The 72,089-nt window shown below is 41.5% G+C and overlaps 3 protein-coding genes across 3 annotated transcripts in view; all 3 read right to left on the bottom strand.

Annotated features, from left to right (window-relative positions):
* Positions 1-25,843, bottom strand: part of snx19a (sorting nexin 19a) — a 107,291-nt gene extending 81,448 nt beyond the window's left edge. Inside the window, exons 1-3 of the mRNA XM_030437441.1 lie at positions 25,696-25,843; positions 23,618-23,665; positions 3,398-3,454 (exon numbers count right to left, since the gene is read on the bottom strand). The gene's annotated coding sequence lies outside the window, so the exon portion shown is untranslated. The remainder of the gene's footprint in view (positions 1-3,397; positions 3,455-23,617; positions 23,666-25,695) is intronic.
* A 1,177-nt stretch (positions 25,844-27,020) lies between these two features.
* On the bottom strand, positions 27,021-49,764 carry ubash3ba (ubiquitin associated and SH3 domain containing Ba). Its single transcript, XM_030437446.1, has 14 exons — positions 48,891-49,764; positions 33,319-33,372; positions 32,895-33,081; positions 32,539-32,737; positions 31,657-31,826; positions 31,269-31,477; positions 30,753-30,897; positions 30,540-30,660; positions 30,304-30,426; positions 30,045-30,137; positions 29,349-29,493; positions 28,666-28,772; positions 28,328-28,437; positions 27,021-28,220 (listed from the first exon to the last, which is right to left on the bottom strand). Exons 1-14 carry the CDS (start codon positions 49,016-49,018, stop codon positions 28,083-28,085), a joined length of 1,929 nt encoding a protein of 642 aa, XP_030293306.1. The 5' UTR covers positions 49,019-49,764; the 3' UTR covers positions 27,021-28,082.
* A 1,703-nt stretch (positions 49,765-51,467) lies between these two features.
* f11r.1 (F11 receptor, tandem duplicate 1) lies at positions 51,468-58,974 on the bottom strand. The gene is made up of 10 exons (XM_030439083.1): positions 58,743-58,974; positions 56,035-56,094; positions 55,171-55,287; positions 54,413-54,556; positions 54,024-54,226; positions 53,825-53,927; positions 53,397-53,504; positions 53,027-53,039; positions 52,854-52,920; positions 51,468-52,738 (listed from the first exon to the last, which is right to left on the bottom strand). The coding sequence occupies exons 1-10, from the start codon at positions 58,792-58,794 to the stop codon at positions 52,703-52,705; spliced, it is 903 nt and encodes a 300-aa protein (XP_030294943.1). The 5' UTR covers positions 58,795-58,974; the 3' UTR covers positions 51,468-52,702.
* Positions 58,975-72,089: the final 13,115 nt, after the last annotated feature.

Genomic DNA, 72,089 nt, shown 5'->3' with positions numbered 1-72,089 from the left:
TCTAAATTCATTTTAGATTTAAAGCTATGATGACAAAGACGAGCTTGACAAAACCAACACCAAAGATATGTTGTGCAAAATTGAGGTAAAATGGTGTGAAAGAACCACAGAGACAACGCCCGAATCCTCTATCTGCAAAAAACGTCAGTCTTAAACAACTCCCACGAGAGACGGCGTTTCTCTGCATGCCAAAAAAGTTACTGAAGCTGTTGCAACATTCATGGATATAGTCCCATAGAGCGCTGTTGAAAATGATGGCTTCTGAAACCTTATTAAAATATCAGAACCATGCTGTTTACCAACACAGAAACATTTCAGTTACACGGCAGTCCCCCCCAAAAAATGCATATGTGAAACATACAGTCATTAGGGAGAGTCGCCCTAATTTGTGACAGCTTGTCATCTAAGAGCAATAGATTCATATCGGTCATTTACTTTTCATTACATCATCTAAAACTAGCTACACGGCAAATAATGTAGTAATCTACAGTTTACAAATCAGGGAACAATGCTGATGATGAATGCTTCTTGCAATGGCAACCAGTGATCTCTGCTGTCACCTGAACACGTGGACAGGATCGAAAACAATCTCTGCACTCTGACAGATGCTGACATAATGGTCACACAAGATGTAGTGAAAGGTCTTATACTAGGGTGTCTGTGCATGTCCATCTATGTGAATATCCAATGTAACAATATAAAAGTGATTTTAACATTTGAAATCTCTTTAATAAATGTAGCCCTGAAGGACTAGCTGTTTGCAGTGTCAGCGTTAGATCCTCACATCAAGGCTGTGCCTTTTTTGTCCGATGTGCTGTCTGAAGCCGCTTGTCTGGAGCAAGTGTATTCGAATGCAAGTTATAAAAGTATAGAAATGAAAGATTGTAGCAGCTATAGTAAAAATTCAAACTCCTAAATATTTTCTTCTTAAATCAGCAAGAATCTGATGGTGATGGAGCTGAGGACACTGTGGCTTTGTGCTCTACAGCACAAAGACAACTACCTTGGTCCTGTTGGAGTAGATGATGCCCCTACTCCACCAAAGAGGCCAACAAATGTTCTGGAGTGATGTCACCTGAAGTTAGCCTAAATGGAAAATGCAACCGTAGGGCAGAAATTTCCAGCAAAAAAGGCAGGAAATCTGTGGCGATACCCAGCTCTGTTAATGAGTAATTACAAGAATGTGTCTACCCACACACAGAAAGACAGATTCCAACACTGCAACATAACATCCCACTGTACACTCCACACAACTTGTATCCATCTAGTAGACAGAAATCGTTCAAACAACAGTTAACTAGCATTTCAATGAGTTCACGGGGAGTGTTCTACCCTTATTCACTCATTACACAGGAACAAGTGCACTGGGAGCAGTGACACATACAGCAATGTGTACACTGATAGAGAGGTCCTCTTTTAGCTGCCCACTGCTGTCTGGCGTGTCTGCGGCCGTTAAGACAGTGCTGCCACGCTGTGTCAGACGAGGTAATGGGCTTTTTTTTCTGCTGTGACTGACTTGACAGACACTGAAGCTGACAAGCCAGATCCTGGCTTCATTCTTTAAGGATTGACAGAGGCTGACCCTGGAGTGCAGCACAGCAACAACAAGATTTTGAGTAGCCAGTATACGACCCTGATGAGATATGAGGCTTCACTGTACAGCAGGAAGGGATCTACCTGCACTCACAATGCCTCACAAAACACTTTTCTTCCTTTCCTCAATAATGGCCACTGACTGCTGTTACACTGACCTTGTACGAATGAACGACTGACATCCATATTTATTACGCGATTCAATCATATGATTCATTTTGAGATCAAGGTGAGCTGAGGCGCAATGCAAAGTTGAATTATAAAGGAGATGGTAATGAGGAAGTGAATGAGTGAGGAAAAAATTAGCAGACCTCAGATCCCCGTTCGTATTTGTCCTCCTTTTTTCTTTTGTCAACAGCAGAGGAACACACTTTTTCAAGGCAAAAGGGTCAGCCACCCCATTAGCCATTGTTGTCAAGAGTAACTGTGTGATCGTGAGGTGGTGGGGGAGATGTTGCTGATTAAAAAATTAATTGTACTCATAGAGTTTTACTATAATAATAATATAGACTTTGAACATCTACGAGCACCAAATTTAAATTGTGTTATTAACAAAGAATGACTGAATCACAACAAATATTCATGCTTTTATGCTGTGACTTGCAAAATAGGCAGAAGTACAGCACAGTAAAGATGGCTCCTTTGAATAAATTCTCTATTCACTCTTCTTTTCTTTTTTTTTTTTTTTTACTACTGCTGGTGTCTTGCTGCAGTGCTTTGTGATTGGCTGAAAACATGTGTCAAGTCATTTCAGTGCTGTCAGGATAAGGGGCGTTATTGGCTAGTGCTCCAGCACCACTCCACCCCCGTCAACTACCCACATCCCAATGCCGTGGTGTGGAGTGGGCAGGCAGATGTGTGCATCAGGTGGGGCTGCACTCCCGAAGAGGAGGAGGAGGAGGAGGCGGAGGAGGAGGAGAAGGAGAAGGAGAAGGAGGAGGGGGAAGAGGCACTCGGGGCCATACCAGGTAATGGAGCACCAGAATGGGGACAGTGGAGCAAATGGATGCTTTTCACCACCCTCGATATAGATCAGGGTTGCAGCGGAGGACAAGCGCACCTGTGCTTAGATTTTGCTGTATTTACCCAGAGAGATACATTCAAATCATCCCAGCAAGTAGCATCAAAAATGCTAACTAGGTCATATGAGGATAATGTATTTCAAAAACAGCTGTTCAGCTTGGGCTTACATTAAGGGTAGTTCACCTTATTATGATCGGCGACAAGAGGTCGTACCATTCCATGGTAGGACAAAAAACATGTTAATTTTAATCTATAATCCACTTTCAGATAAGTCAAAGTCATGACCTCTCTCTAGTCTCATTCAACCCTCACTGAATGTACAGACTCACTGACAAGCTCAAAGCTCACAGCTCACTTCAGGGCAGCACATCAAAGCTCAACAGAATTGGAGAAGCTGGCTGGCATCGCACTTAGACCTCACAATGACACTGTGGTTGAAAAAAGAAAAAAGAAATGTAGGTCATGCCAGTGCTCTGAGTCACTTCATGTGGTCCTCTGCCATCTACCATCGACATAAATAGCGCCAACACCACACAGACAAAACAAAATAAACCACACACGGATTCTCACTCACACAAGGTGAAGTGGCCATCGACAAACTGTCGCTTTGTCACATCACAGCAAACTTAGCAGATAAGAACAGTGAAATGGGAGCAGAGATTTTTTGTGTTCTGTTGGTGCTCTCATTGTGCTGTGTGTGGAGCGCACATCGGGTACAATGGGTGTGACTTCCACCTGCAGGGCAGCCAAGGAAGTAAGGCTCATTATAGACTCAACTTACCGTACGTACCGAACGTAGATTCTGCTTTCCATCCACCACACAAGTTTGCACAGCCACCTATGAGAGAGTAAAATGATGATGAATAGATTATAAGTAATCAAACGTTTGCCCACCGACAGTGCAGTAGTATGTGACTTTTGGTTTATTCCGGAGCTCCACGTACATCAGTGTAACATTTTTAGCAGAGCAACAGTAGCTGTTTTACAGATTGAGGTCAGGATTTGGCTCCGAGTGTTATGTAACCCGGTATATGGGCCAGAATAATAGTATTACATATGAGATTGCAGTTCAAACGGGAGTCACGGTGGTGAAAGGCAGGCTGATGCAGACTGCGGCAGTGTCTGTGTTTTCAGGCTGTGGCTCGGCGCTCCTAACAGACAGACATGCCCCAGAGAGCAGTCTAAGTCTTTCTTCTTCTTGCCTCGTTTCATTTCTCCCACCCCATCAGTCTGTGTTTTCCCCTTTTCTCACCCACGCGCCACTTTTCTGTTTCTTACAGTTCTTTCCCTGATGTTGCCATTGCCACACTTTGATGCTTCCACTTCCTCATTTAGTCTCACTGTGACAAACTGCCAGACATCAAGACAGACAGACAAATGAGATAGATAGATAGATAGATAGATAGATAGATAGATAGATAGATAGATAGATAGATAGATAGATAGACAGACAGACAGACAGACAGACAAACAGACAGACAGACAGACTCACTTCATCTCTGTATCTAGCATCTCATTAGGGTCTTGTCAATCTGTCATTGCCACTTCTGTTTTTTTTTTTTTCTCTCTCTCTCTTGCTCTAGAAGGGTGGGATATCCGCATTGGTTGCTATGGCACCAGACAGCTCCTCGTTTCCTCAGACAACGGCTAACTGTGATTGTGCGTCTCTGTGTGTGCATGTGTGTCTGCGCACGTGCATGTGCATCCACATGTCTAATTGTGTGCACGAGCAATGCACACATGTGTAAGGGCCCCGTGTGTTTGATGTGACAGCGAGCAGCAGAGTGATAATCAGCACTGTTTGGTTTACTGTGCCTTCACTGCAATCAATCAGTGTTTTAAATCTTCCACCTGATGACTTGCTTGATTTATTCATGAGATGTGGATGGAGTTACAGCTGGCTTGCGACTATTTGAGAGGGAAATTGAATTTCTATCAATGCTAGATTTCAGCGTCTCTGCCTCGTCTCTGCTTCTCGATGCTCTGTAAAATGTGTGTGGATTCATAAACCCACGTCTTAGGGCATGCATCCCTGTTGACCTGCTCTTCCTCCTCTGTCTGCACTCCAGCAGAGGGCAGTGTCAGCTCGACACTATGCTGTGCCTCTCCCAAACTACATCCACAGAATGTTTATTTTAAGCAGAGCCGAATTTCTCCAAAAACATGCACTGACTTTGCACTATTTCAAAAAAAATAAAATGATTAAAATGGGAGTGCTTTTATGTTCTAACCACAATAAAAAGCACAGTGCGTCGACACCTCAAGAGGCTAACGTGAGAATAGCGGGAGTGGGAGAAAAGAGGCCTCTTGCTGCCAAGTAAGACAAGTTAACAATAAATGGAAAAATATCAAAATCTCACAACATCATATTTTCAGCTACAATTCACGTATAATTCACTCAACAAGATAAGATGAATGCGAAAGGACTCGCAAGAGATCTTCAAACAACGAAAGCGAGAAGCTGTTGAGACTACAAGAACTTGCTGCTCTGACAGCTGGGGTGGTAAAGAAAGGGAGCACTTGAGCACTTGTTCATGTGTGTGTCTGTGTGTATGTCTCCTTGCGCGTGTACGTGAGGAGGTTGTGGTGCTTGGTGAGAGAGGTGTGTTTTTTTTCCACCCTGTGGGGCCTCAGGCTGGGTTAGGGTGAGGCGGAGCTTTGGGGAGGCGCAGCATGGGGCGGGCTGTTTCAGCTGAACTCAGTGCACTGTAACAGCACTCGGGGCGGGAGGTCACAGAGTCCAGCATTCCTCCAGAGCGCTGTCTGTTTACACGACTGCCGTTGTGCCGGGGGGAGGTGGCAGCTCCGCATAACTACACCATCAGATAACACTCATTGCTTGTATTTATGATCATCATCTAGCGGGGAGACAAGAATCCTTTCTTCATTCTTTCAAATGTTGAAAACTGCTCAGGCGTTTTACTTCTTTAACCCCTTCATTCTTGCTTTAGATAAAACCTTAAGGGAACAGAGGCTTCATCGTAGACTTAACCAAACACATGATCCCTGTCTCAGTGTCTGTGCAGTAGACCCAGTAATATAGGCATAAAGATATACTGTATGCTTCCTCCTGTCACCTTTGTGTTTTACATGCACAGAGATACTGAAGAAACATGTGTCTGTAGTCCAACGGAAACATGCAGACAGCCCCTGTAATGTAGAGACATTTGCATGCCTCACTTTTCAGCCCAAACCTTGTCAACATGTGAATTCAAATAAGAAAAAAATGTGACTTTAATTTAAGAGCCACTATACTGAAGTATCTGCAAAATACAAAGGGTAAAAAATTCTCAGCCAAACAAAACCTCTTCAGTCTGCTTGAATGTAATTGTACTGACAATAAATTACCTTGAGGGGAGCATACATCTACTCAATTATCCAGTCTTAATTGTTAGCTAAGTGCTAAAAATAGATCAGCAAGATCGCAATTCAGATATTAATTTATGCACAGTGTCTCCACATGACTTTAATATTATACTAGTGTGTCAAAAACAGACCAATTCCAGCTCCAACAGAGCAGCCAAAGTCAAAGTCAAAGGTATCCATGAGCAGGACCGTGTGGCCAGGCCAGAGCTGAGATTATCTGGGGTGGCTCAGACTAAAAAGGACCAGCTCAACCTCCTATCAAGTGGCCGAGCTTATCAGGTTATTTATGCAGGAATAGCTTGGACTTGACTGGGCTGGGTTGCTGCTGCTGCTGGCCTCTCTGCCGGGCTAATTTGGGCTGAACTTTGACTGTAGCTCCTCTGTGCTGCTGCTCTCACATCCCAGAGCCTAGAAGCCAGCTGGTCAGCTCCAGGGGAGCACAACAGAGATGGGGAGTGACACCCAAGCCCTAGAGAGACAGTACTCTGACTGTACTGTGGACTAGGGAGGGGGTATGGTTGTCAAAGGCTCCATTGTTTGACAGGCCAGCATGGTTTCACGTGCAGCGCATGATTCTCGATGCGGGTCTGAACTATAGCCCAGTCTGACCTAAACTGTCCGGGAGTGTGTAGCTGCAGCCTCCCTGGGCAGGTTAAAGTGTAACCTTGTCCGTGTTTTCTCAGGAAAGTGTGTTTATCTAGAGGACCAACACGGAGGCCCTTTTGTTTAACTAAGTAGCAAGGCTCGCCCTAAAAGTAAAGCTCTCTGAAACACACAGGAACTAGGTGGCCTTTCTCTTTCCATTTACTGTTATTTAGGTACAATTTGCAAGTATGTTTGTTTCTACGTGTGGGGGGGAAAGCAGAATGCAGATACACAGTCAATAACATGTCTGTGAGATGTTCATCTAGCACAATAAAGGCAGCAAACAGTGAACGTGCACACAAACTCAGAACATGAGAGGCACCTACTGTATCATTGTGGTGAGTGAAACAGCTGCAGCCAATAAAATGCTAATAGTGTGAGGTAAATGGTCGGCACAATGTGGCACAGGTAAATCTAAATTCTGGTATTCTTCTTGCTGGGACTACAGGTTATAACAACTTTGCACCTGCCAACTCTATCAGCAAAACCAAACCAACCAATGAGCAAGGCTGTGAGTCAATGTTGATTTAGTATGAAAGCAACAGCAAAAAACGACAGAAATATTTCTTTACGTTACTGAACTTATTTCAAGAAAGCTAGTTAAAATGGCTGATTATCCAGTAGGGCTGAAATATTAAGTGCAATATCTAAATTGCAGGCGGTGTAAAAAAAAAAGGCAAAAAGCTCAAAACAAACAATTTTAAATGAAGCCAGCCTATAAATAATATTCTCCAGACTACGGCTGAGCAGGCTTAAAATTATATCACAATATTTTTAGGCCATATCACGATATATGATATATACCTTAACATTTTAAAATCTTCTCAAAAGCACTTGATAAATGTTAACACCAGCTGACAAAATCAAATACAACAATATTTTTGACCAAATAGGCCATACTTCGATATCAATATTGCAACATTATTGTAAGAAGTACTATTGGGAGTATTGAGATTTCTGATAATCATATCAATAATCATCAGTAATGTGAATATAATGATTAAGTGGGTAAAGGCAAGTATGAGAACAAGTAGAGCAATCTGGTAAGTTCAGAAAATGACATCACTTTACTGTCTTAATACCTCACCCTATAATGATATCAAAAAATGTCAAGACGATATTAAGAGTCATGTCACCATAATGATTTATCATACATATTGCCCAGCCCTACTCCATACATAGGGAGACACGCTTGTTTGGTACAAATCTCAGCAAAAATCACATTGCTATCATTTTATATTCAGCAATGTACACAGACAAGGACTGTTGATGAGAATTTAAGAGGAAAGAAAAGGAATAAAGCAGCAGGAGGACATACATGTAACTGTGCTAAATGCTTCAGTCAGGATCTTTACATGCTCACAGTCACAATGCAGGTGTAATGTTTACCATGGTCACCATCTTACTTTGAGATGCTAGTGTGCTAACATTTTTGCAGGTATGTGGTCATAAAATGATGTATTGGATTAAGTGGCATTTTGAGCTGATGATGTAAGAGTTCGCCAAAGTTATTAGCGTTCATCCTGCTAAGGATATAAATCAGATGACCACTTGCCCATGTAATGAATTTCATGGCAAAATGTCAGCCAAATGATGGCGCTTGAGCCAAGTCCAGGGATCATCAAAATCAATAGTATTTATGCGATGGGAATCACCAATATCGATACAAAATGTTATGTAAATTAATCCAACAATTGTTTACGGTTTAGACCAAATTAGTGGACCATCATACGTTATTTTCCAAACCCAAGGGTACAACCACAAATGTTTCTTCTGTTAGCTTAATTCTGTGTGGACTTGAGTCAATCAACATATCTAATAACAATACCACTGCTCAGAAAACATATCAACTGCTTGTTAGCTACAGTTCCCAGCACAAGTTTGTTTACTTTGTCTGTCCGTGGCCCTGCAAGGGATCAGCATGTCAACTGCTGTCAGTCAAATATAACAACACCCCACTCCAGCAGCCGAGAGGAAAACAAACATTTCTGTTATTTCCCTGAGGTACTTTTCTTCCTTTTAATAATAAAAAACCTATTAACAATAAATTCAAAAATCATTTTGACATGATTTTTGAAAGCAAAAAGGTATAAAAATGTCAGCACCAGTTAAAACGACTGAGTCAGGTGAATGAATCTACTGTGTACTGGGAAAGAGGACAAAGCTGCAGACAGTAATGCTGGAATGTGCTCCTCGGGATATAGGACATACAGAATGTGGTTTTCAGTTGATATACGTGGAACATTTCCCTGATGCAGAAACTGTAGAATACATCTCCAGGACTTTACATAGGTTTGAATCTTTTTAAGACGAAAACCTTGTCTTTTAGTCGTTGGACAAAAGTTACAACTTTCTAAATGTCTGGATAACATTATTTTTTATTTTCATACTGAACAGATGAAGTAAAATAAAATCAGATTTTATGGCAAACAGGGACATCCACAGTATTTGAAACTCTCAGAGAAATATTTAAATTTTTAATTAAGTTTTAATTTAAACTCTGGCAAAAGTCAAAAGAGGATAAAGACAAAAGAGCTTTGTTGTAATATGTAAAATCCACAATACTAACAGGGATATATGGGAATATGCAAGCAGCCCACAATTAAGTTTCGTTTGAATTTCAGCAAAAACACACTGCCTCATTCATATTTTACATAATTTCTCAGAAATAATTTCCCCAAACACATGTACACACATGCACAGACAGACGCAGCCAATTCAGACACTTGCAAAGCAGAATGCTCTGTGACAATGGAGTCCATGCAACTCCTATCCCGAGTTAGAACCTGTCAATGCCACGCCAACAAAACTTAAACCTATACGTCACTTGATCAATTACATTCACATGTAGCCAAATAAGTTCATACTATGCTGAATATGCTTATCAACACCAGATAATGAGTCCGTGGCGATTTTCCCATGTTGGTGCACCAGTAGATGATGCTTTTTACATCAACCAGCAATGTCTGGTTTGCCGTAGCAATGGAGCAAATGGCAAAATGGCAGTGCCTGTGGTGTCATACGCACTTCGACAGTGTTTGTGTGACTACACTCACTGCCAGACGTGACCAAAGTTCCACACTGTAGGTTTATGTCTACCAGCTATTACAGAAACAGTTTGCTCATAAACGACTGAGGAGCTGTATTTTATTTGAAATTAGCTAGAGTTGCGCTCAAAAAGTTAACAGTAGACTACAGTAAGCTGCTATAAAATACGTGGCACTGTATGCTCTGTGTGCTGCTGTCGATGCTGCTAAAACTATGTCTCCTTACTTTCATCCAAAAGGGAAAACAGCGGCACCAAAATCCTGCTATTGGCCAAAAACATATTACGTAAACCCATGTATCCCTGGTTAGAAGCTGCATGAACTACTTTGGCTGTGAAGTAAACTGTGTGTTGGGTGTTGGCTGCTTGGCTAAATGCCTTGTGGCAGCTATACACCTTCACGCACCAACATTCAGTCGTGCATATAAACCATGGAGTGAAGACCAGTTCATCTCCTTCATTACTCACTCATATGGATAAGTGTTTATGACACCCGTGTACCCCTTTACGATCATAGCATGTAGCTACAGAACAAAATATCCATGTTTGCCATTTTAGTAATTATGTAACCAATACTTACCTTCAGTTTGTGACCCTGCAACTGACACGTTTCGGGATTCATGCAGGACTGATTCTGCACAACTTTAGTATACATGAGGGAACACAGGTTATTAGAATAACTGCAGAATCAGGGGCGATTGATGGTGGAGTGGATAAATCACAAACCAGTTTGAACTCCAGAAGGAGACCTTCGGGGCATCATACAAAGGCATCATGCATGTGTCTGCTGTTTGATGCATCAGTGACCCTGAATCCTTGTAATCAGATACAGTAGGTTCAGACTGCTACAATTTTAAGATATGTGTAAGTAAGTGCGAAGTAAATCAGACTCTTTAAAATTAGGAGGAACTTTGGCAAATAAACACTTCTAACTTTTTGCCTCCAAAGAAACTGCACACTCAGCAAGGATGTACCCCATAATGGAAGCACCTTTATGGCACCAAACACCTTTGTTCTGGCCCAAGGGTCTGTATTTCCAATCACAGTGCTGATTCAGCCCACGATGCAAAGGCTAACTGTAAGGAATGGGTTGGAAGTGAAGGGAAAAGGTAAGAGGAAAAATCTGAAAATGTAATAACCTCAAACATTGAAATATGAAATTTGTGTCAAAAAGATGAACTTCTTAGAGCTTTTACAGGATGTTAACTTGCTCCAGGTGATTGAAAGTTACTTTAGCCTTTGATAGATTAGCCAATCCAACAGCGACGAGGCCTTGGTTTTTTGCAAAGATGACTCCCACATCGTACAGATACATTACAAAGGAGTGAGCAAAGATTTTAGACACTGAGAGAGAAACTTCCAACTCTAGGGCAATGTTCTGAAAGATGTTCACCCTACAACTTTTTTTTTTTTTTTTTTAAAGTTGTGAAGCCGTTCATCAGCCTGCGCTTGGTTTCCGTGACAAAAATATTAGTTTTATGATCTAAAGAGATCCTAGACTTAGTTTACCAAATGTTAAAATTCAATTACGCAAACAAACATATCCAAAAACATACATTTATCCCACATATATCTAGTTTCACAAAGATGTTTCTCATTCTCTTGAGGCAGACACATACATACCCCCCTTTGTACATTGTAAACAACTATCAATATTTGGTTTAAATTTTTAAGTTCTTAATCCATTCTTCATGTGTACACTGCATACATCTTTTGACCTCTGCAGGAAAGTATAAGTAGCTAATTTAATTATAAACCTGCCTTCGACCCATATTCTCACCCAGTACTGGATGAACAGCAAGTGAGTGAAGTCTGTCGGAGAAACGGAGAGGAGGAGCTGGACTGAATTCAGACAGATCAATCTAAAGAGTGTAATGGGCCTCACTTTTACCCTCCTCTGTCTCTCATTTAACTGTAACCATTCTCAATGATTATACACGCAAATGTCTGACTCTCTGTCATTCTATGATACATATTCTTCCATCTTTAACTTGATTATCTTTTTAACTTTATTAACCCGACTCTGTTTCCACAGTTACCACAACAATTGAGTGCAAATACAAGTGAAAAGCACAAAGGAGAAATTAGTGATTGTTGTGGCTGAGGGGATAATTGAATGCAGCCATCCTTTTTGAATGATGGAGAGAAAGAGGAAATGTGGGGTTACCCAGAACCCAGTGTTTGCCCTCTGCGCTCACATATGGTCACCCTTCATGCACTGATATAACTCTTTCCATATTGTACATCTTTTTGCAGCTACATGAGTTATTGGATCGTGCTACATGAATAAATCAGCTGGGCCAGTACTTTGGCTGATATTTAGTTGTTGCAGGTGTATCATATCAGTGTAAATGTCAGCCAAAAACATGTTTGATTACATAGTGTATCAACCAGTGTGGGGAGACAAGTGTATTTCTCAACAGCAAAAATGTCCCGTTCAGTACATACCGTTTAGGCCTATAATGATATCGGTATCCGTCTCAAAAATCTGGGTTACAATACAGTACCCATGACCAGAATACAGGCACATCAAAAACAATCTGAAACAATCATTTCTACACCAGATAGCATCGGGTTCAAAGGACATTTGTATATATTGTATTTGTTTTAAAAACAAGAAGCACAAATTAAATTGACTCTCTGTAATGCACTACTGATCCCACTGTCAATCAATCTGAAGCGCTATACTCATTATTTTGCATCTGCTAACCCCCAAAATCACAAGCAGCAACTCCCATCTGCAGCCTGAAATGACAGAAAATCCAAAACAGACAGGAAAACAGGTTAAAAGGGTTCACAATCTAGTGAGCTGCAGAGACTATTCTTCCCAGGAGCGGGAAAAAAAAACGAAACTAGAGACCAACTTGCAAGGGGATCACACTCTGTCAATGACTCAGTAGTCATTGCTACATTATTATATGAGTAGTCAGTACTCATTGGTTGAACAACGCCGAATTTGACTGCATCCTACAGTTGTGATGCTGTCATACTGCCAAAAATCAGACAGACATATGAACACCTGGCAAAATACTCAAGACTGCTACAATAGGTGGCTACAGGACCATATATTGTATGATGACACACACATGCAAACACAAAAAACCCCTATATAACATGCCTCACATGTAAAGAATGTATTATTTATCTATTTTATATACTACCTATTAGTGAATAAATATTTAAATAATATTTGAAAGCAAAAACGTAAATATTACATATCAGTCTGGTTGCACAATGGATACTTTCTATGGAATAAAAATGCATGTTCATTTCCTTCATCAGTTGCCACAGAAGTGATATTATGCTCTCTGGGTGATGCTTAAGTCCCCTTCTCTTTTGCAATATTCTTCAAAAGATGACAACTTTCTCCTTAGTTACTAGAGTGCTTCAGATTAATGCATTAGATATGCATCTGACCTTAAACGATTGTTATCACATCTCTCCCATGTCTCTAAATCAATCACAGCTTTACCTGCATTATTTCATTCTTTTAAGTGATTGCAAAAACTCACTATGATTTTAAAGATTAAATAATGTTTTAAGTCAGTAATATTTAACGCTTCTTTACCATAGCCTCACACTCGTGTTTGCTCTCACTGGCTCAGTATGAAATCAGCTACAGATGCAGGGTTGGCTCCAAACTTTGAGATGCTCCCGCTTTCTAGCAGGTTGATCACAACAGCTGGAGTCCAGGACAGCAGAAAAATGTGTAAAGGTTCACCCAGAGGGGTGCTCTCCATGAAACACTGTCTGCTCCTCTGCAGACTACAGCTCTGTCACGTGTGTTACCTGAGGAGGATCAGGAAGGCAACATCTGGATATGTTCTGAGGGCTGTAATTTTAGAAGCTCTCCAACACTCTTAATCCCCTCACAGTATGTTGTTTATTTTGGTCCTGTTCTCTGGTCAATAGCCAGATTTCTTAGAAGCAACCACCAGGTTGCTGGGACTGACACGGTGAGGTCCCGCAATGCAGAAAGCGATCTGGCTGGTATAAAAGCATTCCTCAGTAGAGTGAAGATAGTGATCTTTGCCATAAAAAGATAACAACTACTCAATAGGCATATTTGTCAGGGCAATCTATGTCTCATTCATGTCAGCAGGCATTTTTTTTCCTATGAAATGTTTTCTTGTTTGCATTCTAGGAAAAGCACTTGAGCTCTGTACGACATCACTATGTATCAGTTTTTCTTGTGATTAAAATATGGACCATACACGGCACCTCTTCAAGGTTACTGTCACAGATATTCAATTCATCCTCGCTGTGTACAGGCCCTTTACAGTTTAGTGTGGATTCTCAAATGGGTGGTAGTTTCTCTGAAGGAAAGCAGAGATGAAGATCACTAAAGGTCCTCCTAGAAAGCTGAAATAAAATCTGATTTCATCACACTTAACCTGTAATTTCTCTTTTTTTAAAATATGTTACTATGTTTGGATTCTATGGACCCACTACTGCTGTAACAAAATAATTTCCCAGTCTGGGATCATTAAAGTAATTCTATCTATCTATCTATCTATCTATCTATCTATCTATCTATCTATGTTTATAATGGAGGTTTTGCCACCATTGAAATTGATGAAATGTATTAAATACATGATTAAATAATTTACTGCAAGAATGTAGCACTGTACTATTCAATGTTTCAATATATTAGATTAGATTTTAAGAAAGTGAGATGTCCATATCTTTTTTTATTCTCAGGCAGGTGTAAGTGGTACGCTGTGAAAGTATTATGATGCTCATTTAACTGACAAATCCACACAGCTTGTATTCAGAAACTATGCACTTAAACGAGCTGTAAGGACTTTCTAAACATTGTAATGTCACAACTATTACTTCAAGGCATGTAAACATTTTTCAGAAGACACCCAAAATAAACATATGCATGTAAAAATATGGGACCTTTAAGGACTCGGCCAAGCTTAAGATTAATCTCTGCTCTCCTAGTTCATTATACAGTAAGTGTATGCTAAGGTATGGCAACTATAACGTCTCCTGTATACGACACTGCCAGTTAACGATAACAACCACATGCTGAAACGAGACAAGTGGGAAGAGAGTGAGACAGCCTACGGTATAATGTGGCAAATTGTTTACAAAGGCTGTGAGAGGCCTAAAGGAACAGACAGCAAAGGACAAAAAACAAAAGAGAAGAGAAGAGAGAGAGAAAGAGATGAGAGGGGGTCAAAAGGGTAGCGAGTGAGGAGAGAAAAAGGGAAGCACCATGGTCATATTTTATAGTCGACAGCAAGCGTGTGGTCTGGCAGGCAACACCAGGAGTTAGTTTATTAGAGTCATTTCTTTTACGAGGGGCTGTCCGACCTAAAAAAAAAAAAAAAAAAAAAAAAAAGGAGCAGGTTCAGACCAGTCATATTTACCCTCTGTCTTGACAAAAGGATATGGCTCCATAAAGCACTATACCAATCCATATGTAAGCACAGATTCATGTGTACACAAGAGTACTTAATGCGCAGATAGTCATTAATCCTGTATGTGACACATACAGTATATCACAAGGCTAGCTGACACATGTACGAGGGGTGACAGGTTTCAGGCACATATGAAAGCAAAACCAGTAAATACAGTATGAGCAAACAATCAGCATCAATGAGTCTCTGATGTGATAATGAGAGAATTTCTCACCATATGGCGCAAAATTAATCTATAAAGTTCAAGAGAGATTTATGATGTGATCTTTTTTCCACTTCACAGCTTAATGATATAAAATGGCTGAATGGTTGACTAATCTAAAAATTTTGATTTCATAAACTTTTACTGCCGCACTAGGCTGGCAGCGTACAATCAGCTCGACTATGCATATTTGTCGCAAATGACTCCATAACGTCTCTAATGGAATGTAAGATCATATTAACAAAATGATACAAATATTCAGTGATATTCCCTTTGTTTAGATAGAAATACAAGAAAGTATAACGCTTGTCCAATTCAAATCCAATCCAAATTTAATTTCTAAAGCACGTTTAAAAACAACAGTTGGCCAAAATGCTGAACAATTAACAACACAATAAAACACAAAGACTATAAGAAGATGAAAGTCAACCCTCATACTGAATCAAAAGCCAAGGAACAAAAATGTGTTTTAAAATGAGATTTAAAAACAGACAGTGCAGCGGCCAACCTAACATGTAGAGGTGACTCATCCCAGAGTTTGGGGGCCGCAGCTGCAAAGGCAACCGAAAGCAATTGACCAGCAAACCTGAGTGACCGTGATGGAACATGTAGTTGTAAAAGGTCAGAGAGATAGGTTGGAACTAGCCCATTCAATGATTTATAGGACATCAATCAAATCTAAGCTTGTGACTTGTTTTCTAGTATTTTGCCAACCACCATTTTCAAACATGGAAGAAGAGATTATTATAAACAATCACTCATATAATACCAACAAATGAAACAATAACTGCAAATATCAACTGACTTAAAAAATTGATTTAATTTTAAATGTTCACAAGAAGCAGCATCACCTCTCACATATCTGCTAACCATTCATACATACTACTTAAATTACTGTTTGCGTTCAGTGATGCCCACGTAAGTTCTTGTTACAAATGTGCAATTTTTGTTAAGCAAACTCCAACAAATATCAAAATACATATGACAGCCCACGTATTCCCACAATCTTATGCTACTATTTCAGCCAAACCACATGGGTGCCACATCATGATGGAGTTATAGTGGCAAAAACATTCCATCAAAGAACAGGGATATTCTTATTAAGAGATATGTCTTTAAAATGCAATCAGACAACCAGAGGATTTCACTGTCAGTAACGCCTGGCCCGTGGTTTGTTTAGGGATTACTCTAAACCGTTTAGTGAAATGGTGTGTGATCACTGCAATGATACTGTCTTTTCAGCCCTAAGCCTCATGCCAGTTACTAAAGCGAAATCGTTCTTCTGTCACATCCTTTCACCTGCTGCCTGAGCTTAACTGTGGCCTTTAAACAGTGACCTCAGTCCTTCAATCAACCAAGCAAAATACATTTGGTCTGATGATGATTCTCCACATCACAAACATATAGAATTATTTATGTGAGGAACACTGTCATTCTCCAAGATACAATATTTTCTCTCCAGACTCTCCTAGTCTCTCCAGAATATACCACATATTAATAGACAGATGCACATTGCCCCCATAGAGATTTTGCTACTAAACGACAATAATCTCCAATAACTTCTTTCCTACTGTAAACATACTAGATAAATATGTAATATCTCCCCTAACAGACTACATAAATACAGAACAGAACAGTGGGGATACAGAACCTTAAGTGTGGTACCTCTAACAATTCAGTCTCAGCCACCAGCACGGCAGAGTGACCTTCAAGCCCGGCTGTTGTTATTTTCCATAGAGGTCAGCAGCTAAGAATGTGAAGCATGCAGAGCCTGAAACATGCCTTTCTCTTCCCAACAGCCCCCACCAAAGTCTTCTAAATAATTTTAGCTGTAAGTCGTATACAGTACCACCATTTCTGTTTTTTTAAAATAAACTTGTTTTAAAGGATACTATAAACTAACTCTATCGTCCTGTATGTCTCTGTCTTGCCTTTTCCTTTGCCTTCCTCAAACTTTTGCCAGGTTTGTGACCTACAGCATTGTGGGAAAGATTTCTGACCACCATAATGATCTTGGTGAGTGTTTCCAAGAGCTGTGATCATTCAAGAGACCTGTGAAAAATAGGAGAGCTATTTTAATCTGTTTCCCTGCAGGATATCCTTGGACAGTATGTAGATTTTTCCGACAGCGTAACTCAAAACAAATATGAACTGGATTTGACTGTCACCTTAAGCAGAATAGCCAACCATAAGGCTGCTTTATTAAACTGTACATAATATGAAACTACGAATGACAATAAGATGTGTGAGGTATGTATGTTTTTTTGCAGCTACTCTAAGGTTTATATTGATATAGTATAGAACATATAATGTCTCTGTGTAGGACCTAAAATCAAGCTGTGTTTCTAGAGTCACATAATTTCATGTAGAAAGGAGATCCATCTGCATGTACCTCAACTTGATTATCACAATCTACGGTGTCAATAAAGCTAACAATGAAGGGCTATAGCTACTTAGTTATGTACACAGGATATACACAATCTACTGTACTATGATTTATCATGATTAACTTTAATTGATCATATTCCTCAGTCTATTCTTTACTAAAGAGTAGACGGACAAGGTCAGCTAAAGATCAAATTTGTAGTTAGCACAATGCTCAGATACTGTTTTCAGGAGTCTGTGGAGACAACTCAGCAAAGTTGACAGGGCATCCTGAATCCTTGGCTGATAAGTTGGTCTTGCTGTATTCTCTTTGGTAACAGCTGTTAAATGACAGGATTGGGTGACAAAATCAAGTAGTCTGACCAAATACCTCAATATTGATACTGTGACAATACTGTGACTATTGGTCCTTTCACAAAATATTAACACGACGAGATTTTTTTTGAGTAATCAGTTTTGTGGAACTAATGAAGTTGGTTAATTGGTTGGTTTAGAAAACAGACATCACTCAAAACTAGGAAGAGACAAGTTATGCCATATTACAATCAAATTATATCCAAAATCTGAGACGGTCTTTAGTTTCATATCACAACAATGTGATGTTGTGGGTCAGATTTTACACACAGTATGCATCGTGTCCAGTTTGTTCTTCCCAGTAAGTTCATAAAATTCAAAATATTGCCAGATGTCCACATTCAAAATACTGGGTGCATATCTCTCGACAGCATTCTTAGCCTAATGTTCACCCACAATTCAATGCAGGAAACCGATGTTGCAACCTTACTTTACAACTTCATTGTTTAGCCGAAAAATCAACAATCAACATCAGCAGACTATGATTTTGTGTGAGCAGCAAAATTTGGAATAACCACTGTAAGAATATAGAATCCTTCATGTCAGTATCACGGTGCATCTTATTATTGAGTAGTTCCTCCGCCTCTAGTAGATTACAGATTTCTGATTATGTGGTGTTTCTTATTCATTAGACCTTTTTCATGTTAATTGCAGGACAAAAAGTTTTGGCATACAAGAAGTCTGGGAAGTCTGGCTGCCAGAATTCGTCTCTCGATTGTCAACAGGTCTTTTTTGGATAGAGTCTCCTTTTAAGCGAATCAATTAATGCACATTAGGTTTCTCCAGACTGTTACGTCTGGACACCACTCAGTCTCAAGCGTGACCTGAATCTGCAATAACACAAAGTTAAGCTCTGTATTCATACAGTACATGAAAGAAATCCATGATGCTCATTTCACTTTTAATTAGTCCTACCTTCTTTGATCATTGTTACTGGAGTGATCAATTCCGCCCTGTTTGTCAACATCCATTTAAGCTGCCAACAATGTTTAGCACTACAGCTCTCAAACAAGCAGCTACACTGTTTAAACAGTTAGCAGGCTAGCTATTGTCCACACATTCTCCCTAATGCATTCATCATTAACAGCACAATGCATGAAAGCATCCATCATGTCCTTTGGGATCCTGTTCATGCTTACACATATTTAAATTTTGCGCTTGAGACAGCAGCTCCATCCACAAACAATTAAAAGACAGCACAAAGTAACACAAACTGCAGAAAGGGCGCTACAGATGATTGGCTTACAAGGAGACTGCTGTTATTTGAACCGCCAGGAGTAAATCCTGCCTGCTCTGGAGTGAAGACATCACACTGTCCCGTTCCTTCCTGTGTGTGGAAGTGTGTGTGTGTGTGTGTGTGTGTGTGTGTGTGTGTGTGTGTGTGTGTGTGTGTGTGTGTGTGTGTGTGTGGAAGTGTGTGCGTGTGTTTATTTCTGGACATGTGAGATGTCTGAACAAATGAACAAGAGAAAACAAGACATACCCTGAGAGAACCAGAGCAGCTGAGTCTGATCCAAAGATGAACCACAGACCAGCCAACCCATCATAAAATCCAACAAACACAACACACGCCCCCACATGCGTGTGCACACACACAGAGACAAAGAGATAAATCAAAAGTCATGTAAAGAAACACTGTAAGAGTGCTGCAGTATCGAACAGTTTACTTAAGGGTGTTAGAGCACTTGTACAAGAGGGTAAAAACTTTTATATTGATCTTGGTTGAGTTCAATCAAACCAGAGTAAGTCAGCTGTGTGCGAATAACTTACCCTTTTCCACACAAGTCTGCTTGTTGTCAGTCCTTCATTCCAGCTAGGCAAGTTTGTTCCTCAGATTTCTTTCGTCTCAAGATGGAGGCAGAAACTCTCCAAATACAATTCCTTTGCTCTGAGTGTTTGTTATTCTGCTTCTACAAGGTCCAGTTCTGCTTCTCTCCTGCTGATTGCTGCACGAGCTGCTAACATGACAGCACAGATAAACAACCAGCCGGAATGAGAGAGACCAGTGAGTGCTGAAACACAGGTGCATGCTGCTCCCAGCGAATACAAACACAGAGAGACAGCTCAGAGGAGCACAGTATGAAACGTTCTTTTGCCAGTGGTTCCCCTTATGTGGGACTCCACACCTCCCACCTCCCTCCTCCTCCCTGCACCTCCCCTCCCTCTCTCACAAACAGCTCCAAGACAGAACAGAAAAGGACTCAGAAGTTGCTGTTTCTTGAGATTTTTCCTATGAACAGTTGTAGGTACAACAAAGAACTCCTGTCTTTCTGCTTGCATATTTCAGAGAACAACTTATGTACAAGAAAGTTGAAGTAGAGCAAACAATTGTGACTTCTTTTTTAACTAAAGCCAACAGAAACTAGCACCTCTTTCTTGACAGAACGACTAGAAATATTGGTACAAACTGAGGTAATATCTGCAACTGTTCTAGAAATAGGAAACCCATAAACAGAAGTGCTACTATTCCCTATTAATATCTTTGTGAAGATCGCTGGTAGAAAGGAGATGAAATCTCTGATGTTTTACTTGTTTATCCTTATGCAGCATGATGTTGCTTTCATAACACAAACCAATTTATAATTTGTAATTTATGTTCCTTCTGATTTACTTAGAGTCAAACCTATACAGAGTTTAGTCATCACAGAAATATCCTGAAACACAAAAAGTATTTCTGTGCAAATGTCCCTAAGCTCGGCAATGTCACATCTTTCATACAAAATAAAGAAGACAAACAGCAGCCATACAGTAAAGGAAGCAGTACTTTAAACACACAATGTATGTAATTTCTGCCGCAACTGGTCCTTCATCAAAACAATGAAAACAAAAGAAATAGTTTGACACCATCAGGAAGGAGCATGGGATCATGGGAGTTGTTGTCTTGATTGTTTAACAACCACCCATGAAAATTACAATGAAATCTATCTCCGTATCTCAGGTAAGGTAATGTCATAGTGAGTACTATTCATGCTGACTGGCTTCCTTCCTTTCTTTTGACATATCATCTGGAGTTTCAAGTTTCCACAGCAGTTAAAGCCACAGGCAGCCATATTAAATGCATCATTACCTTACCATTAAAATTAGGGATTCCTCTGGTTTAAACATTGTTGGAACGTTTAGTAAAATGTAAGTACACAGCTCAACAACATCTATAACAAATGTTTAAATATTTTTAGCCTTTGTTTCTATAGTATATAAAATAATATAGTGACAGGAAACTGGGAAAGAGAGAGAAGGGGTCTAGAATCAAGCCCAGGCTGCCATGTTAAGGACGAGGCCTCTGTACACGGGACACATGCATTACCAAGTGTGCTACTGGGGCTTCAAAATGAACTCAAGGATCCGTGCATTAGTGGAAATGCTCATCACTATGGTGTTGAAATTTCAATTTAAAAAAAGAGGTGAGGGGGAGGGCCCGTGGAGGCTTTTGTAAAAATGACACAGTGCCTTCCTTGGGCAACAGCTGGCCTTGAACAGCCCTTGCCAGCTCTCACTTGCCTAATTTCTGAGTTTACTTGAGTCTAAGCAGAACTTATATTTTTCAATATCAAAAAAGTCCATTATTATTTGTTACCACTTCTATTGTTGGATATTGTGAAAATAGTTAATCCATAAAATAAGTATGTTCTGAAGAGTTTAATATATACGGTAGATACGATGCTGTACCCGCCAGGCTGCCCGCTGTGTTTGCTGCAGTATATTCACATTCCCCGTTCTTGAACTCTGAAGCCAGTTTAGCCCATCTTGAGAATATGAAGTGGCCTCACTAACTCGTGACAGCTGTGTCAAAACCTATTAGTGGCTAGGATGACTAGCTCTGTTGTTCAAAGGCATAAGGCTAAATCTGTTATCACAGAGTGCCCTTAACTTTATTCATATTTGAATGCTATTAAGTAGGTCTGTCATTCTTTTTAAAACAATCACTTCATTCAACCAATGAAGCCTAATCCTACACTATCTTTGTAAAATAACTGACATTCATTCAATTCTTAAATATTAATTCACCCCACCCACTGCATTCTTGGGTGACGAGCTAGCAGGTGACTTTGTTGTCACGGTGATGTTAGTGTTACACCGTGTCAACACAGGAGGCGTAGCCCGAGCTGCACATTAGCAGTAGCAGCTTCAGTGCTCCATCTGTGTCTACACGGGATGCGTTCAGGCACAGTATTGAGTGTAGGTCACCCACATTTTGGCAGGACTAAGAGCCCAATACGCAATCAGTGTAGCTATGTGTGTATAACTGGAGAAAATTAACTAGAAGCATAAAAATACACATGTATTCAGCTGCACTGATTAAGATTAAAAGCGGATTTGTTCTGTCATACATGTGTGAACGGGAAAACAAATAAACGCAGCTGGGACATTTTTAAAAGTCAACAAACAGCCTTGTGTTGGTCCTTGATGTTTTTTTTTATTTATTTTGTTGAATCCCAAATGACACTGTAGAAAACATAAATTAAAACAGAACGCAATCATTTGCAAACTAACTGTATTAACCGACAACTCTTTAGTAGCAAAAACCTATAAATCCTATCCTAATAAAAGCACAAAGTGGTGAAACTCGACCCATCCTTGCTTCTGAACGACTTAGCACTCCAAAGATGTCCATTTCACCATCTCCATCTTGATACTATCCCGTTTTTTTTTAGCCTCTTTAATGTTGTTCGACCTGTTAAAACCTGTTTGAAATGTGTGACTGGCATCAAACACAGAATACATAATAACATATAATTACAAAAAACAATGAAGTTGATGGTGTATAACATTAAATATATTGGAGGGGGTTTTGATTGAGTATATGTTCAAAGAGATTAACAACTATCACATTCTGCAATGACCTATTTATTGATAGGGCAAAAGTGTATACAATAGATAACAGAAAATTAGTGCAACTGTGTTCATAAAAATACTTGCACTGTATCTTTTTTTTAATTATTATTATTATTATCATTATTATTAGGCCCAATATTTATTTATTTTTAAGCAGACTCTTTATGACGTTCTGTGTTTGTAGAAGTTACACTAGATGATTTTATGATAAACACAATGCATTTTACCTGCCCAACACCAAACAGCAGACAGGTGAATGCAGTGGAGCATTTAGTAAAACAAGAGCCAGATAACTCACACAGAAGTAAGAGTGTGAGTTGCTCTTGACTTGTCTTTTGGAAAGCTTTTTTAACTGCTTTAAATTTAAGTTTTATGAATAAATGTGTAATTATCAATTCATTCATTCACTTATCTAAATCCAGGACATTGACAAATAAATCACAATTGAATTAATCAATCAATCAGTTGAGGATTAAAATAATTGAGTAGCATTACTATACCTGTGTGATAACTGGATCCTGCTTATACCACGTAAATTTATGATTTTCAAAAATATCAACTGTTCATTAACATATATACAGAACCATAAGGCTATGATACAAAATGGTCAGATTTGCAAATCACCAGCATTTTTACTCCGTGTTTTATATTTCCTTACAGTTGAAACAGAGACAAAAACCAACCCTAATATAAGTGTTAAACTATGTGGACGATTGAGTGTGTGTGTCACTGACTACCTACCTGCTGTATGCAGGAATGCTGGACTTCGCTGCCACTGCGCTCTGACCCCTGCAGGAAAATCTTATTATTTTCATTTATATATACAGTCTAGTGTTACAGGTGAGCTACAATATACATATAACAGAAATTCTGAATATTCAGCAAAGCACTAATAAAACACTTCAAAACTTAATTAGATATAACAATACATCAAACATATCACAAAGTACATGCCAGGACATTGGAATAAGGTACAAATATTAGTTACAAAATTGACTATCTCTTAACTTTGCTTTTAAATGCCATGGATTAAGTGTAAACAGACCTAACCAGCAGGCACCAAGCTAACCAAATTACTTGTCTTGTTTTATGTGGAAAGAATGTAAATGGTCGAGGTTTCAGTGGGATTAGTCAGCAGCAATGGGCATAAAAATAAAACACTAGCTTTGAATTTATCATTAGCATAAAAATACTTACAATATCATTTTCTAATACGTTCTTATGTAGAAGTATGTTGTACCTACGATAGGGTCTGTTTTAAGCAGGCAAAGCACCAAATGCTTTGCTATTTCATAGTAGGAGTAGCCTCAAACATCCCTGCTCATCTTGTTGAAGGAAGAAGCGATTCAGCCTGAAATGTGACACTGCTATTCTTTAATATGCTGAAATATTTAACCCTCAAAATTAAAAGATTTTACTCACCGTTTATCTCATTGGATAAAAGTTTTAGAAATTGATGGCCCATAGTTTCACACATGTGAACAACTGTTACAACTGCAACTGGTATTGCTCATCAAATAGCACCATCTAGTGTTAGCGTGTGTGAGTGAGACATCTTGGAACTTCAAAGAAACTCTTTACTCAAGAGCACTGATAGCAGTTTGTGAAGGGGATTCATTTTTTGTCATCATTTATTTAATCTTTTTTATTTATCTTCATGGTATTTTGAAACAATTGTTCTACTGCAGTCACTGATATTGTGTATCAACATCTTACACTGAGCGTACAAACTGTTTATAACTTAACGTAACAGACTTTTGTACATCAGAATATGTATGACTTGTTTGATTCAGCAGCTATATGAGAATGCTCAGAAGATTGGAAAGCTCATTTACATAGATGTGTAAAGAGCCACCGATAGAATCACGTATTAGTCCAACTAAGTAACCTATAAAGAGCATTGTTGACTTTAAACTATCTTGTTTTTTGCAAAGACACCCAAGAACCTGGACTTAATCTGAGCATCTTGGATAAATCATGTGAGACAATGTTTCCAGCTCTTAACACCCTGAAAACAGTGCTTCCACATGTCCAAATAGCACCACACAATTTAAAGCACAGGCAAACACATAACATAACGTGTGGTGATACTGATGTGGCTTACTCAATTTTATGCAGTCTTGTATAAAAGTATCCAAAAGTCATGCTAGGATAAAATATATAAAGATAACACGTTAAATACTACTTTGGTAAGAGTACACAATGTCAACCACGCAAATAGTACTTGAGTAAAAGTCTTTAAACCTGATATTTAGTGTGCACAGCTATCAAATGCGCTGAAAATAAATGTCATTAAGCATCAAAAGTGGAAGTTCAAATTTACATACTGTATACTATCCAATATTCAGACTTTTTCCAGGTATGACTGATTTATTCTTATTTTTATCTGATTGGTGATAAAACAAATGCATTTTTTAAAATGTGCTGCTTTGGCTTTGATGCAGCATGCAGTCTGCAAGGTGACTAGTAACTAAAGTTATAAGATTAGAGGGTGAATGTATAATATTTGCCTCCAAAAAGCCGGAGTATGCTGCAGTAAGTTGCAGTAAAAATAAATAAATAATACACAAAAAACAAGTAACTCAAAATTACACTTAGCACACTCCTCTGTGGCCAGAATGCTATCAATGTTTGAACACCAGGTGCCTCCATTTTCCTAACATTTTTAAAGTAAAGCTCTGCCTGTCCTGTGTTAACATTACCTGTAGTATAGACAGGTTTTGGGGGGTTTTTTTGTTAAGGTTTCAACTCCTAAAATGGACATAGAGTTTACATTTTAGCCGGCTACAAACAGTAGTGAAAGTACACAAATGCCTTACCTGAGTTAGCAGAAGCAGGAACTCAAGCTAGCAGGATAACTGTAGCTTGTAGCCGTTACTGACCGTCGATGTTAGCCTGCTAGCTTAACGCTTCGTACGTTATTCATATTTAAATCTCAATAGAAATATTTTAAGCTTAAATTAATTATTAAAGAAGCTATGGCTCTACCTGTCCCAAAAATGACCTGTCCTCTTCTTGAATGGAGGAATTCCTCTTTGGGTGGCAGGGCTCCAGGACTAAAGACCTTAAAACAACATTAACTTTACACAGTTCTGAGATGTGGAAATCCACTTCCGGCAGTTAAAGACTTAAGATAAAGGTTGAGTTTCATGTAAAACATAGATAAATAGTAACAATAATTAAAATAATTAAAATCTGAATTATGTCATAAAATCTCATAATTATGAAGTCAAAGCTCTGAAATTATTAAATAAAAAGTCTAAATAATTAGATTTTATTAAATCCAAATTATGAGAAAATGTTATTTAATTTAAACAGTACAAATGATGTGTCATAATTATGAAAAAAAATATATATGATATCATGGGGCAAGTTTAGCTCAGTTGGTGGAGCGAGGGCCCATGTACAGAGGCTTTGTCCTCACTGCAGCAGCCCTGGGTTCAGTCCCAGCCTGGGGCCCTTCCCTGCCTGTCACTCCCCCTCTCTCTCTCATCCTGTTTCCTGTCATCTCTTGAGCTGTTCTATGAATAAAGCTTAAAAGGCCAAAAAAATAAAATGATGATATCATACATATGACATACAATGTTGACATCTCATGCGACTTCAAGTTTACCATTATACCATTATCATAACACTCATTATGTAACTGAATGTGATTTACTATGGGGATATTTAAAACTATTTTCTTTTTACTGGTGGAAATGTGCTTCAATATATCTGAGATATTGAGAAAAGGAAGGCTGAAAAAGGCCAAACACTTTACATTATTACATTTAATTCATTAATTTGGAGAATACCAAGTCTCAGATTTAAAGGGTGTTTTTTTTCAGAGCGGACCATTAAAAATGTTGATGTCTGTCCTGTATTTGGCTTACCTACCTGACTTCCTTACCTTAAAACAATCGTTCACTGGGACAAATAGTGGAACCAAGCCATCGTTTGGCTAATGTTTTTATTTCCACGTGTACTTCAAAATGTCTGCCGTGAAAATATCGGCCATGCTATATCAACTTGGTGCTCAGTAAACTAAAAACATAACAGTCAAAAAGACATATTCAGCAGATGTGTTCCCTCACTGTAACACAGTGACCAGTACTGTTAAATGGCAGCCAGAGGTTTTGACAGAACACACGGCACGGGCTGATACTGTGTGTACAAGCCTTCATAACTCCACAACTTTGCTTTATTCGTTTATGAGAGTATAGATTTTTCTGTGTCATACAACAAATACCAAGGCAGTTAGCACTTAAATCATCTGATATAACAAAACAAAAAAAAAGAAAAAGAAAGATGTTTGAGAAGCAGTGTGGTTATCAGGCTAACAGAACAGGTGTCAGGGCAAAACTTTTAGTGAGTCTGTATTTCGTTATATTCATTTCCTTGAGTCATACTGACTTGGTTGCTCCGGTTGTGGTAATCAAAAACTGCATTACAGGAATGTCGAAGGAATCGTGTGAGCCAGAACGTGAATGTTAACTTAGAAGAATCACATGATGATATGACGTGTGCAGGAATAAAAACAGGTATCATAAAGTCGCCGCCTCAGCACCAGAAACATTGGATCAGTCCTCCCCTGTCTGATTGTCAACATTTCTTTTTGTGCTATTTTTTTTTTCTCGCAGGAGGGTCGAAGCTACAAAGTTAAATAATAATAAATTCTGACACATGGAAAAATATTTCTGTGGTGAGTCTCTCTCATCGTCATTGTTGTCGTCACAGTGTGTGAGAAGGCAGCGGAACACGAAGTCTTCACCGCCCGGGCCTGAGGAGGAGCCGCAGACGGAGCTTAACGACACCCGCTCGCGGCACGAAACCCGCTTCATCATCTACCGCCAGGAAATATCCGGGTTTTCCCATAGCACCTCCGTATTCTGGGTTAAAGGAGTGGAATGATCAGGGAGATGCTACAAAAAAGCCACCCCAATTTTCGTAGCTCATTTTTTGCTGTGATCTCCACACAAACTGTCCTTTCTCATTCCTGAGCAGTGCTTCTGAATACATTTGCTTCAACGTATGCACATTTTATTTTTTTTTTGCATAATGTCTTTTTTTTTTTTATTACGGAAGCCAGACGTGTTTTGTTTAGTTTAGTTTAGTTTTGTTTTTAAGCCGCGTGGGTTAAAAAATAAATACTTTTTTTTTTTTAGCAGTTCAGGGCTGCCAAAAGATAAGAGAGCCAAAAAATAAAAAATAAACAGAATGTCCTTCAGTCCTGCATTAGCATTTCCCTCCAATTGAAACTGTGATTGGGTCCATGTGTCAGAGGCAGGATGGGTGGGTCGACCAGCTGCCACACCCCGGTCTCTCCCATTTCTTCACAGGCGCAAAAACCCAAGTAAGGAATCTGCGCAAAGGGGAGACAGATGTTGCATGTTAGGAAAAGAGAGAAGACATTGAGAAGGAGTGGACAGAAAATGAATGGAGCGCTGTAGGTAAAAGCAGAACGCTGACCTTTCGGACAACTTGGACAAAGTCCTTGGAGTTCTGCGGGGTGAGGCCTTGGATCTGGCGAGTGCAAGCCTCCAGGGAGGAAGCATGGGCCACGATCAGGACCGTGTTTCCTGTGTGAAAGAGGCAGAGAACAGAGAAGCACATTCCATGGATACCATTAGCTTTCAACGCTCCGTTGACGATAATACGATGCTTGAGATTCTCTGACACTTATTTTTAAACAGAGAAAAAAAAGAAGAATTATAAATATAATCATCTCCAAAATAACGTTATAGCAAGTAACTCGTTAAAACATTTAGTGCTTATTTTACAAAGACATGTTCCCAATTCAACTGTACCTAGGTTCTTGCACTCTGTCAGGATCTCTCGTGTGACTTGGAAGCTCCTGCTGATGTAGGTGTCGTAGGACTCTGACACTGCCAGCTTACTTATGGGAATATGAGGTCTAGGGACAGAACAATTGACAGAGAAGGTCATATCACATTGCAGCAACACAAATAAAAGAGTAAGTAATGACTCAATATGAAGCGGTTGAGGCCCGTTTACATGACAACAGCTTGGCTAAAAAGTTTTTCCTTCCTGTTTTAAAAAAGATCTGCGTTCATACCATGACATTGTGAAAAACGGTCCTCATGCGCAAGGATCCGCAAAAGCAAAATGCTATAGTGTGAGCGCCAGGCCAGTAGAAAGCAAGCCATCACTTCACGGTGACGGTGCAGCAAATCTACACTTTGCTGGAGGAGCGTTAATTAACTCAGTCGAGTCAACAGCACGAACAAAGCTCAAAAGTTCGCCGTTGTATGTTCATGTATGGCTCTAAGGCTAAAAATGTAATACATCGTCATCATGGTTTTCACCGGAACTGCATGCTGTCAGTAAGGTCAACTTTTTCAAAAACTTACACTAGGCTGATGTGTTAACAAACAGCCAAAAGGGAACAAACGTGTAACATTTTATGCAAAAAATAATGTCATGTAAACAGCCATGTACACAACAATGGCGGTGTAAACAGTGTGTATACCTGTATGTTGTGTCCACGCTCAGGTTAGCAGCGGCCAGCTCAGCTGGGGGGATCCAGACGGGTAAACATGTGCCCGAAACCCACTTGGTCCACTCAAACAATCCCGGCTCCACGCGGATCTTTGTCTTCCCCTCCTGCTGGAGACCTGATGCAAAGTGAAACACGGAGAGAAAACTGTCAAGACAGGAAGATGTCTCAGGTCACACTCTGTCACTTTGTCTTTGTTTTGCAGAGGATCTATAAATACATCTTCCCACGAAATGTAACACTCGGTGCAACACAATGCGGGTAATTGTGTTGGCCTCACGTGTCCCAACCGAACAACGTGACAGGACTATGAAGTTTAAAGGTTCCGACAAAAGCAAATCTTCCAAAGGAGTGCGTTCAAAGAGGGTAAGTTGGACGTGTAAACGGTTGGGAAAAGAAGCGAGACCTCATGTCAAACCTCCCTCTCTTTCTATCCGTTTCGTTTCCTAATGATGTCTCTAGATACCTCGGAGGTTTTTCGCTGTAGTTCATTAAAGTGTTACACAACGAGACAAATCCTGTTGAGATGCGAGCCAGACTGAAAGAGTTCAGGCCCAAAATAAACACTGAGAATGCAACATTTTTCACGCAGAAGTAACTTTAACAATGTCAGCCGAGGAACACGATTTGATGTGGATGTGGATGAGGGCAGCGAGGCTGAGGCCCTACCTTGTAGAATGTGTTGAGCAGTCTGGACGCAGCGAAGGGAAGGAGAGCAGTAAACAAAGTCTATCATCGCATGGCTTTCCAACAGGGCTTCACCTGAGAGGGGACAAAACACAGCGGGATCCTACTGTCGGGCATCTTAGGCGTGACTTCATTTGAGATACATCACCTCTACTGCATTTAACCATCTTTGAAAAACTAAAACCCTTGATACAGTATATGACATCTTTTACAGAGTAAACTCTACATAAATTCCACTGACCTACAAGACGGGCCTGGGTGGAGCCAAACACAGTAATCGGACAATCTTTATCATAGTCCCGGTGACTTCCGCTCCGAGCTGGCAGGCTGGACGGCATGTTGAGATTGGAGCGAATGTATCGGCCTGCGCGAACATAAAGGAGAATCTCATACAAGAATGAATACTAAGGAGTCTGACACAGTAGATGCGCCCACAGTATAAAAAACGTGGCACTAGTCTACGCTAAAATTGCAAACCTTTTGAGTCAAAGCACTGAGTGACCCAGTGCTTCCCGAACACCACGTCCATCCTCTCCCCGTGGCGACACACGAACAGTCTCATCTTGGACAGGGAGGACTGGCAGATCGGCCTCGACACCTGAGGGACGGGGTTTGTTTTAAATAATTGTGAGGCACAGTCATCCTGAGTATTAACACACTCTAATTGGGATTAACTGCAGGACGCCGTACCTGCATGGGAGGGCAGAGGCCGGTGAGGCCCGGAGTGTCCATCAGACTGTCGAGCAGACTGTCATTCAACTTTCCGTCGAACAATAACCCGCCCACAGTGCCGCCGGAGATGGAGGGGGAGGCACAGTTGAGGATCGAGTGAGACCTGCGGATCAAACGGCAGAGAACATTGCGCTCACACATATTCTGATTTCAAATACATTTTTAATCAACTATGCAGCTCTAGTCAAGAAGTAAGCTTAGAAAATGAATTATTTTCTTTTTCTTTCGCTCTAATCTCTCCAGTCAGCCGAGAAAAATCCCCTCATTTCTGCGCATTTGTGCTTAAAACTTAAAACAAGCACACTGAAAGGATTTGTGGATTTTCAGAGCTAACACCCAGGGATGTCTTTGTGAAGTGTTTGCAAAAATGAGACAACCAGTGTTAATCTGCTGCTGCTTTCAGTGCTGTTATTGTGCTCATGGCTGCTTATGAATTTTTCAAATGCAGGATACAACAGACTGGATGCCTCTTACCCATGGACAACCCAGGTGTCGGACTCATCGGCACGGTTGACGTAGTTCTCAGGCAGCAGGCCCGACAGCCCCGTGCCCAACGAGGTGCCGTACACCCAGCCCTCGCTGGCACTGCTCTGCTCCACCGGAGACATGAAGATGAAGTCTCCGGGCACCAACTCCAGCTCGTCGTCGTTCTGAGGCACATACGGGTACATGACTTGCAGCGTCTGCAGGAAGGGGGGGGGGGGGGGGGGGGGCGGGGGGGGGGGGCAGATGTTAGACAGCCATTAAGCAGAGGAAGACCTTGCATTTATATCTTATGATTTTAGCAATATTAGCTTCACTGAATGTCCTTCCCCAAAAGGAAGTACTAAGATTGAAAGGAATTCTAGGAAAGCAGGTCCACCTCATGATTGGCGAAGCGAATGTCCCTGGAGAAGAGCACGGCCAGCCAGTCACAGCCCGAAGACACGTCCACGCTTTTGGCCAACTTCTCCAAAATGGGAAGGTGACTGGCCTGGAAGTGGTACGCCAGCGTGACATGAAGCTGTTTCTTGTGGGGCTCGACGTGAACATCTGGACGGAAGAAAAAGAAAAGAAACATGCACATCAGAAGTAAAAATGATGCTTTGATCATTTACAGCTTTTCTCCACTGAATAGGGTGAGATCACCACTAATAGATATCACAATAAAACCTCCCCAGTTGAGTATTTACACTAAGACAAAACAGTGATTAAAGATAAGCTCAAAAGCCACAAAAATAAAAAAACATTTTCTCCACATTTTAAGGAATATAATGTATTATAAATCTGGCTCTGAATGACGCACGACCTCTGTAAATCCCTTTCGGAATGTAGACAGGAATAAAACCGGAATGTTTGGTTTTACGAACGCGCTACTGAAGTGGGGATTTCTGGCTCAAGAGTATGAGAAAAAAACTAGCCTTTAAAAGATATGTCTGTTATAAAACTCCACGTTTTTTAGGCAAAAAAAGCTGAATAGGGTCAAACCTTGAACTAAAAGATATCCACAGTTCAAAATGTCCCCAGTTGGTTATTTACATGAAGGCAATTATTTGTCAGTTCAAATGAAAATACATGAAAGCGCATCATCTTGCAGAACTGCTCGGTTCAGCCATAAAGTCTAATTCAAGTGTGAAGTTGTAAATATCCAAATGAAAGCTTCTTAAACGGCATCATTCCGGGAGCGCCGACATCAGCCCCGTACCCTGCATCTACAGGACAGCGCTCAATGTATCCAGCGATGGAGACAAAGAGGGACTCGAACCTGCTTTGGCTGCCGCCTCGGTGGCGAAGTCGGCGGCGAAGACCTTCAGGACGTCCGCCACCTGCTCCTCCACGAAGAGCCCGATGAAGGTCGAGGAGGTGTAGAGCTCCAGCGGCAGGGGCGCGCTTATACGACCTTTCCACTTGGCCACGGTGGTCTGAAGGGCGTCAGACAAGGCCTCCACCTTCCCGTCGGCACACTGAATACGGAGACAAGGACACAGAAGACGTGTAGCTGCTATAAAACGACAGAAAGAGCTAATGATGATAAATATGTCTCCCTATTACGGTTCTAGCTTTCCTTAATTGTCTTCTAAGATATAACCTGGCTCCCTCCACACGGATGTTGACACTGACCATGAAGAACTGGCAGAGGGTGATGTGGGGGAAGATGTTGTGGGCCTTGTTCTTGCCGCAGGAGAGGCGGGACTGCTGCCAGAAGGTCGAGAGCTGCTGAAGAAGCTGCCCGCTGGGTCGCAGGTACAGCACATACTCTCTGGGCAGAGGGTCATCCAGGAACGGGTCGTCCACGTGGGAGAAGAGCCTGGAACGACAGACGAGAAGGCCGAGGGGAGGTGTGAGAAAAGAGTGGGGCGAGAGAGAGAGAGAGAGAGGACAGCCAACGTCCTGCAGGGGGCAGCACTGGTATAAACCGCCGGGTGACACATCAATGCAGTGTGAGGAGTCGGGTCTGTGTGTGTGTGTTATGTTTACCGTTAGCAAGCGTCATCACCTGTTTCGCATTAATAAATGTGGGAGTGAAAGTATGCGTTGCTCTCACCAGTCGCAGGCGGCCTGGACGTTCTTCCCTCCTGTCGAAACCAGAGCTTTCAAGCTGCAGAGAGGAAGAGAGAGAGAGAGAGAGGCGGATCAAAGCGCAGTCACAAAAATCAATAGTTTTCTCTTCCAGGCCGTGTTTATTAGGAGGAGATTGCTGAGCTTCCACACGACGATGAACAGAGATCAAACGTCCCCGGAGAGCTGTAAAAAAAAAAACAACAACAACACAACAAGCGCACAATAACTCTTGAACAGGAGGTCATCATTCATACCAGAGGGTTCATGGAACCCAGCGCCGACGCCGACTTTCAAACGCGTTCTTTGCTCGGAAGTAATACAAAAACATCGTCCCCGCAACAACAAATTGTTGCTCATCCCACTCAGCGGATGCATATTTTCTGTATTCAGTTTTAAGCTGAGGTTTAATATGGAACTGAATCTGGACACAGATTAACATGTGATTCAGTCAATGATTAAGTCGTGACCTCAGCTGACCGTTCTCGGTTATCAGTTCCCCAGCAGGCAGGCGTCACAGCGTTGGGACCCCTTCAATGTGACGGTGGCACAGAGAAAAACAGAAAAGGAAAAGAAAAGGCGGCGCCTATGTTTTATCTGTGTCATTTCGCAAACTATCATTTCTTCTCTGAAACAAGAGAGAGCTGATTGCGTGATTACTCTCGAGTGCGCCGAGTCTAATTAGTGTCTTTTTATAAAAGCTGCTGGTATTGCGGGCCGCCTCTGAAGGGATTCACTCATCCGGGCAGCTTCTCCTCAGCCTTGACGGGACTGACACAAAAAGATCTCGATGTGACTGTGCCGCTGAAGGCTCGCAGTCACAACTCTCTCTCTCTCCCTCTCTCAATCGACACATCGACGGCCGACTTTTGGACACAGTTACGGCCTTGTCTGCCAAAGATGTAGCACACATTGGCACAAATGGTCAAGCTATTATTTCTCAATTAGGGTATGCATAATATTAACATTAAAAGGAACAGTTCATGCAAAAATGTACATTCAGTTCATTACCCCAAAAACATTTTTTTTCTGGAGCTTCACGACAAAGTGAGTTGTTTATATAACATTTTAAAAAGAGTCTCCGTCTACTTCAGTTGGAAAAATGTATAAAAAAAAATGAACCTCCCAAAATATCCTTGAAATAATTAAAATAATCAAAACAAGGGAGCAATGTTTGGGTATGTGCCTCAACAACATTTAACCCTCAAAACTCAACTACAAGCCGTGCAGTCACCCAGCTCTTCTTTGTGTGCCCTAATGAGAATTCAGCACCCATTGTCTACATTAGATAAGCCGAAACAAGCGCTCCATGAGGACGCCCCGTCCCTGAAGGCAGCACTGCCTGTCTGCTGCTCTGAATGGCCGTTCTCACGAGCGGTGGACAACGAAACTACAGCTGATGTCGGAGCAGGAAGTGTTCCTTTCTGCTCCATCGTAGGGCCGCTGTCCGATGTCATGTGTGACATGTGGGGCGTCCCTGCGTGCGACCCTGCTGACGGTGCTCGTCGTGCCACTCTGGCGTTCAAATTCAATGAGCTATTTTTACATTTGCCCCACTGAGAGGGTCCTAGATACAGCAGAGGCCCCGAACCCTGGGGCGGTGCGTCCTGACCGAGCACGGCGAGCGGGACGGGAACGCCAAAGCGTGCAGCGTTGTGACAGATGGCTCGCGCCGACCTACTATACACAAATATATGGAGGGTGAAGCTGTGTTAAATCAGAGATACAGAGACACAGAAGGGGAAAGATAAAACCTCACCCAACTGGTCTACGACTGGTTGAAGACAGTCATCTTTACAACATCTTAGCTAACTGATCCAGTTTTTTTTTTTTCCAACAGTATAAATCACAACTGCAGACAGAGAGTCATCTGCTGGCTGCAGTCGTCTTATTCACAGATTCCACCTGGTGCTGTGTGGAGGAGGAGGAGAAGAAGAAGAAGAAGAAGAAGGGGATTTTCCCTCATGACGGGATTACAAGCAGATGTGACTGAGACGTCACAAAGTCCAATTCAGGCCAGAGCACTGGATTGCCTGCTTCTTATCTCTGCTGCATTTTAGAAGAGTAAACCCTTGTGCCACGAAATAATAATACAAAATTCAATCTGCTTTTATAGGCTGCCGAGATGATGAGAAACCCCGCCCCAGGGATAAATCAGTATCGAGTATCAAGCAGGAGACACAGCATGGTGTTGCTTGCCATGTCCAACATCGGTTACAACTAAACACTCATAAAAAAGACATGTGCCGCCTTCAGAGTTATCAAAACACTGGACTGAATCATGATAGTCGCTCCTTATTCCTTAACATCGACCGTCTGCCGATTGTAGTCTGATCCAATCTTTTTTTCTATTAGATTTGTTTTAGCCCAGCAGAACATGTACAGAAAGTAGAAAACATTCATGAAAATTCAAATAATATATAGTATTATTGGTGTCAAGTCAGGAGGGCTGGGACAAGAGGCAGAGTTAGTCGAACAGCTGACCTTATGACAAGTTTGGTCCGCATCACGTGTGGGCGGGTTCATCGTTTTATAATCTGTCCGCGTGTCAACACTGCCATCTCCGGAGGATTCACCCAATCAGACGTGTCGGACCGGTTGTACAATCAGCGAGACAGCGAGCCAACCTGGCACCCGCTTTCACTAGTGAATTGTATGAAAGCTCTCAATTTTTGCTAATTTGCTGCAATAAACCATAATCACCAGCTGTCATTTAAGATGTAATGAAGCGAATCACTAGCAAAGATTTAAGACTGACTGTAACTTGTAGTGTGAGAACAGTGTACGGTATACTGGTCGTGACAAATTCATTATAAAAACTCAATTCCTAAGAAATGTACTTAAACTCATCCCCTCTCTCAAACTTTGAGAAGAATCCTTTGATAATCTTGACAACTTTTTTTTTTTTCTTTGTTTATTTCTCAATTTAATGTACATATTATTTGACTGTCTGTGCATTTCTGGCAGTCACGTTTCTCAGCCGAGTAGTAATGAACTACCTCTGTGAATGAAGGCCGTTCAAAGAAAAAGTGGAGAGACAGCAGGAAGACATCTGGCCCGGCTCAGGCTGTCACGAACGAGCAGGAAGTCGTACTTCACCGCCAGACGCCTAAAGGTGAGACGTATAGCTTTGATTTCAGGGAACCACGTTGACAGTGAAGGTGTGATGAACGGACGACCGTTGTGTCATGTGTTTCAGACTTCACCATCTGAAACCTTCGACTCTGTTTTGTCACCGCTTTCTTCGTGTTACATTTTCTCCTCACAGACTAGAATATTCACATCCCTGATTACTATAATGTGTCTCAATAAAAGCTGCCGAATTTGATATTCTTAAAAATCAAAATAACTGTTAAATGGCTCTATAGTGTTTGGTCAAGAGACCTCCCCCCCGGCTCATGCAGGAAAAGAGAAAATAAATGTTCTGGTATCCCTGCCCGCTTTATCCAATCAGGACAGAGAACTCCGTAAAGAGGCGGTCCTATCTGATCGTGTACTCCCGTTTGCCTGCCGTGTCTGGTGAAACCGCTGCACGTTCATACAGTGACGTGGAGGACAGGAAGTTAGCGCTCACAGCTGCTTTTTTTAAATTTTATTTTTCTATTTATAGTTTGATGGTTAAATGCCAAATAATTTATGAAAACAGAAAGATTGGGCCATTTTTGCTAAACAGTTACGTACGTGACTGAAATACTCGACTAATCATTACAGCTACGTAACGTTAGTTCGCTTTTGGTTCAATACCGATAGTGTAGCTGCTTTATTTTAGATTGTGGCTGTGGATTTGTTTTGTCTTTTCCCTTGGGAGTCACATTTCACAGGCTCACAGTCAACTATTTTTTTTCTGCATACGACATAAAGTTGCTGAGGATTCTGATAATGTAAAATTCAAAATAGCAGATGAAGCCAGACTTGTAATTCCAGGCGTCTTGGAGGCCCTCCAAAGTCGGAGTCTTTGGTAATTTGCTCTACTTTTCCATGTGTATCTTTTCCGCACTGAATGTATACAATAACATGTTTTGATGATATAGCACTAGCTCTGTTTAGTTTCCATTTCTCCGGGGGGGAAAAAAAAAGAAAAAACGGGCCAGCTGTGAATGATTTGCTCCACACCTCCAGCACCACGGTCCTATGTATACAGCATCTGCTGTTTGACGTCGTTTGATCTGCTGGACTGAATGTCCGTGCTTCAAATATGTTTTCTATCCGTTCCACCGCAGTCGAAACAGTTCGCGGGAAAACCGTCCTCGATAACTACATTTAACCCCGAAGGCCTATCCTTTTGCTCTGAGCAAGAACCGAGCGAGTTATTTATAAACTGCATTTCCTGTTCACAGCTTGAGGAAGATGAAAAAGAGTAGAGAGTGCGAGGGAGAGATGTCACTGTGGATTTGGTGTGGCTGCAACCTGACAGTGCTGCTTATACAGACGACAGTGACCGTCATCGGATGAGGGCTTCACCTTCATTTGCACATGCGCCACCGCTGCGGGCCGTATTGGAAACAGCCCCGTGCAATTATTTCACCCACATATGGCGAGTGTTTTCATTTCCTGTTTCCATATTTAACCCTACTACAGCTTGAACGCCCTGGCAGCCTGTTGCATGTCTAAACAGCGGCATTTCTTTTTTGTTTTTCGCTTACGTAAACATTCCCTGCGCGCTTTATTACAGGTGAGCTTTTGGCTAAACCTGGACATCCTCCAGGCCGCTACAGAAAGTTATCATTTTGAATCGGGCAATCGGCAGACTTTTCTAAGTGTCTCGTGAGTGTGATCGCTCCCTGTAAACGCTGTGAAAAATGGCATTTCTAAATATAAGCCCAAAACGAAAGAGGAAATCATAAATTAAAAAAGCAGAATTATGGAGCATCTGAAAGAAAGTAAACAGAACCAACACACACACACACACACACACACACACACACACACACACAAAAGTGTCCACACACTCACACTTGCAGCTACACACTCCCAGGGGCCCCTCCCTGACTTAGCTCTATGGGCGAAACAGCACTTCCTGTTTACAGGCCGACGGCGAGCACTCATCGCTAACCACTTAGCGCTACAGCAGTGTGGAGAGCACTGCTGCTGCCCAACGCCAGGCTGCACCCTAAAGGGGAGCACCGTCAGCAGAGGAAATGTGCCTCCCTGCGTCCAGTATGGCCAACTCTGCCCGGGCCTTGTGAGCCCACGGCGAGCCCGACATCAGAGGCCTCTGTGTCAACTTTCCTACTCACCGACTGCCCGGTCAGAACGCGTAATATCAAAGTCCAGCTTTTGGATGACTTATAATGACACTTGTTCAGGCGGCTCAAACAAATACAAGGGAAAAGGGTCAAATATCATACGCACATCTATAAAAATAATGAAGTTACATATCATCACATATCATCTCTCAACAGACGCAACATCTGGCGATATGTCCACGCTGCGACGCGTGACTACCCAGCAGTCGTTACGACATCGATGCACTAGAACGCACAAGTCCTCCACTTTAATCATCACACCTGCAAAGCTTCGTGACTGCATGTTTCTCAGTTGTGACGCTCCTGTGGTTAGAAAATCTGTATACTGACAAACAGTCACGCTTGTAAACACCTGGGCAGAGGATTCAAATCGGCTTCTGCGGTAGTTCTCGCTACAATAGGCCCTTTTCACGGAAGACCTTTTGACGCGTCAAAGCGGAGAAACCACAGGTGTTACCCAATGTTGTTACTGATGGCCCCGTTCAACTGAGTGGCGTGCGAGCCGCGTCAGTCAGTGAGCGAGCTCAAAACCAAAGCTCTGGAACGAGCTCGCTTAAATGGAATGCAGCCGTCATTAACGTTATGATGCTTCCTACTTTGACGGGTAAAAATGTTAGACACACACACACACACACACAAACAAACACACACGCGGTTACCAGCCAGAGTTCGATAAAAAGACTGACAGCACTGGTATGTCAGTGTGTTAGCTAGCAGGAACCTAGAGCTGATTAGCTTGACTTAGCATTGACTGGAAGCAGCTAGCCAGGCTCACAATGAAGCTAAAAAAAGTGGTGGCACAAACCCCATAAACACTTTCTGACCAGTTCTGGTTGTTGTAGGGAGATGGCGCTCAGTATTTTTTTGCTAGCAGCAGCGCAGTGACTTATTGTTGGAGTGGTTACTGATCACGAATAAATAAGGCACAGCTTGGAACCATAGTGTGCTGTAGGGATTATGTATTTTTATAGGTCAACCCTGAAGTTAGCACGGCCTTGATTCCCTCGACGAAAGGCCTACGGGGATTTTTGAAAATAACCTCTGTGAGAAACACAAGTTTATGAAACTTGCACATTTTGTTACGCGAGGTAATCTTCACAGACAAACGCCACTTTTGTGATTTTCAATGCGTAAATTTAAGGGTTAGAGGTGCAAAACTAACGTGAGGCCATAAACAGGCTACACTGCGTTCGCTTAGTGTGAGCAAGCGCCATTTTCAAGACACGTGAGCGCAGTATAATGAAAGTATGGGACATTTGATGATGTATTTTATGTCATAAAACAATATGTGTTTAACTGAAAACCCACTGACTTTGAGAAGAGGGAACTGGAAGTGCTGACCGACTTCCGTGTTGGAGGACTCATCACTACAGCACTCTATTAGTGGTGTTCTCAGGTATATTGTTTAACTTTGGAAAAGGCTAACCGTTTCCCCATCTTCGTGCTAAGCTAAGGTAACAGCTGCTAGTGGTAGTTTCACATTAAGTGCGCGGGCTTGAGTGGTTGATATTTGAGTCTGAGCGAGAAAGTGTATTCTCGGCCACAACATTTTGTTTGGGGTCAGCAGAGTTATTAACAAAGTCAGCTCTTGGCGTAAAGCTCTCTTCTGTCGAGCTGACAGGGCAACATCACAGCCTTGAACGTCTCTAACAAAGCCGTCTGTGTACCGCCAGTGTCTGGAGCTGCTTCTCCGCTTCTTACTTCATTATTTCTGGAGAAAAAGAGCCGAGATGTCCACGCAGGCAGACAGACAGAGCGTGCCAGAGACTGACACCATTAAACGAACTGTGCGGGCTTTTGTGCGGCCAAAGGATGTTAATGATATTCCTCGCCGGGTTTGTTGTGTCCATCAATCTCCGCAGTTTGAACAAATGATTATGAGTCCTTCTGTCAAACCTCACACGAAGCGTGTTATTTCGGCACGGCCGTTATTTTTAGCGCCGCCTGACGTCAGTGAAACAAGTCAAAGTGCACAAAGCGAATGTTTCACCGAGAAGGCACGGCGCCAGGATTATGATGCATCACACAGCACTCCTCAAAGTCCCACAACGTGTCATACGGAGCTCACAGCAAAGGAGTAAGAGTTGGGAGGCACGTTGATGTCTTAAAAAGCAGCCAAATCAAAGCCTTCTCCTTTTAAAGACAGACTGGCTGAGAAGAGTTATCTATCAAGACTCAGTGAGTAATTTATGACAGAGGTTTGCGATCCTAAGGCCTTCTTTTATTGAGAGAAAAAAAAAAAAAAGTACACTAAACTATCTGTAACTAAAATGCGAATCCAGCCGCCCTCAAACCACCGTCTCAACAGAGCGCTCAGTAAAAGGTCACAAGCCACTTCCGGAAATGGGCGACTTCCTCTTGGCTGTCTTGAACACAAGCTCAGAGTTTGTTCTCGCAAGCCGCACATGCAGTTACCAAAGTGTCACATGTATGCATAAGATGTGTCGTAATCAATATATTGAGTCCTGAAAAAACGATAACGTTTTTCTTGCGGCGCTGCTTTGCATGTCAGACAGCAGTGAGGTTTACAGATGCTGTTGTTATGGTTGAGGCAGGAGTTATGAAACTGATGTAGGCAGGCGAGCAGGGCTCACTGACTTCCTGTTAAAACACACAAAAGGCTTCACAGAGTCGACTGGGTGAGAACAAACGCGCATTTACCGAAACATAATCTTATCCCAGCTACAGCTCGTCGACCACACTGGCTTTTAGGTCTGCGTTCAAGAGACGCCATGAAACAGACAATTCATCAGCATGAAATAAGGACTGTACAAAAGCTTCCTTGGGAGCTGATTCACCACTGAAGGATACAAAACAGAGCTGTTCTTCGCATTGTGTTCTTGTTTTACAAAGCTGGAGCTCACCAACAAACAGGACAAAGACGCATAATCTCAAATTCAGAGAGCCCTTCGTTAAACAGTTAAAATTAAGAATAGAGGTCAATGCACTAAGCAGCAAATGTCTTAAGGGAATTAACCGAAGACTGTCAGGTATTTGTTTGATGTGATGGTTTGCTTGCTTTTCTTAGTTTTATGCCAATGTAAACTGAATCTACGTGTACTTTGGTTGGCCGGACAAAACCAAGTAACTCAAATGTGTCGCCTTGCGCTCTTGGACGTTCTGAAGAGCATTTTCACAATTCAAACCAAGAGGAATGCACCAGTTTACTCACGGTGCATTTTGAGATAGAGAAGTCGGCGAACGAGACTAAACTTAAATGGGATTAAAACTTTAGAACCGTCCCTCGTCTGTGAACATTTTAGCCTGGGTCACGTCAGATTGATTTCCATCCATAGCAGATTTCGTTAGCTGGTGTTTTCACAGGCAAAGAAGCGAGTTTGACCGCTTGATTGTTTGTGACAGGGTTTATTCACCCCATACGTCCAGGTTACTTTACGGCACATTAGCCGACGGGACACATTCGGGGTGTGTGTTGTCTGTGCGTTTACATTTAGGTCAGCTCCCACCGAATTCAGCACTCACCAGAGACTCAGGTTTTCTCTCTTATTTTCCTCTCCCCTCCACGTATAGTGATATTGTTTGTGTGAAACAATATTTGACGCCTGACATTTGAGGTCATCTACGTGAACTGGCGCTGCAGTCGGGTTGATAAACTGGAGTGAAGATAAATAATCCCAACAACTAAAAAAGTAATTCCTCGGCTCTCCTCCCGTCAGTAAACTGCTCTGGATATGACCAGAATCCAAAGTGACTCTGGGTGTTTATTCCTCCGCTTTATTCGCCGCTCTGCATTCCCCAGTATAATAAGATTAACTGAATAAGAAGCAAAACAATTGGTTCCAGTGTCTCCAGGTATAGGTGGGAATTTATATAAATCCAAAACCATCCACAATTTCAGACTTTCAGCGATAACAGCTGTGCCTGTGTCTCTTCTATTCTATAAAGCAATCCTGGACAAATAAGCATTTGTGCAACTTCAGGGCTACATTGTCTCCAATTTTAGACACTACTCGACCATTCAGGAAGGGGCCATATTTCTTGCTGCAAAAAGTGAAATGTTCAAGTTATTTGAATAACGTGAGGTTTAAATAATGGTGCACCACGTGCGCTTCAGGCTGCAAATCGAGCACAGACTCCTCGACCCCAGTCCGCTCCTTGAATCATCCACGCACCAGTGTCACAGTGAGAACATCTGTGATTGGTCTGAAACAACACACAACTTTGCTGTACTGCCTCAGGGAAAACTTCTCTTCGGGTCCAATGCCTCCGTCATCTTGTCCCTGCCAGAGAGAGCGAAAAGGCTTCAAGAATCGCTGCGTCTCGGTCCCTGCCGCCTTTGTTCTGTTTTACTTTGGTCATCAACTTCCTCCTCTTTTCCCTTTGTTCACAGTTGCTTCACTATCGGTCAGGGTTACTAAACAAAACAGACATGCAGGAGGTTACTGTAACGAGATCTGCATCCCACATCCTATTCAAATGTGCTGCTATCTCAGCCCAGTGCATTTACATGACTGCTCGGAGGCAGGCTTGCTCCTCATGCATGGCCGACGAAGATGCCACAGACAGGCTTCCATCTAATTCCGTGACAGAACGTTTCTCGCGTTTCTCAAAATCTACCATCTCATTTGCATAAAATCATGCGGCTAATTTCGGCTCTACGCTGCATCAGCACTAAAAATCTCTGTCCTGCCAGAAATTCAGCTCACTGTTGTTCTGTCGACCGGCAACAGGGCGATCTGTGACGTCTCCGGTTTGAAAAAAAAAGTTGTGCGACTCCGTGCAACAGTTATTTTGACCACAAGCATGACATTTAAAAACTGCACACGCACCACCCTGTACGCGTCCTTACGAAGCACGGACCGAGCTCCACATCTCGACACAATCTCTTTCATTGGCACGAACTATAACGAAGGTGGTTCCTCTATACACGCACCAACACCCGTATGTTCACACCCAATGTTCTGAGTGCGGTGGACAGACAACCTATACTGGTTTTTGCAGGTCAGGGAGGACTTCACATTTAGATTAATCAAGTTAAACTGGTGTGAATGGAAAAAATTAGAGAAAGTAAACTGCGGCAGGAAATTAATATTTAACCAGGATCACAATGATACAAGGAAGTGCCGTTGAAGCAGGTGCCATTTAAGAAATGCCAAAGAGCATTTTGTTTACACACTGCGCCAAATATAGACTATGATCACTAATCATTAAACAGGAGCAAGTTTCTACAAGCGGAGATATAACAGCACAACAGTGCCTGGCTACACACAGACATCTCATAACTATAATCATTACAATTATTAAAATTACAACAAGGTTAAGCTTAAGGACAGGGAGGTCATGCTTCAGTATTTTTTCCTGGGGAAAGGGGTTGAGCAGCCTTGAGATTTTATGATCTACAATGAAAATAAAAAAAGTGTTTTCTTGTGGCGTTCCAAGTGATTTTCATTACATAACATGCAGTTCCAGCCATCCTACAGCTGACACCATAACCAAAGTAGGAGCAGCGAACTTGAGTGATAAAACGTAAACACGTCACGTTCTCAGTCGGATCGGTTTTCAGATCTGCTTCCGACCATCAGACAGAACGGCAACCCAGAGAGAGACCAGCTCCTCTCTCAGCACACTGGTCAGTTCCTGAATGACTCAGCACAAAATCCACTCAATTAAAACAGAGGGGCTGTTTCTGTGTGTGTGTGTGTGTGTACATGATTCATGCTCCCAACTGGCTGAAAAAAAAAAAAAAAAAAAAAAAAAAAGCCCTCAAACACAATGAAGCCCTTGTTCCCTAAAGCTATGACTGATAACCGATTTTCCTATTATTCTGTTCTTCCTCTCCAAACAAAGTCTCGGGGAAATTCACATCAAATCAAAATGTGGACGTCATGAGTTTGTTTTGATATTTTACCGTAATGCGTCTGAGCTGCAGAGAAGAAACGAGAAGATCTGTACAGGTGGAGATGTTCATCGTGGGCGAAATAAACATAATTTTAGGTGTTCCAGAGTGCTGGGTGTTTTTTGTACTTTCTCAACCAAAATATGTCTGTAGAAATAACTGAAATCACACATTGATTGTCTGGCCAGAGTCGTTCTCTTCCCCGCCTATTCACTCATCGCTCACTTTCTGTTTTAAATCAACACGATTTCAAGGTATTGTATTTTTATTGCATCCACTGATTTTTCATTAAGTTGGGGGCTAGCTGTAAACACAACACTGACACATACTGTTACAAAAGGATGGCGAATGTGTCAGCAAACACTTGCGTTTTTTAGACTGTAATCAGGTAAGGAGCAAAATGAGCATTCATGGAGGAGTTGTGTTCCACCTGGCCAATATTCGCTCTCCTTTAAGCTCGGTTTTTGGTCTTCACCGCCCACTGAGCCTCTCCAAGCTCGCCTTGTTTTGCTAAAAACAGCTGCCTGATAAAAGCAGTGTATGGGCTGAGTAACACCAGGATTTAAAGCGCCCAGCATTAGCAAATTAATATAGCTCTTCAATAACATTATCTTGAGCAAAATGCTATGCAACGGTGACCGAAACAAACACAAGGGGAAAGTAAATAGAACAGTCTGGTTATGGTGTGGTAGCTGACTAGTGCTGGCCAGGTGAGGGGTCAGCTTATGCGTTAGCCATTCGCGTGCTAGCAACTATGTCTGAGGATGACCGACACATTTCAGGACCCGACCATTTCAGGAGGACGAGGGAAATTCACTTTGGCGTGACCTCCTGTTCTGTGGGAAACAATAAAAGTCAGAGCTGTGAGTTATGAAACCGAAACAAGTGATTTGAAAATAGACGAAGCACTCTGAGCGGGGGAGAACCACAGTCAGCAGATCATTCTCCATAAATAGAGATTCAAAAAAAACAAAAAAAACAAAAAATTTGTGGAGCTTGAAGGTGCAACATGTAAGAACTCTCAAATTCACACTCCAAACAAATATGGGGCAGCAGAGTAACCACAAGGTGCTGCTAACTGTGGCTGCTGTTCGCTAGTTAGCTCAGTTAGTTGGAGCTCTGAGCGGTGTCACAAAAAACGACTGGCCTGGGCTAGCAGGTTAGCGTGCTAACTTCAGCAGATATCCCTACAACACAATACTTAGTTGTAATTTTAGGACATTTTGGAACGTTTTAAACTACAATTCTTACATATTGCACATTTAAAGCATGTAACAGCTCATATTCCTCAAAGGTAAGTGTTATAAATTCTTGTGTAGAGGTTGCACACACAGAAATCTTCAGGACAGAGTTGACAGATCTCAATTTCACCAATTTACTCCGGCGATGTCTGCCAACGTGCTAACGTTTTAAGGCCTAATGGCCCCTGTCAGAGCGTTGCGATAACTACTGTGCCATAAGAGAGAGGAGTCACCGCGCAAAAACATGATGCAGCCTCACCCGTGTTGAACTCAGGCCGTTTACATGCACACATATTTCGTATTACATAACCATCTGTATTTTCTCCTGCCGTTTGCTACCGAGCCTCCACTGTCAGACCAGACGAGCTCGAAGGTAATGGCGCTGAATTATTCTGCTTCATTACAAATTTATAGCCTCAATCAAATCAAAGTGTATTAGTCTGTCTGTCATCAATTATAGATGTGAGTCTGCAAATATAACCAAACCCCATCGCTCGTTTTGCCTGCAGTGGTTCATTAGGCAGGAGGAGCGAGAGCTGCAGACTGGGACGATGAAAGCCTGGATGACCTCAGCTCAGTTTTTGCAGAGGATGAAAAGGCTTAATTTTGGAGATACTGTCTAGTAAAAAAGAGGAAAGGCTGTTAAACAACTTTGGGCCGAGCAAAACAGATAACTGCCAACACTCTTTTCTAAACGTCTGTCTCTTGTTTTAACATGTGGAGACATTTTCATATCCTGCGATCCAAATGCTGAATAAAGTAATAGATCTAGGGATTAGACGCAGCTCTCCGAGATTACTGCCGGTGCTCACAAAGATTCAAAGTGAACTACAGGCTGTGTTCTTTTGTTCAAATCATAAGGCTTGATACAGAATGTGGGAGTCAGTGAGCCCATGAACAATTAAAGGGGACGTTATGATTGTAGATTATATGATCAGGTAGAGTTCGTTCAGTGAGAGGAGGGCGGGATGTAAAAAAAAAAACTGAGCCGTGCCTATACTTTGTTGCCTGTTCATTGACAGTGCAGCGCCTCAATATTCAATATTTTTTCAAATTTCTCTGGCTTTAAAAAGGAAACGTTCAATATTTATGAACAGTTAAACTGGGACGTTCGAGCCCTCAAACTCCATTAACAAGCACACTGCACATCGTAATTTTTTTTGGTTGTTATTACATAATCCATAGACGACATTCACAAACCAGGACCGCTTGTTTCCTGGCAACTTCTCCTCTCAAGGATGAATCAAAAGAACAGAGCATGCAGGAATGCCGGTGGGATCGGGTTTTCATTGAAAAGCGGGGAGAGTGGGCGAGTGAAACGTATGACTCAGAAAAACGCTGCGCATCTCTTGTGTTTGTCATTTTGAGCGGGAAATATGTACAAAAAAAACAACCAAAAAAACATTTGAGCAAGTGCACACACACACACACACACACACACACACACATACAAGTGATGCTGCTGTACAATGACACCACTTGACCAAATGAATTAAGCGTTAAGTACTAGTAAGTTTTGTACTTTTTACTTATGAACTACAGTTATTTTCAGTTATCAGTCATTAGAAGACTCAGTTCAACGTACGGTGCCTTGTTATAAAGTACATTCAACTATGTGATATCAGATTTTCCCTACACGATCATCACGGACGAATAAATTCACAATAACGTTACTATCGTACTATTTGAAGAAAATCTGAAAAAAGGCCATGAGTCAAATCCGTCTTTAACTTTGTGTACTGTGTGTGTTTTCTCTCTTTTGTGGCAAATGCACTCCAAAAACGAAGGTGGAGGAGAGAGTTTGTATCCATCACTGTACAAACACGTGCACAAAGATCCAAAAAGGCTAATATCTGCATTGGCTTACTCACACAATATTATCATGTTGTGTGTATTATGAACACTATGTTAATATTCATTCTCTTTAATATCATGGTAATCTTCAACACCGGTATATTGCGACACCCCCGGTCGTTGCCTTATCTGGAGAACAAGATTTGTCAGCCAGTTGCATCTCTGCAGCCCGACAGTGCTTCATTATAATGCAGTTTTGTCGCACAATTGACCTTTTATCAAAACAAAGTACAGCTTTGTGCAATTTGGATATTGCATTAAACCATACCGCAATGTTGACGATGCTTCGATTAATCTTGCAACCCTATGTAAAACAGTAACAGAGAGATTAAACTTCACTATCGGCACCGTTAAAATGCTGCTCATGCAATGCAATGCAGTGTAAATTAGAATAAGGATCACGATGCTCACATGCAAGTACGCGACTTAGTTTAGCTGGTAATACATTAATTTCACTGCAGTAAAATTCTGAATAGGGAAGCTGTGCGTGTAATTAAGGGTATTTACATTGTCGTAGGTGAGGTAAGTGTCAAATAGTAAAAAAGTGTTAAAATACAACTTGGTGTCAGTGTATTTTTAGGAGCGGTCGGCCGATGTGGTTTTTCCAGGGGCCGATGCAAATTATTAGAAATCAAGGGAACTGAAAAGTGACATTTGGGACCGATATTCACTTGCAGTAAAAAAATGAAATCTCCGTGTCAAAATTCTGAACATCCGGTGATGAAATACACCTAAGTACAATAAAAAAAAATGTTGGCACTTTATCGCAGTATTTCCATTTTTCTGCTACTTCATACTTCCTCTCCACTGCACTTATTGGGTAATTTCAGTTACTGGTTACTGTGCAGATTCACATTATTTCAGCGTTTAAGGGCGATTAGTTGTGACCGATCAGATATTGCTGCATCGGAGAAGACTTTATCGCTAACCCGACAGAGAAATCACTGATCCTGATGATCAGAAAATGCTGAATATCGGCCCTGATGATCGGTCAGGGCCGATAAAAGCTCTACCCCCTGATACCTAACATGTTATTAAGGTTTATAAACACAGACACCGAACCCCATGTGATGGCAAACAATCCAAATAAGCGACCCTCAGCCCTAAATGCGTGACCTGTGGCTGTGGAGTTCAAAGGGGGTCATCGTCATCAGATCTGAGCACACAGGCTGTGTGACATATGTTAACACACATCCTGCAGAGAGGCTTCAGGTGAGGCTGAGGCTAAAACACACAGATCCAGAGACAGAGAAGGAGAACGTGAAACTTCAGCTGGAGAGTGAATGTGAGGGATGCTGCTGGGAGTTGAACCCCCAGCTGTGGTGGTGTTGTGTCGGGGACATGGGAGCTGTGTACTCACGCCCTGGTCTTGGGGAAGCCCATGGACAGCAGCACGTCCAGAGTGGTCCCATGTTTGACGGTGCTCGGCCGGGTCTGGCGCTGCCTCCGCGGGGTCACTTTGGCGTACAGTTCCTCTTGAGCTGCCATAACTCACTGCTCCATCGGTGTGTCAGGTCCTCGGCTCCTCTCGCTGTGTTCTCATATACGTCAATAAAATAATAATAATAATAATAATAATGATAAAAAACAAAACAAGGAGAGGATGGAGGCGGTGAACTTAGACTAAAACAGGGCTTGTTGTGTGAAACGGAAGCACGTAAGAAAAAAACACACCAAACCCCTGCGAGGAAGCGAGCATTTCTCTGGGTCGGACAGACGCTGTGAGCTGGATCAAGCTGCCTCCTGACGGCTCACACATGAAGTCAAAACCATCAGCAGGGGGGTCAGCCATGGGAAGTCACTCCTGCTCTCTCGGCCGTGCCCCCGACACACAGTTCCCCCCCGACCGAGGTGGACATGTCTGGTTCCTGCTCGCCCCTCGCATCCAGTCCGCTCGCCGAATGACTAAAAAAAATAATAAGAAGCGACTATTATGAGCTCCCTCTTCATGCGATGTCTTATTTATGAATGGGTCCTGGGTGAGCGGAGGGGTTCGGTCTGTGGAAAAGGTTGCAGCTTCCCAACCGAGCAGCGACGTCACTTAAAGGGACAGTGCACCGTTTCCGTGCTTAATACGCGTTTTAACTGGAAGTGACACATACTCCTCTCAGTTAGACGGGCTGCTGCTGCCCCCGTGAACCGAAATGAATCCCATTAGTTCGGGCCGGTGCGGTGGAAAGTGTCGAGGTAGGGCTGGATGGTGGAAAAAGTTGCTCACGCTTCCTGTCTGCCGGAGTGGGTGTCGACGGTCCACGCATGCGCAGCGCGCGGCGAGGAGAGCACGCCATCAGCAGTTGCCATAGCGACTCTAGGGCGGCAAACTTTGTAAACACATCCTTAAATATAGTTTTAAAGGGAACTCCATTTTGTAGTTTTTCTTATATACGCCTAGATTTAAGTGTATGCATTTTATTTTAAAAACCATGGTTGTGGTGTCTCAGACATGCAGAAATGATTTAAGGTTTAGTCTTTGTAGTTACAGTTTTTATATGACCTTATGTTAAAAGAAAATAAAGCTTTATAACAATTTAATAAAAGAAAGTCACTGGGAATAAAGCATGACTAAGACACATTTATCTGTATGGTGATGCCTGTTTATTCTACATTTAAGTGCATTTCATTTAAAACTTTTCTTCAGATTGGCACAAAGATGTATTATCCTTTAGTGATTTTTAGAGCTGACTTTCCACGTCCAACAATGCTTTTCTTCTGCATCTGAATTTACAAAAAAAGGAGGTTCACACAAATAACCATGGTAAGCTTAAGATCTTTATTTGCATTTTCTTTTTTTAAATCTTGGTTATTGTGAGGGACCGAGTCAGTCGGCAATGAGGACAACAGGTAGTAACTTCAAAAAAAGGAGTTTTTATTTACCCAAAGCATAAGGTAACAAAATTTCTCCAATGAAAATAATAAAGGACTGGGCCCATAAAAGAGGTCAAATTAACAGAACTGTACAAAATTCAACTGAACAAACTAACAGAAGACAACCCAGACATAAACAGACCCACCTAATGAACACACGAGGGGGACTTATATACTGGGTGATCAGCCCATATTAACACAAGAGGGGTTAACTTAAACACTGAACACAAAAGACCAAAGCTAACTTACAAACAAAGCAGATCAGGAAAATTAACTAATTAGAATAAACTATCTATACCTAACCAAACTAAATAAAATTACTAATTGTCTAAGGAAATTAATAAAACATAACTAAAGCATTAAATAAAATTTATTTCGATACTTCATGTTAAACTAATATAAACCAACTTAATTGAATATATAATGTGCATAAACAAAATACAGCTAACTTAGTTACAGAAACAAATAGTGTGATAGTGTGGGTGCAGGGAGTTACCACTGTGTCATGACTGTGTGGCCACAGCTGTGGCCATCACAGTTATACAACCTTTAATCTATCTGATGAGTTTGTGATGAAGACAAAAGTTACACAGACTGATTCAATTCAGTTGTCAAAAACAAACCTTTACCGATCATACTGTATGCAGTATATATGCGGGCTTGTGAAGGAAGGTTTTATGTAAGAACATGGTTCTTAGAGTGACTTGGGTGAATCTATATTTTGCTAGGAAGTATGACGTAAAAAGGCAGTATTAGGTTCAGGAGTAGGTTTAAAGCTTTTTAACCTCAGAAATGTTAACTGTCAAGTAGAAGAATTAGACTGTAAATGAATAAGATCAAATGTTTGTGGTAATAAAGACCAAACAAATTCAAATCTAAGACTGCTTCAAATACTATTTATGGCCTAATGTTTATAAAATTGAAATTCAGACACTTTAAGAACCTCCACAAACTGTGCCGGATACAGCCCTCATAAAATGAAAAACAGAACTGCCACATATTTGGAATTTATAATGTTGCTTAATGGTTATGCAAAAGTGGAGTATTACTGTGTTGAATCATGACAGTAGACTCAATTTAACAGCATTTTATTGTTCAATATACAAAGCAAAGTTACAGCCTCATGAAAGGGTCAAGCAATTTGAAAAGTCATGGTATGTACTGATGTCTGACCAGTTAAAGACATGACCTGAGAATTTATGAATGTTTGAGTTTTAATGTCCAGAGGTAGACGACAGAACCAATATTATGACGATCACATCAGAACAGTTGGGGTAATCACCACTATGATGAAGCTTCACATGTTATACAAAGATGCTGCTAAACATTTTGCATGTTTCACTTGTCATCACTTACTGTCGTGTCCAATTCCTTGAAATCTGCAGCATCACAGCTGCCATGTTTTCTTTAACAGGACGTTTGCTGAACTGTCTCAGACAAAACTATCAAGCAAATGTAAGGCAAGTTAACCTACAAATAAGTTTGAGAGAATAAGAGAATGTGCACCTTAAGTGTTAATGCTATAAATGCTAGTACTGGATGGAATACTAGAGACAACAGCTGTCAACAAATCATTCTAAATTACAGAGTAAAAACGGTTTTGTTATTTACAAGGCAGAGAAAACAAATACATTTTTATTAGACAAAGAATGTTGTTCAACAGTTTTGTGGTTTGTTAAAAAAAAATTTAAAAAGCTATGATATTCTAGCTCCATCAACATTTCAGCTCACAGATTCACACACTGACTGATAAGAGAGTTGTGCTGGAGGAAATTAAGGTCATGGGGTCAGCAAATGTAATAAAAATGTGACTGTAGCATTTTTCCAAGGCACTGTTTGTTACTATGACTACTCAATACGTTCATATTGCTTACAAAAATAACTAAATTCATGAATAAACCTGATTTTTTTCCTTTTACATGTACTGGGGAGTATCTGTACTGTAGATGTATCATTTGAACAAAAAAAATAAGGAGAATAATAGAATCACGCAGAAACACACACTCCATAAGTAGAAAAATGTCAGAGGCTAAAAATGGTCACTATTAATCCACAACTCGGATTAAAAAAAAACAGGGCTCATTGCAAGTCCGTGGTAAATTATTTCCTATAACTTAAAAACGCCACACATCGCTGCATCGGAAATCCGAAAGTAGACAATTCAGGTCAACTTAAACAATCACACTGGTCTATAAAAACTGCAACTTCAGAGTCAGTAAAAAAGAAGACATCACTTAAACCCTCAGGAATGATCCATGCTGAGTCACTTAAAACCAAGGTGTTGTCCTCATCACCATTTGGTGCAGACTATACCACAAACGATGACTTCTGTTTGAAATCTCCCTGTAAACAAACACATCACACATCAGAACTGGAACTAAACCAAACGAGAACACCGTTTCCACCAGGCAAACATGATAACAAAATCTATTAGAATAAAAGTGATGACAATACTTACATCTTCATCTTCACCACCATACAATGATGATGATGTGGGCTGGTAGACCACGTTTGTCTTTGGTTTGCTGCAGGGAGAATTACAAAAACATATTGAGTGAAAGAGTCAAATCAGTCTTTGGATTATCTGCTAAAATCCATCAGACAGTATGGATAAAAGAAAATCCATCTTACCTTTCTGTCTTTTCTGTAATGAGAAGAAGCAAAAAAACACGTCAGTCGGATAAAGTATTTGGTACATTATACAAACTGGCAATTGATATTCCACAGTCAGGTGGTGCCAGGGACCACTGCAAATGATGCAATATCTTTTCTGATTAGCTAGATAGAGGATAGTTAAACAGGGACTGGCTGTTGGTTCATATACCAGTGTCCCGGTTTGAACTTACTGTTGAGATATATTACTTACTTGAAATTTGTCCTTATTTAACACCCAACATGCTGACTATGACTATTCAGAGGTCCATTGTTTCTGTTAATGTCAACACTGACTGCTGATAATCACAGCAAGTGCCATGATTTAAATATAAAGTGGAAAACTCACTGGGCAGGTATCCTTTCCTGTTGGCATACCAAATGGCGAGTCCCAGCAGGGCCAGCAGCAGCAGAGCCACAATTACTCCAGCAACAATTCCTCCAGTGTTTACGTCACCTTGAAGAAAACGCCACATTGAGAGGTTCATCAGGTGAATTACAATCAAACAAAAAGGTACATTTTCATGAACATTTTAAACTGCTGCAGCAACCAAATTATTACAAAAAATAATAATAATAAATGTTGTGTCTTCATGATGGTAATTACAGTTTCAATTTAGGTAAACAACTTTGATGTAGCCAAACCAGTTTACTGCCCTTAAAGTGTTGGCATGCCGCGCACTCCAATGGCTGAAACTGGTTTCCCCAAATTCCAGCTCGTGAATATGCAAACTCAGGTTAAAGTCTGTTTCTGAAATTCAAGAAGGGAGTACTTACGGACTTCCATATTCATGGCTTTACAGCTCTTAGGGGGACCAGCTTTGTTGACAGACTCGCAGTAGTACTGACCGGAGTCCACCTTACGCACAGGTGCAAACGCCTGAGTAACAGAGAGAGAGAGGTTATATTTTAAATGTTTAAGGCCATGGGGATCAAAAATGTCCATAAACAGTGGGGGTTATAGCTTGTAGCTTACCAGTTCACCAGTGGCTGGATTAAGCTTGTAGGTGTAGTTCTTGAAGGCTTGAATCTTGTTAGGTTCCAAGGGCAGTAGGGTGTTATCTTTGTACCAATTGTATGTAGGTGGAGGTGAGCCGTCGGCATCATGGCAGGACAAGATTACGGTCTTGCCCGTCGTCACAGAGGTAGGAACCCTACACACAGGTGGAGACGGAGGCACTGCGGGACAAAACATTCAGTTTTTGGCATGTTTCCACATGTACAGTCGTACACAAAGAACCACCATTACATTTAAAACACAGAACAATATCATAATATTAAAGATTGTATGGCAGCGATGTGAGTCTAGGTTTCCTATGAATAGAAAGATGTGTTTGCAGTATGTAATTACAAAGGAATCCTTACCCAGAACAGTCAGCTTCACTTTAGTTTCCTTAAACTGTCCATTGCCGGAAACCTCACAGTCGTACGCTCCATTGTCCTTACGGGTCACTTTGGAAAATCTTAGATTATGGCCACTGTACATCGTCACTCTGCCTGCATAGGGTGCTGTGGAAGAGTTACATAACAGTCTTGAATGCATTCAGAAAACATATATCTCAACACAAGCTGCCCATTCCTATTCATTTTTTTCTTAAATAACACAAAGAGATTGGAAACTGTCAATCAGACAGGTGGTCAATGTTACCGCTATCAAATTTAGCAGGGTTGCTTATGGCTAATACAAACATCTACCTCTGCAACTGAACAACACTATTAGGACGACTTTGCAAATAAATATGTGAAAAAATTGAGTGGGCATTAAAAAAAAGGTTCTTTAAGACTGCTTGAGACTTTTAGGAGTGTATCTAAAAGGAATTTTGTAGATACATATCGTGCTGGACGAGTTATGACTCAAGGAGATTTTTATCTCTCTACCTCACAGCTCAGGAATTAAGAGCAAAAATATGGGATGCTTTATAAATGATGACGGTGCTGTTGGTAATATGTAAAATGCACAACCAACAAAATATCATTAAAAGATTTTAAAGTACTTTTTTGAAATGGAAAGGACATAAAACATAAACTGTTGTTGGTGGGGAAAAATCTGTCAAAGTGAAAAAATATGGACAAAATTATCTGAATTTTTTGTTGTGCCTCAAAAAGAATGAACAAGTACTTACTTGTTGTTTTGCCATCGAAAACTACGTACACCTGTGAGTCTCTTAGGTCCCTAAACTTCCACTCAACTCTGGCATTTGAACCAAAGTCAGCTGAATACGAACACGTGAGGTCAGCGCCTGAAATGACAGAGTTCACGATAAATGCCGAAGGAACACACAGCTTTTCCAGAACATAATGCAGAAAAAGATGCTTGGGGTAATTTATAATTATTAATTTCCCAGTTAGGTTCATGGTTTCAGTGCACTGATGTCATTTTGGTATACAGTTTTGCTTTAAAGTGCAAAATGCCCTGTCTGTGAACCTTATTTTCCTCTGCGAGCAGCTCGTTTAGTAGCAAGCTTATTTGCAAAATGGTATTTGTAAATGGAGTTTGCAGTGTTACCTCAATTATGTTGAAACTACACAGTGCCTCTTTAACGGTATTGAACAGAGTTAGAACGTATAGCTATGCTGTGATACTGTATGTGTCACATGCTCCTCTGAAATTAAACAATACAATGATTTTTGACAGCCTTTTAGGGAGTTATAATCTCCTTTTTAAAAACACAGCTAGGAAAAACTGAAGACTTAACATAACACTTCCTATCACAGTATGTGAATAGAAGACTGTAAGCATGATTACTGCTTTATAGTCTCCTACTAAGTAATCAGCCAAACTTCCCATCTTTGTTCTTTAGAAAAAAAGGAAACACAATTACTTTGGTGTGTATAATTAAGAGATAAAAATGGCCTTACGATTGATGGCAGGGCTGAAATCTATCACTGACAGTTAACACAGGACAACCACACAAGAAGAATTCTTGTTTTTTTATTTTCAGGCTTCTCTTCTGTCATTCAAATGATTTGATATTTTCATGACTCACCTTCATTCTCTTTCACCTCCACATTGGCTTGGGAGGTAGTGACTGTAAAGCCACTTACACCTGGACACAGAGATGAGAATAAAACAAGAAATTAGACACAAGCAAAGGGAAACACATACAGACGGGAGCAGCTCAGCATGACTTATTTTACAGTTTAACAGATTAGTTATACGACTGCTGCAGTCATTGTTGAGTTTACTTTTGGATGTACTGATGTCTTCACACTGACAGACATTCATCAGCACAATTTTCAAAAGGCACTGAGTCTACATTCTCACTTCCTGTAAGTATAAATACTGCCTGACCCACAGGTGGCAGACTCCTCTGTAGGTCCAGCAGCAGTCATTTTGTACTGACTGGGACGCTGCTAACATTGTAAAATGCATCCAAATGCAGAAAGTGTAATTAAAGAGTTGGACGCCTGTATGTATTTCACTCCCTCATATAAGTTTAAGACTGTGTAGGAGGCAAGATAAAAACTACTCAGTTTTATTTAAAAGGTGCACTATGTAGATTTTGTATGCCCAAACTAACTAAATAAAATACTCTCTCTTTTTTTTCACGACTGACTAAACAAACTGACCTTAAAGAACAACAGAATGTATGCTGTTTTACTTTGTTTATATGTGGTGGACCCTGCCACCTTTCTAGCTTCAAACAGTGTTCTGGTGACTTTATTTTCCTCTGAGAACTTCTTTATTCAGTTATGGAAAAAATATATAATTTTGAGTTTGTATTATTATCTCAGTAATATGGCAAGTATTAAAATTCTAGGTACACATTTATTCTCCAAACTACACAGTGCCTCTTTAAGGATGAAAAAAGGACGCTGCAGTAGACTGGTTATTGAGGCTGAGATGATTACGTTTGGATGGAAATTAGCATCAGTGCTAAACTTTTTAAAGCCAGAGAAGAACATCTGAGTAATGCGCTTGCTCTGCTCTGAAAAGTTTAATCGCGTTTACTCGTCAACAACACGGCAGACAGATTGAGGTCAGGCGATGATTGACGGCAGAGGGAGGTGATAATCAGCCATCCAAATGTAGATCAGCCGTTTCACACCTGAATTCTTTCATAATGTTGTCTGATTAACAAATCAGCACGGCTGAGACGATTAGTCAATTGACAGATCAAAGCTCAGACGTCTGCAGAGAAAGCGCTTGAGATAGAAGAGCACGGCTCTTGTCAAACACCCACAGCATGCTCACGATCCCTTCAGGGTGTGGACCAAAAAAAGAAAAGAGTTGCTCATTCCAGACTGCTGTGCCAGAAGAAACTTCCAGTGAAACTATCAACAGTCTGGTTGAAACTGGATCTTTTCAGACACTGCAGAGCTGCTACCATCAGAAACATGGATAATTAAATCATATTGGGCCTGTCACATCTTCTATGTGTCTATATCACTACTCTATGTGCCGTTAAAGCACTGCCATTACTTTAAGTGTTGGGCGCTACATGATTTAACTACCACGTTGCTGGCTGACAAGCCTGTGTAATACGGTGAAGCTTCAGCAGCAGGAGCCAGTTAATCATCAACCATGTGCAAACCTAGTCTCACTTGGACACATCCCCAAATTCCCCACGAGATGAAATGTACAGCAAGCAAGCCTTTAAATTAGCGTGTGTACCAATAATACCCATCTCCTTATTCAAATTAACAGAGGACATTTCTACTGTAGATACTAATAGCGTTAAAAATTCCTCGACACCCCCGCAGATGTTTAGTCACAGCTGGTCTCAGCAGAGATAAGGCAGACCAGTCACAGTTTTGGTTTTGGTGCAGCGATAAGCACCCAGTGTAAAATGAAACCAGAGGTTGCGTGACTTCTTTGTTTGCGTACTTTGTGAGTTTAAGAGTTTTTGTGTTGATGTGTTGTTGAAGCGTCCTTGAAGTTAAAGAACTGGGAATGCGCGCAGGTTAGAGAGCCTCACAGCAAATCTCTCTGTTCAGCACAATACGTTTGGAGAGGCCACCTGCCTTTAATTACATTATACAGGGTCTGTTTCATACAGTAGACAGGGCCGTATGTCACTAAGGGAGATCCTTACATTATTACAAGACTGTGCTGCAAATTCTAAAAGTCATGACATTCATTTCTAAACATTTAACAATAAACTGTCAAGAGTAACAAGGAAAATCGGAGAAAACAATCATCCACACACCCACAAATAAAAAATTCAAATACCCTGGGAGCTTCATTGTGTCCCCACTGAACCCCATTTTGTTTTAACGTGATCATGATATTACTATCTTATGTGTTAGGTTTCGAGCTGGTACAGGAATGAGGAAATAGTGATAGAGATATATAGATGTATAAACACAGCTGTTTTAACAAAACAGGAAGAACATCTAGGAGGAACCCGTGGCACAGGTGTAGGATACACCTGCCACTTAATTTTAAATCACCTCCAATTTTAAGACTACTTTTTTGTTTTTTTTAAATAGTCCCTTAGGTTAGCTTCGTCTCACTAACAAACATGGCAGGCCAACATGTCGTCTCCAGGCCCGAGGTTCAGCGTGTTGGTTGGTTTGTTTAGTAACAAAAACAGCCGATAACTCTTTTATTTAGGTTAGTCTTTGAAAAAAGGGGGATGAATAGCAGCTAAAGTGGTTATCGTTGTGTTAAACTGTGCACAAAAGAGACATTTTAGCGTCGACTGTCCTCAAGCTGAAAAAAAAAAAAAACACTTGTAGCCGCAAGACTCACCTGTCGCACCCAGCAGGAACAAAGCCACCGAAACCAGCCCGCTGACAGACATGACGACCAGCCCGCTCCTCCGCGTGACACGAACAACGATTCAAAAACACGCAAAAAGTCTTCTTTGCGTCGACAAAAAAACAATTTTTACTACCAGCCCGTGTGTATTTTCCAAACTCTTGAATTCACAGCGTCGACGTTTCAGGCTCTCTCTCTCATCTGAGGAATCCGCCCAGGTGACAACGGGTCTTTCTCACTTCCGGTAACAGGAGCCTCTCTTGGCTCAGGTGCGCTGGGTGACGTCAAGGTGGACGGACAGGTCAGACCTGTATGGAACGACCTGACCAGAGCAGCAGAGTGAGGTTGACAGTACCACTCAGAGATGTATGGTTATTTCCCCTGTTTCAGTTCCCTCTGGTGAGATGGAGTGATTCAGATCATTGTGGTAATTTTTGTTTTCCTTACTGTACATCTAGTACTGCTGATCCTTAAAGTATGAGCAGCAGTTAAACCTTATAAATATACATAATATACATAAACATGTTCACTCAGCCTCACCATTGGGATGCAAAAATAATAGAGGCTACTTATTAGTATGAGCTCCACCTTTCTTGAGGCATATTGAAGGGAGCTCATTATGTTTATTAATCATTTACAACATATGATATAGTAATACATAATGTGGGGACTATTATTACACCTTTATTAGGGCACATGCAATGATGGAAGTACATTAACCCCAGTACTTGTACCTTTATTGAGTATTTTGACTCTCTGCTACTCTATACTTCCACTGCATTTTGGAGGCCAACATAGTACTTTTTTAATCCATTACATGCAGCATCAGAGCCGCAGTAGGGCATTTTTAAATCAATTAGATTTATTGATTTATTTATTTTAAATGGCTCTTCCAGAGTAATCCAGATGTCTGTAAGAGATTCCCAAGGGTCCTGAATTGATTTTTAAACACAATATTTGTACCCTCCATGCACTGTCATACTCATGGATCCATGCATCCAAGATTTTGGCTTTAAAACGGGTGTGAATGATACCTGTATAGACGAGGAGTTGAGATCTCAGGGCTCCCAGTTACTTGGATGACAGCAGATGAGCTGTATGGAGCCATTTCATGTGTCGTTTAAGTTACGCTGTTTTGCTGTTAAGCTCCAGAAATGTTTTGTGGACCATGAAACCTCACCTGACCATGAAACCTCACCCATCTGCACGAGGGTGAGAAGATAATGACTGTATTTTGCATTTTTTAGAGTGAGATTCTGCTTTAGAAAATGTGCCTCCAACTTTGCGGTAACCGCTTTGGGACATTTTTGTTTTTCTCTCCTGTTCTGACATGATTATATCGCCCCAAAATGAAATCCATACAGAAATATTTTGCCAACCTTAGCGTGGGACTTGTCTGAACATTATCATCGAACATTAATGCCTGAGCTCATTAGTGCTGACTTTGCGCTTATAGCTGAGATGTAACCCACAGCAGCCAGCTTCCTCTTTCTTCTGAAAAACCTTCCCAGAATTGTGCACACTGTCATACACTGTAAAGTCTGAAAAAGGGACTCTACTTAAATTGTTTTTTTTTTGTAAAATAGGGAAACCAATAACCTCAAAATTTAAAGTAGACAAATAATTCTAAGTTGTTATAACTTTGTAGCTTGCACAACTTAGATTGAATAGTCTGCTTTACTTTTTAGTTGACGTAATCTGTTTCCTGACTTTCTTTAAAGTAAAGTCAACTTTTGAAACTGACAGTCTGGCAGCCTATTGTCCAATTTTTAGAATGAGATGTTGTTGAAAGCTACCAATGGTTGTAATGTGTAAGCGTCCTCATGCTTTATTTGGCTGCCCACATACTTTTGGTGATTTGGTGTCAAGGTGCAAGGAGAACGCATTTCTATAAGTTTAAAAGAAACAACTTTGACAGAATCCATTGTGATTAGACACTCTGTATCAGTTATTCAGACATGGAATGATAATTTGCTCTGCACAGACAAATCCCCATATTGCTACATCGTGTTTTTTTTTTCTTTTTTGGAGGATAGTAGTGGTATCGCAGTTATCATTTAAGAGGATTGTAATCTAACCACTCAGGCGATTTGTTTTCAGGTTTTGTAAAACCGCAGTCACACCCTTGAACCGTGTGTGTGCAATTAGATTTTCTTATCCTAATCTTAAATCTTATCTCCAAACTACCCGCTCAGATGAGAAACTCCTCAGCCATCTCCTTCTTCTGTCACTTGTATAGTGCAATCCAGTTTAAACCCAGTGCTGCCCTCCACAGGACATTGACAGCACCTTCTGCATAATGCACATGCAGGGGCTCATGCACCAGCTCATTTGATTTGGTAGGGTTAGTTTTCATTAAAGGAGCATTGTCGTTTCTTTGTTGATGCCGTTATGTTCAGTTTATTGTCATTATACAGTACATAGGACAGCAGTGCTTTTCAGTGCAATTAAATGATTGTGCTTTGGCTACACACCACCTACTCATCTAGATACAGAAGTAAAAATCCTTGACATTATCTGAGAAAACATTGCATCATATAAAGCATGTTCCGTGTTCATTTACAAATAGGACCATCACTGAGACGCGGAGAGACGTACCGTGTGTTTATGACAACAAGCCTCAGCTGAACGTGGATCATGTGTCTCAGGCACGAGTGAAAGGCGAAATAAAGACTGAGGTTTTCTTTTGGTTTTGCTTTGTGACAGCCGCCAGGGGACTTTATGCATTATCTCCCCAGAATAGTATAGAGACTGTGTTGCTCATGCATCCGTTGGTTGTCAATCATAAACAGTTTAAGTTTTGTTTTTTCTGCTCATCGTCAGATTAAATCCTCCCAAAGCCGTCTCTGTTGCCCAGATCTTATCGACAAACACAACACAATCTTCCACTGGCAGACCTCCGTGGCAGAAGGTCGCCTCTATCCGCCCTCATCGTTTGGCAGCCAAGAAGAGACACAGGGGACAGATTTCAGTCGGGCATAATAGATTGCTTACCTTAAAGAGCGATGAAACTCTGCAATAACGTCATGTTGCGGGGTGCAACGTTGCATCACTTTTGAGCCACCTCGAGACAAGTTTGGTTTTAAAATCTCTGACATTTGCCCTCCTCACAGACAGTTCTCACGATCTTGTGATTAAAACTGCAGGCTAAATGCTCATTAGCTTTCATTCTATTAAATAAAACAGCTAAAATCATTCATTCTACATACTAAATATTACAGAATATATACTTTCGATTGTAGGATTAAGTCACATTCATGCTTATTACTCATCGCCCTTGTCAGGCACTGTCAGAAATCAATAGGCTCTGTAGATTTCTATTGTACATTGTTTATATGTGAGTGTACTTTAGAGTATAAAGTATATGCTTTAGTACTGTGTGTGCTTAGTATTGAGTGCACGATGCAGAGTAAGCAAGGCCTGTGACGTACCAAGCGTATACTGTACGACATTCGGTTCAACTCATTGCACTTTGTGCTTCCGCACAACTTCAGGAGAGTCCAATCACCGGATGATTATGGGTGCAGTGTTAACGTATGCAGCAGTTTGGCGCCTTGTTCACAGCCAGTGAATTTCCAGCAGCATGGGAAGTGTCATCAAGGTCAGCAGTAGGCCACTGCAGCTTTGTAACAGGACACTCCACGCCGAACAGGGGAGGAGGAGCTCTGCAATAAGAGAAATAATGCAGGTTCAGAAGGAGGAGCGTTTTGATTTGGCAGTCACTCAAAACTTAAAATAATAGTAACGAGCACAGGCAGCTTACTTTTATCCACCACCGAGGTTTTGGTTGCGATGGCTGAGTCGGCATATTTGATGTTGCAGGTGAAGTTGGACTTGCCGTTGGGCAGGTTCTTGAACAGCAGGCGACAGATGTTGCCTGGGAACATGCGCGCCTTGGCGCGTTTCTTGAAGGGGGCGTGCTGCTCCTCGTCTGGGTCGGTGGTGTCAAAGAGCCTCTCACCATTCGTGTACTTGCAGAAAGGTTCCGGCGCCTCGGGGGGGAGCGCATATTTGCAATCCATCCGGAGGTTGTGCTCATCTATTGAGCAGTAGTTCAACTGAATCACCTTCTGGGCTGACGCGAAGCCTGCGTGTGGTACAACACAAAGAGATAATCAGATATCCACCAAACACATTAGAAACACAACTGATTCTGGTCAGAAACACACTCAGATGAGAAATGCTTTCTTAATAAAAGGGGGGAAAAACATGTGAATATGAAAATGTGTCCTAGTGATATTATGTGACGTACGTATGATCTTACCAAAAAGTAAAATTGTGGCGAGGAGGAACATTCTCCCAACTTCCCTGAAAGAAAAAAAAAGATATCGGATGAAGAAGAGTCAGAGCAAACTGACACCAGAACCGAGCCTATTTTTCTTTCTTCGTCTTACATTATTGAGATTCAAATCAAATAAAGCTGACCATGCTGTAAAGAGCAGGGGGTCAGATATCAGTGACATGATACCACACTTCTGCAGCTCGGTGCAAACCCACAGAGGTTACTGTAGAAGAGTCGCGGTCCCATGATACTGAACGGCGGAGTAAAGCCCGACTGCAAACTTCATTGGTAAATTGCCAACATTGACACATTTTCTGTGCTCAGCCTCTCTCGGGGGAACACAGGCTGATTATTTGTCCACTTACGTTCAATATATTAACCAAACACATGAAGCAGTTCCGCTCTGTTTCGCCTGCTTGATGCAAACCCACTCTCGCCTTCATTCACATATTTGCTCTGGTGCTGACTCCAGTGTTAAGCCAAATATTGCATGCAGACTCAAAGAAAAGCATTGTTCCAAATGTTTTTTTTCTTTTTTTTTTACCATAGCTCAAATTCAGAAAAATCACAGTACATGAATCATTCTCACCTTGTCTAATGCAGTTTGAGCTTCCCTCAGTGCTCTGCAGTGTGATGCCAGGGGTAGATACAGTAGAGGTCGGCTTATAGAAGAAACAGACGAGAGAGTGAAGGAGGGAGGCAGGACAGAGAGGGAGGGGAGTGGGAGAGAGAGAAAGGGGGGAGAAAATGCTGCTCCGCTGGACTTTGGGGACGTTTCTCAGTATTGTGTAAGGATTTTTATTGATTCCCCCCACTCTGTTTTACCAGAGTATCACATGTCAATACACAAACCTCTGGCCACACATTGAAAGATTGAATTCAGGTTGCCGGATGAGACAGAGGGGGGAAACCGTTGTGATGAGGGTTTGATAAGCTGAGATACCTCAGCAGCTGTTCTAGATTTCATCATTCAGCGTGCAAATACGATACGCGTCAGCAGGTTCTCAGCTAGGCTGTACTTTCACCGACATAAATTAAAATAAATACATATTAAAAACAAATACACAGAAAATTCAAGTCAACTAATGTCTTGAAGATCTATTGGGCTGCTACTATTGGAAGATCTATTTACACCTGCATAAATAAAACCCTTAATAACTATATTAACTCAAAAGTTAGACTACAAAACTTGGCAGGAAAAGCTCAAAGTTTCAATGATGTGCAAACACTGTTTCATGTTCATTCAGTTGTTTCATGAATAAATAATTTGCCTTGATGTTTATCTAAAAATGAATGGTACATTCCTTTCAGCTAGAACCACTCAATTGTCTCTCTGTATCTTCTGTATCATCTATCTGTATCCTCTGTGTCCTCACTCTGTATCCCCTGTAGCCTCACTCTGTATCCTCTGTAGCCTCACTCTGTATCCCCTGTAGCCTCACTCTGTATCCTCTGTAGCCTCACTCTGTATCCTCTGTATCCTCACTCTGTATCCCCTGTAGCCTCACTCTGTATCCTCTGTAGCCTCACTCTGTATCCTCTGTATCATCACCCTGTATCCTCTGTAGCCTCACCCTGTATCCTCTGTAGCCTCACTCTGTATCCTCTATAGCCTCACCCTGTATCCTCTGTATCCTCACTCTGTATCCTCTGTATCCTCACTCTGTATCCTCTGTATCCTCACTCCGTATCCTCTGTATCCTCACTCTGTATCCTCTGTATCCTCACTCTGTATCCTCTGTAGCCTCACTCTGTATCCTCTGTAGCCTCACTCTGTATCCTCTGAATCATCTGTAGCCTCTCTCTGTATCCTCTGTAGCCTCACTCGGTATCCTCTGTAGCCTCACTCTGTATCCTCTATAGCCTCACTCTGTATCCTCTGTATCCTCACTCTGTATCCTCTGTATCCTCACTCTGTATCCTCTGTATCCTCACTCCGTATCCTCTGTATCCTCACTCTGTATCCTCTGTATCCTCACTCTGTATCCTCTGTAGCCTCACTCTGTATCCTCTGTAGCCTCACTCTGTATCCTCTGTAGCCTCACTCTGTATCCTCTGTATCCTCACTCTGTATCCCCTGTATCCTCACTCTGTATCCTCTGTAGCCTCACTCTGTATCCTCTGTATCATCATCCTGTATCCTCTGTAGCCTCACCCTGTATCCTCTGTAGCCTCACCCTGTATCCTCTGTAGCCTCACTCTGTATCCTCTGTATCCTCACTCTATATCCTCTGTATCCTCACTCTGTATCCTCTGTATCCTCACTCCGTATCCTCTGTATCCTCACTCTGTATCCTCTGTATCCTCACTCTGTATCCTCTGTAGCCTCACTCTGTATCCTCTGTAGCCTCACTCTGTATCCTCTGTAGCCTCACTCTGTATCCTCTATAGCCTCACTCTGTATCCTCTGTATCCTCACTCTGTATCCTCTGTATCCTCACTCTGTATCCTCTGTAGCCTCTCTCTGTATCTTCTGTGGCTTCACTCTGTAGTCTCTCTCTGTATCCTCTGTATCCTCTCAATGTATCATCTTTGTATCGTGTCATGGTATCCTTGGTATCCTCTTTCTGTATCCTCTGTATCCTCTTACTGTATCCCCTCTGTATCCTCTATATCCTCTGTATCCTCTGTAGCCTCTATGTATCCTCTGTAGCCTCTCTCTATATCCTCTGTATCCTCTCTCTGTATCCTCTGTAGCCTCTCTCTATATCCTCTGTATCCTCTGTAGCCTCTCTCTATACCCTCTGTATCCTCTCTCTGTATCCTCTGTATCCTCCCTCTGTGTCCTCTGTAGCCTCTCTCTATATCCTCTGAATCATCTGTAGCCTCTCTCTGTATCCTCTGTAGCCTCTCTATGTATCCTCTCTCTGTATCCTCTGTAGCCTCTCTATGTATCCTCTCTCTGTATCCTCTGTAGCCTCTCTCTGTATCCTCTCTCTGTATCCTCTGTAGCCTCTCTCTGTATCCTCTGTTGCCTCTCTCTGTATCCTCTCTCTGTATCCTCTGTAGCCTCTCTATGTATCCTCTGTATCCTCTCACTGAATCCTGTTTGTATCATCTTTGTATCCTGTCACAGTATCCTTGGTATCCTCTTTCTGTATCCTCTTACTGTATCCTTTCTGTATCCTCTGCATCCTGTCACTGTATCCTTTGTATCCTCTCACAGTATCCTTGGTATCCACTTTCTGTATCCTCTGTATCCTCTGCATCATGTCACTGTATCCTTTGTATCCTCTCACTGTATCCTCTTTGTATCATCTTTGTATCCTGTCACGGTATCCTCTGTATCCTCTTACTGTGTCCTCTCTGTATCCTCTGCATCCTGTCACTGTATCCCTTGTGTCCTATCACTGTATGCTCTGTGTCATTTCCGTGTATCCTATGTATCCTCTCTGTCTTAGCACTGTATCCACCGCATACTCTCACTGTCATATTTTACTGTATTCCCTGTATCCTGTCTCTGTGTCCTCTCGCTGGATCCTCTTCATGCTGCTCATCCATTTTTTTCAAGGTCCTTCTTGGACAGTTGCTGAACAACTGCCATGCTGAAGCAATCTCTCCGAGGACACTGACAGAAGTGTTGCAGGGCTCTCTGAGAGGCACAGACCACAGTGAGAGCAGGGGGTGTCTGCCATTTAGCACTTCATTTTATTTGATACATAAATGCTTAACGTTGTCGCATTTAAGTCTCCTCCCTTTTTGACGATCAAAAGCAGAGAAAGCAGGTGTAGTCGTTCCTTCCGGCAGTATTCACTCACTGGAGATTCTGTGGCTGTGATCCCTGCTGCTCCTCTGCTGGATGCTGCCGTTTATACACTGCAGATGAAACCCCATCCATTCACCTTCAGTGGCGCACACTACAGGACATTATGCTCACTATACTTTTAAATAATACTATCAAACTGCACAAAGCATTGATTAGGACACCACCATTCATAGTTGTAGATCTATAAGATCCATCAGAAATTGTGGCTCCATGTTATTTAAAAAAATAATTTCCATGTGTGTGTTTCTTTTCTTTGTTTTCTTTGTTTTTCTTCCCCTTTTTTAACAATATAAAGTCAATGTTATCGTAGCTGATGTGGCTTGTTTGTGAGAGATTTGATGCTCTCGTTCTGCCGGACAACTGGGGCAACTTTTTTCCCTATGCCTAAACAAACTAAATGAACAAACTCTCTTTGTTTTCGTGACTGAACACACAAACTGGCCTTAAAGGACGACACAATGTCACACTGTTTTACTTTGTTTATATGTAGCGGACCCTGCCAGCTTTCTAGCTTCAAACACTATTCTGGGGACCCTACTCTTGCTCTGGGAACAGCTTGTTTATTCAGTTATAGAACTTTCCTTTGACTTGAGTGTGAATTTCTGCTCAGTACTACACAGCGCCCCTCTACATATATGACAATACTATAAATATGCTATATATACAGTACACATGTCCGTGCGTACGCTTCCATGAAGAATATAGCGTGTTTGTGTCCCCATCATTTTCACTGCATAACCAGGGGTTACATATGTGGATAGTAGTGCTGATTGATCTATACGGATGTTTACGGCAAAATACATTTCCCATACCTCAAACGTCACACTGACCCACAACGCAGAGTGAAGACACTGCATTGGTGTAGTTTCATCTGCAGCCTGCATTGGGCTGCAGTCAGGACAGAACATCCGGGCCTGGTATCATTGCTCCAGTTGGCCACAGTATCACACTGTGTGCTTTAGTCTGCTTTTTGATTGAATGTTTCCTTCGTGGTTTTATGCAAGATTGAAAGCTTCTCGTATTTTTCTAAATGAATCAGTAATTGTACTCTGCCAGGTCCTGATAACTAGGAAAGTTATTGATCTGATTTGACAGATACCAATCGCAGTGGAGATGCAACCGTTTGCCACGCCGTCTTTTCTTTTGTGTCTTTTATTTAAGCTCTGGTATACGCAGAAAGAGAGGCAAGCAATAAGTCATTCACGCTTCAATGAGCCTTTCAAAGGAATACTTGTGATACAGATATTTTCATCCTCAGTCCATCGCAGTTGAGAAAATACTGCAGAGGTAAAAAAAACAAAACAATCAATGATATTAGCTCTGAGTGAGGTTAAACCCTCCTTAGCTTCCCCTGAAACACTGCACCTCCAGGGCTGAGTGTGTCTTTTATACACTAGATGTCACCAGAACATTGACTGCTGTCTTCGTCATATTCGTGGTGGTGCTTCCAGTGTTTGTCCTGCAGAGGGAACTCTTCTTCAGCACCAAGATATGACAGCCCCCCTCTACAAAAAAAATACAAGAACCAGGGTGAGAGTGGTGCTGATGTTTTAAAGCAAACTGATTGGCTGCTTGCCAAGATTCAGATCCCCAACATTTTAATAAGGGAAAACTCCAGCATGTAAAGACGTTTAGCCACCTTCTCAACACACTTGAGTCACATATGACGAGGTAATTGAATACAAAAATAAAAATAAAAAAATCTCTGATCAGAGCATTAACTTTGGAAAGGAGTGTCTATCTAATTTCCAGCCCCATAAACTGGGCTGCTCCTGGATCCCTGCTATGATCTGCAGGGTCTTTTAAGGATAACAGCCGGTGTGTGCAGGGACGTGTGCGTGTGTTTGAGCGAGGACGCACGGAGACATAACTGCATCCTCAGTCAAAAGTCAGCGCTGCTCTGCTCTGCTCTGCTGCGGCTGCTGCTCCGCATTACCGGCACACAGGCGCAGCTCAGCCTCGGGACGGGGACCCAGCACCAGGTAAGAGCGGCCGTCTCCTCCGCAGAGTGGATAAATCACGTCCGGATGGGGGAAATCTGACATTTTCAGAGCGGGGGTTTTGCATGTGTCAGGAGCATGTCTGCATGGCTGTTTCACCTGCAGTAAATAAATAAATAAATAAAAAGATGTGCGCATATAGATGAGAGAGGAGTGGAGTTTTGCCGCATGGGCGTTGTGCCGCAATTTGGGCTGCAGGCAGGACAGAACCGGGGCCCGGCTAACACTGCGCCAGTGGAGGCACTGCCCACACCTTACATGCTGCGGTTATAAAGCTTGCATGTGAGCATCTTGAGTTCCCATCACTGATATTTCAGGTCTGCATGTTTCAGACTTTCTTCATGGTGTCCCGTGTTGAACTCCCGTCAGGTGACAGCAGCCGGGAGTCAAGGTTACTGATCTGACCGGACAGATTCCAGCCGACATGGAGCTGCACCTTCTCGCCGTGGCCTGTCTCCTGTTCGGCAGGATAATGATGACGCATCAGACTGTACACAGTATGTGCTACTATTCTTTTTTTTTTTTTTTTTTAATAATTCAATTCATACATGTCCAGACTGCCATCATGTCTCCGGCACAGAAGGAGACATGCCTGGAGTTAGAAGACTATTTGATGCCAGGCACTGACATTTAGATTTACTGTAAGTGATGATAAGATGTCTCTGTTGTGCATAATATGTCATGTGAGTCTTAGTCCAGATTGTCAGGGACAGATGGACTAAAAGTTCCATCATGCTGCAGCAAAAGTGTAATTACCCAGTCTCACCACAGAGACCAGTGGAGTTTCATGAGGATTATGTAATACCAAATGTAGAAGTCTACCAAAGGCAACCCTGATTATTATTGCCTGCTTTTCCACTTAATGGATCTGGAGATGGTGAGAAAGGTTACATCACCCCAAAACCTCTGTGTTCCTCTGCCCTCGGCTCATTTTCTCAACATGGATCACAGCGGGTGGAGTTATATGTAATAATAAACATTTTAGAATTGATCACAGGGAAATAATATGTATATTGAACATGACAAATCTCTGCAAAGAATGATGAGGCCATAATAAGTTACATATGTATGACACAGAAGTAGCCTCTGAGGAGCCACATAGACAGAAAGATGATTTTTTTTCCAGCATGTTTTACTTATGAGGCTGACTCAGCATTACAATGTTAACAGCAGCAGCCAACATTATCTGGTTAATTCTGTTGCCATTAAAGGGTGACTCCACCAAATGTACATGTTAAAGTGAGTGTGATTAAAGGTCTGGGGAGTACTCATGCTTATGCACAAATAAATAGTAGTATAAAGCCTTTTGTGTCTCCAGAAGAAGCTGCATCCACTCTGATAAATTTCCTCCAGTGTCGTCACTCAGTGGCTGAACTGGATTGTGGATAATGTAGGCGCAAGGTTTTTCAAAAGGAATCCAAAAATGATGATGCAACTGGCTCTGCTGTATCTGTTCTGATCATATATTGTATTAACTGTCCTAAATGAGTCCATCTGTGTGTCACATGGACTGCTTTTCAGAACATGGCGACTACATTACCCGCAATGCAATTTAGCCACTGAGTGATATCAAGGGAGGCAGTTTATCAGATTACATCCAGCTTCCTCTGGAGTAAATTGGTTGAGCTGCCCTTCAAGGCTTAAAATCTACAGAGGTTTAGTTTCTGTTTATTTAATTCATTAAAGTGACTGTTATTTTTCATACAGAAAATAGGAAATCATGCTGTTTACTTCCTGTTTACATCTCTTTCAGTGAACTCAGTGACAAACTTCCTGTTCACTCCACGCGGGCCTCAGATGTTTCCGTGTCTCACCTACCTGGAGCGGAACGTCAGGGTGGACTGTGAGTTTCCAGCCACCTACCAGATCCCCGGGCCCTACTGTGAGTACCGGCAGGACAGCCGGCTGGTGGGCAGCACCTACCCCAATGCCGTCGTCTACGTGTCCACGGAGGACCGCAGGAGGAGCAACGTCAGCCTGGTCTCTCCCACCCTGTGCCGCCTCACCTGGGCCCCTCTGGCTGATGAGAGGCCCTTCACCTACACCTGCAGGGTCTACCAGGGCAACAGCTGGAAGGAGAACAGCATGGCCGTCCATCACAGTGAGTGCAGCTCGCCTCGGATTCTCACTCTGGTCCGAAACAACATCTGAACTCGTTTTTCCGCTTCTGTTGCAGGGCTTCTTCCAATCTGCTCTGCGATCAGCGTGATGTTCAAATCAGCGCCCTGGTTTTTGTCACTGGTGATGTCACTTCCTGTGGCCGTGGGTCTTCTGAGTCCATGAACTCTCCCCTTGACTGGGTAACAACTCAATGGACCTTTCCTACATGATTTGTGATTGACGCAGATGATTTTATTTTCTATGATTTTTATTTTGAGGCAGAGAGTAGAAGCCATGAGAACAGCTCTAAATAAATATTTATAAATAGGATTGACTACTCTTTAAAAAAATTATCTTTTAGGTGTGAGAGATTCTATGTACAGACCTCATCCCTCACCACTGTACCTTGAAGACCATTGCTTCACTACGTCTTTAAAAGGGTAAAGAAATTATGATGCTACTAAATGAAAGACATTGCAGATAAATGCATCATTTTCTATTATAACGTCTATTATGAAGAGCAGATTTAAAGCTGTTTTCTCGATCAGGTCTCTTCTGTAAATAAGATTCATTGGGACCCATCTGTACGAGGAATAATTTCGTTATAGCCAAATGAATATTAATTTTGTGGTTTTCTATTTTTAAAGAAAAAAAAATGCTTACTATAGATTTATATTGCACCTTATTGCTGGTCTGAGCACACATTGGTTTGCTTATGTACACTTAAGTGTATAGCAGAGAGCCTTTTGATTGGGTTTATTACAGCATTCATTACAAGATTAAATATAATGCGGTTTATCATCTGTCGGTTCACCCACTTATAATAATTTGCAGTCTCACTAGTTTGCTCAACTATATATATACATATATATATATATATATATAGTATGTAACCTCAACAGGTATTCAGGTGGCTAATACGGCTATTGTGTAATAGTAAAGAATAACTGCTCAAACACTGCCTCTCCTGCTAGCTAATGCTAATCTCTGACACCCTCAGTACCTTTACACATCTGTTCATCGGGCCCCCATGTGAGGTTCACCTCAAAGCAGCTCAAAAAGTTTCTTTCTCCTCCAACACGGTGCAATATCAGCTTTTTTCCCCCTCGGACAGCAATAACAAAGCAAATACCATGATTGTGATGATTATTCCTTACTTGAAGACCTTTGGAAAAAAAAAGACTCTCATG

This window comes from Sparus aurata, chromosome 13 (genome assembly GCF_900880675.1).
Source record: "Sparus aurata chromosome 13, fSpaAur1.1, whole genome shotgun sequence".
Classification (NCBI taxonomy): Eukaryota; Metazoa; Chordata; class Actinopteri; order Spariformes; family Sparidae; genus Sparus; species Sparus aurata.
The sequence above is the reverse complement of the archived record's forward strand: the minus strand, read 5'-3'. Positions and strand labels throughout refer to the sequence as shown.

Coding starts and splice junctions, on each gene's coding strand:
- ubash3ba (XM_030437446.1), bottom strand. CDS start 49,018: ATGGCAGCTCAAGAGGAACTGTACGCCAAAGTGACCCCGCGGAGGCAG. Junction 30,427..30,539: donor TCAGTGCTTTGACTCAAAAG/GTTTGCAATTTT, acceptor ATGTTCGCGCAG/GCCGATACATTCGCTCCAAT. Junction 28,773..29,348: donor AGCGTGGACACAACATACAG/GTATACACACTG, acceptor TTCTGTCCCTAG/ACCTCATATTCCCATAAGTA.
- f11r.1 (XM_030439083.1), bottom strand. CDS start 58,794: ATGTCTGTCAGCGGGCTGGTTTCGGTGGCTTTGTTCCTGCTGGGTGCG. Junction 55,288..56,034: donor GGAGGTGAAAGAGAATGAAG/GTGAGTCATGAA, acceptor CTGTCATTTCAG/GCGCTGACCTCACGTGTTCG. Junction 53,505..53,824: donor AGCCATGAATATGGAAGTCC/GTAAGTACTCCC, acceptor GTTTTCTTCAAG/GTGACGTAAACACTGGAGGA.